This window comes from Cricetulus griseus, chromosome 3 (genome assembly GCF_003668045.3).
Source record: "Cricetulus griseus strain 17A/GY chromosome 3, alternate assembly CriGri-PICRH-1.0, whole genome shotgun sequence".
Lineage (NCBI taxonomy): Eukaryota > Metazoa > Chordata > Mammalia > Rodentia > Cricetidae > Cricetulus > Cricetulus griseus.
This window is the reverse complement of record NC_048596.1, coordinates 205,939,565-206,011,653: the sequence shown is the minus strand read 5'-3', so window position 1 is coordinate 206,011,653 and position 72,089 is coordinate 205,939,565. Positions and strand designations below refer to the sequence as shown.

Sequence of the window (72,089 nt, the reverse complement as noted above, 5' to 3'; positions counted from 1 at the left end):
TCGCTATAACATTGACATTTTTTTCTATTTTTTCCCTACTGGATTCAGTAGAAACTTTTCATTATGTTAACCATGTGTGACCTGTTGCAGGGGCTCCTTGAGACATATAGGCATAAATATATGAGTAAGTAGGATTAAAAGCAGATTGGGTATATTAGTTTTTATTCTTTCAAAAGGAGACCATTTGTGCATGCCCAAATTTCAGATTTCACCACTTGCCACTGACACACCATATTGATTAGTTTAGTGTTTTCCCTGTGTATTCACTTTGAAGTTATTTTTGATGAGCATATGACAAAATATCTGTTTTGTTTGTTTGTTTCAGAAAAGGACTCAGAATGTATTCTGTCATTAATTCATCCATTATCAGCCATTATCAGGGTCTGTTTTTTTTTTTTGCAATCTATGTAAATTGTTGAACACTATCTTAAACATTTTAATATTCTAAATTATTTTCAATTTTAAAATTATTTTAATATGTACCTTGACCCCCGTCTCGTGTGTGTGTGTGTGTGTGTGTGTGTGTGTGTGTGTGTGTGTGTGTGGTGTGTGTATGTGAGAGAGAGCCTGCATGCACGAGCATTCATGTGAGAGTGTAGGATTGGCATGTTGTACAGAATGCATGGAAATGTCAATTTCAGATACCATTTCTTGCCTTTCACCTTTCTTGAGACAGGATTGTTTTATTGTCCATTACTGTGTAAGGCACAGGCTTCTGGGAATCTCCTGTACCTGCCTCCTGTCTTGCCGAAGGAGCTCTGGGATTGCAAATGTGCACAAATACATCTGGCTTCACAAGGGAACTAAGTATCCAGACCTGGGTCCTTAACGCTGGCACAGCAAACACTTGGCCCATGGAATCATCTGCCCAAACAAACGTGTTTTGAACTGATCAAAAAATATAATTTCAAGACAACAAAATGGTCAGAAACTAAAGCTTTTTTTTTGTGGTTTTTTTGAGACAGGGTTTCTCTGTGTAGCTTTGGAGCCTATCCAGGCACTTACTCTAGAGACCAGGCGCTGGCCTTGAACTCACAGAGATCCACCTGCTTCTGCTTCCTGAGTGCTGGGATTAAAGGCATGCACCACCAACACCCGGTGTAGAAACTAAAGCTTTATCCCAAATATATTTACTATGGCACAAGAAGCATTACACCATTGAGATTTGCACAGGACTTTAAAGCACATTAACACCGTCATTTTGAGAATGCACGAACAACAAAAAGAAAGAGGAAACAAATACCAGGCAGTTATGTTCCTTGTTCAATAAGCTGTGTTTTTCCAAAACTAATTATCATTATATAGAGAATATACAATAAGGTGAGAAGACTGTCACCATATAGTAATTGAATATACAAAAATTATTGAAACAGGTGTAGTGGACGTTATTGTTTTTGCTAATGAATAGCTGGGCTCCTGTGAGCTGCCCGTGCAGAGTTAAGTGGCTTCTAGAATCTTATGATAGGAGACCTCAGTTCATCTCTGAGTGTGTGAGTTGTCCATGATACTTTGTGTCTGAACATGCATACATACATACATACATACATACATACATACATACATAGTTTCATGTATCCAAATTTTATGAATGTTATATTTGACTGCTTATAAGTGTTCTACAAAAAAAAACAGATTTGGTGGGATGGAGGTTTCTGAAAAGATGGCTCAGTGGCCAAGAGCACACACCACTCTTTCAGAGGTCCTGAGTTTTGTTTCCAGCAAACAACAGCCTGTAACTCCAGATCCAATACTCTCTTCTGTTTTTGTGAGCACTACACTCATTTGCACCCTATGTGTACTCACACACACAACTAAAAATAAAAGCAAATCTTTACCAAAAAAAAAAAAGAATAGTTGTTTTCCCTATAGGAATAGAAATAAAAGCTTTGTTTGAACTATATTATTGCCTTATTCCAGATTCTATGTCATGAAAGTACATACATGACACACACAAAATACAAAACTACACAAAAAAAACATGAGGGGGAAAGTCCAGGGTTGAAGCCTTTGACCACAAATCATAAAAGATATCTTCTTTGTCTGGAAAATTAGAGATTGGTGGAATCTGTGTAAACAGTGCTGAACCCCCACTCCAGTCAAGGCTCCTTCCCTCCCTTGTATAATTTAAATGACACAGAGTCATGCTAAAAGCTTTTCCTCCTGTCAGAGTAGCATGAATGTAAACAATAGGAAAGGCCCGTCAGTTGGCTTAATCTAAACAAACAAAAAAAAAATTAAGAATTCAGCCTTGTTTTACTTTTCCCCAGAAGATAGACTCATAATTAAACTTTTCACCTTTCTGAATTACTCAGACTGTACCCTGCAGAGTGGGTGGTTTTCACTCCAGACATTTTGACTATAACAGGGGAGGAAGCAAAAGTCTCTCTTGGAGTAGAATTTACAGCTAAATTTAACCAGGCATATTTTAATAAGATTAGCATATCTTTGTCTTTCAACACCAAGTACCTTACAATTAACTGAATTTAGAGAGCATATTGTTTCATCAGAAGCATGATTTGAAGCCTTCATTTCCATATTTATTGATGTGGAATGTGGGAGTAAGTCTGAGAAAAAGTGCCTATGTCCACCCTGGACAAATCTCACATATATGACTATACTAATCTTTCTAGGGAGCTCCAGCAGACACAGTAACTTCAAGACAGGTCAGCCTGGCTTTTGCTGAGGACAGAGCAAGGTACCAATGTCTTTGTACACTTGTGGGTAGTTGACCAGTCAGTATCAAGACTTAACAGAACTACGGCAGCCTAAAGTGAAAAGATGTTGCAGAGCCTACTGAATTTTTTGTTACAATAACCAAATGAAAACTGACAAAGTAGACAAATCAATAGATCTTGTTTTCAAAGAGTTTAAATGGAGCCAAAGATCTTTAAGGACATCTCAGAAACAGGCTTTTGTTTTGTTGTTTTGTTTTGTTTGCATTTGTGTGAGCATGTATCTCCTTCCGCCATATGAGTTCCAGGGGTTGAACTCTGGTCCTTAACCCTGGTAGCAGGTTCTTTACCCATAGAACCATTCCATGAGACCCAGAAAATAGGTTTTAATAGACCATAATACTCAGTCCCCAAAGACCAGAAATATCTTTCCATCATGGAAAGAAGTCATTAGGTGAGGATCAGGAACACATAGGTATTGCTTTCTGTGAACTTCCCTGTGGAGAAAGCTAACTGGGCAAATCTGTCAGTTCCTCACTAGCTGTGAATGCAGCCATGGGTCACTGAAAGGATGGACACTGTTTGCTAAAGGAAATGAAAGACAAAGCCCCATGCATGGATCTCTCTTTACTGGCCCAATACTAACAGGGCATATAGAAATCTCCCTCCCTTTTCCACAAAGCTAATTAGCAGTATGCTGCATCTAAATAAACCCGGAAGGAAGTAAATGGAGGTGAGAAGATTAGAAGGAGTTGAAAGCTCCCACTTATTACTAGCTGGGTCAGCAAAACAGTACACAAGATGATGAAAGTTCAGAGAAGTCAAAAGTACTGTTTCTTACAGGCAGGAGTCTACAGTCCTTCAATATCACATTATTGAATGAAATGACCTTGCAAATGTGGGACCAGAGTCTACCAAAAAGAAGTAGGAAATCATCTTTGCTGAATGAAAATCCACACCCACTTAGAGCAAGAGACCTCTCAGAAACATGTCACTAGTAATTGAAACTTTCCGTGGCAGAGTGTCTAGAATCATTGAACCGTGTTTATTTTCTTGAGCTAAAAATGTAGCTATGGAATAATTCCCACTCACTTTGAAGAAAATTGGTACTTACTAATAAGAAAGTATTGTGTGTGTATTGTGTGTGTGTGTGAGTAGTAGTAGTAGTAGTAGTAGTAGTAGTAGTAGTAGTAGTAGTCGTCTAAGAAATTCTTTCTTGGCCTTACTTATACGGAATGTTCTGTCGGGACAAATACTTGGTTTTCTGCTGCCACCACAATCCCAGTCCTACGACATGAGTATCATATCTCAGTCCCACGGGTAGTACTACCCACCCCCATGACTCCAGCCCTGCCGCTTGGAGGCTGCTGTATAACCCTATGACCTTCCACAGATTTCTGATGATCTACAGCAAGAACCAGCTCTACAGAAGATTGACTCCTGTGCTTAGAAACTGCAACTAATCCTAGCTGAGCTAGGACCACTTCTGATACCCCATTCACACAATATTAAGTTGCCCCAAGATTGAACCTCAAGCACTATGCAGCTGGTCCAGGAACTGACAAATTGAAGTAACAGCAGAGATCCAAATGCCTATCCAACAAAGATGGGACACACATGCATATCAAAAACACCTCCAGTGACCAAATCAGATGCCTAGATCTCATTGCAAATACACAAACAACAAAGATAGTATGTTTCCTCCAAAAGTTAGTGCTCCGAAGGTCATGTTCCCTGAGAGAAGAAACTTATATGGCAAACAAGACAATGATTTCAAAATAGAATTTAGAAATGCATTCAAGGAACCAAAGAGGATATGGATTAATGCTAGAATGAAAAACAAGATCATGAGAACACAAACAGAAAAATGGAATAAGGAAATAAATTTAAAACATAAAAGCAAAATTTAATAAAGAGAAAATTTCTGAGGAAACCCCAAGCTGAAATGAAACTTGAAATGAAAAACTGACTGAGCCAGTTAAAAAGCTCAATGGAAAGCCTAACCAATGGAATGGGTCAAGTGAAGGAGAAAAGACCAGGACTTGGAGACAAAGTAGAGAAATTAAATCACACAGCCAAAGAAAATGATAAATGTGACAAAGCCTAGGAATAGAACACTATATAAAAAGACCAAACCTATGAATCATAGATATGGAAGGAGAAGAAATACAGGTAAAAGTCAAAGAAAATATTTCCGATAAACTATAGAAGAAATTTCTTCAAATCTAAGGAAAGCTATACCTACCATTGTGCAAGAGTCATACTCAACACCAAATAAACAGGATCAAAATGAACCTCCCCATGTCATGCAATAGTGAAAACATTAAATGTACAGAACAAAGAAAGAATATCAAAAGCTCCCAAGAGAAAGAGAACAAGTCATACATCAAAGCAAGCCCATGAGACTAACAACTGACTTTTCAATGGAGAATTGTAAGCAAAATGGGTTTTGATAGATGTTTTTCTAGTTCTGAAAGATTATAGATTCCAGCCCAGACTACTACAATCAGCAAAACTATCAGTCCTAATTAAAGGATAAAGAACAACTTTCCATGATAAATCTAAAGAAATTTATGAGCATTGAGCTAGGCCTACAGAAGATTATGGAAGGAATATGTCAGACTGAAGAAAGTGATAGGCATCTCCAAGATGTAACAGTGAAAAATAAATAACACTGCTAGGACCGGACCATGGTTAAACAAAGGAAGACCAAGGATAGAAATACCATAAAATCAGTAAAATGACAGAAAGCAGTGCATACCTTTCAGTAATAACTGAACATCAATGGTCTAACTCATCAACCAAAAGATACAAACTAGCAAAGTCAATTTTAAAAACATGATTTGTCACTTTAATGCCTCCAAATACACACACCTCACCTCCAAAGATAGAAACTACCTTACAGTAAAAGGGTGAGCAAAGGTATTCCAAGACAACGGGACCAGGAAACAAGCAGAAGCTGCTATTCTAACAATGCCCCCAAAAGAAATAATCATGATCAAAACAGAAAATAATGAAACAGAGATGAATAATAAAAGGAATCGATGAAGCAAGGAGTTGATGCTTTGTAGATATTAACAAGACTGACAAATTCTTAGACTAATTATCTAGAAGAAAGAGAAGACTAAAATATAAAAAAATTAGGAACCAAGAAGATGCTAAACAGATACCAGTGAAATCCAGAGGTTAATAAATATATACTTCCAAAATCTTTATTGCACCAAATTGGAAAAATCTAAAAGAAATGGATGGATTTCTTAATGCATGGCATTCCAAAGTTAAACAAAGGAGAGATTTTTTAAAAAGCTGAGTGGATCCAATACAAGCAATAAGATTAAATCAGCAATAAAAAAAAATCCTCCAAGTAAAAAAATGAAACAAAACATGCACATAAGAGCATCACCAAGTAGATACTGTGGGGAGGGATTTCAGGAGAGGAAACGGGTGATGGATTTCATCAAAACACATTATATGTATTGTCTTAATCAGTGTCCTGTTGCTATGAAGAGATGCCGTGACCACAGCAACTGCTCTTATAAAAGAAAGCATTTAATTGGGGCTTGCTTGCATTCAGAGGTTTAGTCCATTAACATCATGGAGGGAAGCATGGCAGCACACAGGCCAACATGGTCCTGGAGAGGTAGCTGAGAGTGCTACATCCAGGATCAGCAGGAAAAGTGAGAAACTGGACCTGGATTGAGCATTTGAAACCCCAGCATGCACCCCCCCCCCCAGTGACACACTTCCTCCAACAAGGCTACAGCTACTCCAGCAAGGCCTCCTAATCCCTGTTATTACTCCTCCTAATCCCAGAGCTACTCCTTAATAACCAAGCATTCAAATCTGTGAGCTTATGGGGACCATTCCTATCCAAACCACCACAGACATGTATAAAAGTCTCAAACAATAATAAATAAATAAATAGTAGGAAAGGAGAACTCAAAGACTATAAACATGCAGTTTACACATGAAAATGAACAATTTTGTGTTTCAAAAGCTTTTACATTAAACTTTACTTTGCCACAGCAGTTTTAGATTTCCCTTTGAAATATCAATATAATAATATACTGTACATAGCACATTAAAATGGCATAGATATGTAGCATCAACAAGACAAGATCATCACATCATCATCAGTGGCATTAGTACTTTTTGAAATGCACAGCTCTGTTAAAGTTTCTACTGCTCACGTGTAGTGATATCTTGTTTATACTCTAACAAATAAAGCTTGCCCGAAGATCAGAGGTCAAAGCTAGCCACTTCTTAACCATAGAGGTCGGGAGGTCTGTACAGACAGACAGGAAGTGATATGGCTGGAAAGTGATAAGGTGGGAGGAGACAGGAGCTCAGTCTCTTTTTGGCTAGGAAGTTAGGGAGGGAAAGGTGGCTGTGGCTTGCTCCTTTGTCTCTCTGATCCGTCAGCATTTTCCCCTATATCTGACCCTGGGCTTTTATTATGAAGACCTATCAGAATGCATGCTGCACTCATGTCTGTTTCTATTTTGATTAGTGAATAATGAAATACTTCTTGCCTGGCTCCTGTAATTGACATGGACATAGCAAAGAGATAACTTTGGTGTTTTGCCTGGCATTACTCCCTTCCCATCAAACCACAAAATGTTGGTACAAACAGAAAGATAATAATTAAACTGTCAGTCAGTTCCCATATTGAAATTTTTGAAAGATAAAGATTTAGACTGGAATGAACAGGAAAGGGCAATGATTTTTATCTTCGTTGTGTTAACCACAAAATTACAGCCCAGGAGAATCTGAATTTTTCCAATAGGAGAGGTTGGTGACAAACTCAAACCATGTTAAAACTGCCTGAGGGGCAGAGGATACCACACTCTTTGGCATGGTGCTAGCAGGCAGGATGCTGACCCTGAACAAGTTTGAATTCTACTGGTTGGCCTTTGGGGCCTCTTAATGGCTGGATTAAATGCCTTGTTTTTACCAATGTGAATCCAAAGACCCTATCCTTACTGGGATCTACTTTACTGACCTTTGAAAACTCTTTCAAGCAGTGCATGTAACTGCAAGTGTGTGTCTCCATACTCGAACGTAATGTGGTATCCAGTCAGTTCAAGGCAAGGCAGAAACCAGAGCCTGAAAATTGTACCAAGCTCTTCCTTTCATTTAGTCTGAATTTAAATTTCATTTAAACACATGTGATTGCATCTATTTTTGTAAAAAATATACCAAAAAAAGCTCAAACAGGTTTTGAGAGTCACTCAACGCAGAATTTTACTTTTTGTTTGTTTGTTCTGTTTTTGTGAAAGGCTCTCAATATGTAACCTTGGCTGCTCTGGTACTCATTGTATAAACCAGCTGGTCTCAAACTTACAGAGATCCACCTGCCTCCTGCCTCCACCTCCAAAGTGCTTAGATTACAAGCATGCGCTGCTGCACCCAGTTTATGCAGTGCTGGGAACTAGACCCAGGGTTTTGTGCATGCTAGGCAAATTTTCTACAAATTAACTGTGTCACCAGCCCACCTCCTTGTCGGTCTAACATACAACAGCCAATATGTGCAAGGAAGAATCCACTAATATAGACATCAAGAATATAGATTTTATGTCATGAGAACCACGGCCCAGAAATGTTCTCTATAGCTATGCATACACTAACCAATGCAGCTTTCTAGTTGTTCCATCCAACCAGTCAGTTTTCTTCACTTGGCCTTGCCTGTGAGGCATGAGCAATGTCCTGCCAATCAGAAGCCTGGCAGGTGCCTGTGTGTTTCTTACCTCCTCTTGTTGCTCTCACAAGGCTGGCCCTGTGTGCCCTGTGTGAGCAGAATTCAGGCTAGTCTCTTGGAGAACAAGAGCCACTGGAGCAGAGCACCAAGCCTTCCAAAACCCACTACAAGCAAAGGAAAGCACCCTCTACCTCCTCAGCTGAGCTGGCCTGAACTGCCCAGGTCACTCATAGCGTGTAAGGAATGGGAATTTTTACTTATTGTTGTTTTGTTACGTTTTTGTAAATGGGTACGTTTGGAAATTGTCTGTCACACATTAATGCCTAGCTGAAGTAGAGAGTCAAGCTAGAATTATCCCCAAAGTATCACAGCAAGAGGCTGTAAGGGAGTTGACACTCTTAACATGTCAGGGAGAAATCCGTAGGTGATTCCCTTGAACACGAAGGAAACAAACTCAGCCAGACAACATACAGACACAAAGGTGTTTATCTGTTTTCTAAGTACTGTAGAACTCTTCTTGTCTCTTAGGACATCATTTCTTCCCTAATCCTCACCCAAGCTACAAACCAGTGCCTGGCAAGTGCATTGGCCTCAGCTACCCTGGGAGGAGAACTTGATGTCAGCAATGGAGAATGACTTCTGATACCTCAGGTTAGCATCTGTATGAGAATACAAGTTTCCAGAGGAAACTTCTAACCACAGTCTATTTATAGCAGTCCTGGGATCTCAGACCAGAGCAGTCACTAGCAGAAACTTCGAGGCTTATGCTAGCACATGAAATTGACAGTCGTATTTTATAGGTATCAAGGAGAAAGAAATTGAAAAAAAAAAATCACTAGAATTTCACTTTTTTTAAAGATAGTCTAACCATCTTAAATATTAATTCAGTCAACTATTTTAAATATTTATAAAATAAATTCATTGTGAAGAGAAAACTGCAGTGTTCTCAGGGAGTCCACAGAGACAGAACAAGACAATGCCAAAGAATCCATAGATTGCTTTCAGACCTAAACTCAGAAAACAGAGAAATCCCCAGCAGCCAGCAGTCAAGGAGAAATGGGAATTCAAGAGGCTAGCAGGAAGAGAGGGTAGGGTAGACCTATTCTGCATGTCAATGGGGAGAAATACCCTGGAAAGATTTCTTTTGTCTGAGTAAACAAGAATGAGAACACCTCTCACCTTATTTAAAAATGGATGTAACTGGAGGTCATTGTATTAAGTGAAAAAAGCCAGACCTTGAAAGTCAAATATCAGGTGTTTTTTCTTATATGCAGAATCTAGATTTAAATATCTTTAAGAAGACCACAACTGGGCATGAACTCCCGAACTAATTGGGGGCATGAGGGTAGGGGGGGGAAGGAGATGCTACAATAAGAGCAAGAGAAGAGGACAAGAGGAGAAGAAATGGAGGGGCAGAAATATTGAGTTGGGGGAAGAATAGAGGAGAGAGAGCAGGATGAGAGATACCATATCAGAGGGAGCCACTATAGGTCCCAGAAGAGATCTGGAACCAGGGAGATCTCCAGAGACCTACAAGGATGACACGATCTGACAATCCAGGCAATGGTGGAAAGGATAACCTAAAAGCCCTTCCCCTAAAATGAGATTGATGATTTCTCTTTATGCCAACCCAGTGGTTGATAGAAGCAGAGACAGACATCCACAGATATACAGTGAGCCAAAATCGGGAATTTTGTTGAAGAGAGGGAGGAATGAAGAACGAAGGGGTCTGTACCAGGTTGGAGAAACCCACAGGAACAGTTGACCTGAACAAGGCAGAGCACATCGACCCCAGATGCTGTCGGGGAGGCCAGTACAAGACTGATCCAGACCCCTGAACATGGATGTCAATAAGGAGGCCTCTGCACTCCAGGGAGACTCCGGTGGTGGATTTTCCCCTGGTGCAAGAAGGGACTTTGAGAGCCCATCCCACGTGAAGGGTTACACTCTGACCCTGGACACATGGGGAAGGGCCCAGGACCAGCATAGGAAGACTTGGTGGACTTGGCAGAGCCCCCTTTGAGGGCCCTACCCTGCCTGGGGAGTGGTGGGTGGATGGGGTGGGGGGTAGGCTGGGGGTGGGGGAGAATTGGGGGTGAGGGGAGGGAGAGGGAGAAGGGACTTGAAACAAGCTTGTTCCCTAACTAGAACTAATAAAATAAAAAAATAAAAATAAAAATAAATAGACAGGAGCTTTAAAAAAAAAAACTACTTATTTGGACTCTTGGTTTTATTTTTTTATTTCTTTTGTAAGGCCTGGGTAAGAATAAACCATATTCTTACACACACACATACAAAAGAAGACCACAACTGATCAAAATACAGAGGACAAATGACTACCATGTGGTGCCCATCCCCATTTGCTACATCTACAAGACAACTGCACCTAGGGCTCAAGAATCAACACAGAAAAGGGGGCAGAAAGATTTTAAGTACCAGAGGGACAGGAAGTTTGCTGTGAGAATACAAGCAAGTTGTGTGTGTGTGTGTGTGTGTGTGTGTGTGTGTGTGTGTGTGTGTGTGTGTGTGTGTGAAAATATCACAATGAATTTGAATTCCACCTTTTTTCATGCTACTAAAATATTATTTTAAACAAATCTCTAAGGAGATGTAGTGAAAGACCCCAGGAAGCTCAGGCCTCCAGGATCTCAGCCCAGGACTGCAGTCACCCCAATCACCATGCGGAGGTGAAAGCTTGATGAAAACTGCATGAGGTTTTATTATAGTTGTTTAACGAGCTAACCCCATGTTACCTGGGGCCTTTCATCCATCCACCATGGCGGATGGCTAGAAAGACGGCTTAAAGTGTCTGCATAGAGATCTTATAGGACAGCATAAGGGGAGTGTCTAGGGGTATGCACAGGCTCAGGATTGGTGTGCCTCCAGGCTTGGAGGACTTGCCCTGTGTTTATTGGTCAACTGGTTGTTATGGCCCATAGGCCCTCCCAGGGTGGTTGCTATGCTCTATTCGTCATTGCTGTGCACTTGTCTGTAAAGCACACCCAGAGCCGTAAAGCATAGCACCACCGGCTAACTTCTGATTAGTTCCTTGCCAGGAGGCAGGCGTCTGACCTCCTAGTGACCCAGGCAAGGTCGGGGCAAGCACAAGTTACTGTCATGGCTGCAGAAAGGGGCAGGCATCTGACCTCTTAGTGACCAAGACAAGGTCAGGCAAGTATGTGTTCAGCTGTTTCGGCTGCCGAAATGGGGAGCTGGTCCCTTCAGTAGTTCAGTTGCTAGAGCTACCTAGCATGCACAAAGACCTAGGTTTGCCCCTAGCACTATGCAAAAGAAGAATGGTAACACAGCTATAATTCCAGCACTCAGGGGGCAGAGACTAGAGAATCAGAAATTCAAGTGATTACCCAATTTCATAGTGAGTTCAAAACCAGCTTGGGATACATGGCACCTGCCTCAAATAAAACCTAAATAAAATAAATAAGAATTTTTAACTTGCTGCTAGCCTGAATAGAGCACTGATATTGACTTATTTTTTTATTAATTTTGTTCTCTGTCAATTTCATACATGTATATGATTTAATCTGGTCATCCCCCTCATCTCCTTCCCTCCTTATCAATTCCCCTCCTCATACCTTCTGGTTCCCAGATTCATGACTTTTGATTTTGTTTTGTGACCCAGTTATATGACTATCTGTATGACCAAACTGAAGGCAGTGACTCTGCTTGTCCTTGAATATATCAGTGACAGATAGTTCAGAGTATAAGATAGGGCCTCCCGAACCCTTCTCCACCCATGCCTTACTGTTGACAGGTCTATTTTTGTGCAGACCCTGTAAACATTCTTTCCATCTCTTCTTCTCCAACAGTCCCTGAGCCTTAGAGGGGATGACATAAATGTCTTGTTTAGGACTGAGCACTCACACATCACTTGCCACTTATTCTCAGCATCTTGTAGAGCCACGAGTCTGTGCATTGACTATCCCCAGGAAAGAGAGGCTTCTTTCATTGAAATTGAATATAGCATTTCTCTATAGGCATAAGTGTAGATATTTAGAAAACAGTTTGATGCTGTCAATTTAGCTAAACAACATTATTCAATTCCCACCCACCTAGGAACTATCACTGGATTTTGAGGACGTTTATAGTACCTGCCATTGTTTTTCTTCTGTGGGTCAGGCATCCAATCCTGTAAGAATTTGGTGTCTTAGTTACTTTTCTAATGCTGTGACAAAATACCATAACCAAGGCAACTTACAAAAGAAAGTTTTTAATTTGGCTTACAGTTCCAGGAGTTAGAGTTCATAACAACATAGCAAAGGCATGGCAGCAGGAGCAGGTGAGAGCTCAGAAACTTCAAGCAGGAGGCCAAGAGAAAGAGCTCAAATTAAGGTCTTTGGAAACCTGAAAGCCCACTCTCACCTCATGGGCTGGAGATATGGCTCAGGCGTTAAGAGTACTTCTTGCTCTGGCAAAGTGCCTGGGTTTGATTCTCAGAACCCATGTGATACTTCTGAGAACAGTAGTTCTAGGAAATTTAATGCCCAGTTCTGTCTTCCATGGACACCATGCACATGTTGCATACATGTAGACAAAACACCCACATCAAAAATGTTCAAATCCAATGAAAATATATTTTTTAAAATACCTGCCCCTGGATTCTGTCCCCCATGACCCTTCCTCAGGCCTGCTAGTGCCTGGCCTCACTGCTAGGCCCTGTCCCCAACACCAGAGGACTTCAACATACCCCAGAGGACTTCAACATACCACAGAGGACTTCTACCACTGACGCACAAGCCACACCAGCCAGAATCAGTGAGTGACCCTCCTGTCTTGTGGCTCAGCCCCTCCCATCACAGTAGGAGCATCAGCTTGGGTTTTGGAACTGTCTGAAACTGTTAGGACAGTCTCCTAGGCACTGAGGAGGCTTTGGAAAACCTTGGGATTTGATTCAGTAACTTTGAAGAACAGCTAGGCAGCACTTGGTGAGTTTCAGGGTGAATATACAATACATCACAATCATTCTTTCTCTAGATAGCTACTTTAGGGATACTCCCAATTTTGTTCCCAGATCCCCTGGATCCCTGCCTGCACTGGGCAGGTAAAGAAACGCTCCATCTTCACTTCAGTTGTAGAGCCGATGATAAAGTGTGGAATACCATGGCAGTCTAAACTTTTAACCACATTAATTCTGAGTTTATAAAGTTGTGATACTGGGTTTATAAAGTTGTTTATAAAATGATAATAGGTATGAAATTCCTTGTAAATATTAGTATAGCGCAGTGATAGAGCACTTACATAGCCTAGAATGCCTGAGGCTCTGGGATCCATTTGTAACTCCACAAAAGAACCAAGAACAGAAGCTGGAGAGATGTTCAGCAGTTAATAGCTGCTTTTCCAGAGAACCCAATAGGTCCCCAGCACCAGGACAGATGACTCACAACAGCTTTTAACTCCAGCTCCAGGGGATGCAATGCCCTCTTTTGGCCTCTGTGAGCACTTGCACATATGTGGACATAGACACACACATACACATAATCTTTTAACATCATTTTAAAAAGACAAAAAAGAATAGAGTTTATGTACACATAAATATACAAAATTACCCAAAGGCCCAATTCACATGGTATTTGAGAGAGAACATTTATCTGGAGTTGTTTCTGGGTATATGAACATTTATCTGGGTATATGAACAGGATTGCAGGGTATTGGCCATACTTGTGAAGTTTTAGGTAAAGGAAGATAAATAGGAAACAATTATGTCAAAATATTTACAGCTTAAATATGGCTTGTATAATTTATTATACTTTCTATATGTTTGGAGTTTTTCAGTTTTGTGTTTTGCATCCTATGTATATGTACATCTACAGGGGCACTTATATTAGCATGCATGTGACCAAAGATCAACCTTGAGTATAATTCCTCCTTAGATGCCCTTCACCTTGTGTTTTTGAGACTGGGTCAAAGTAGGGAGAGGACAAGCAGGAATTTTGTAAACCCCAGGTTGTAAAGCAAGATACAGGACATCTGGTAGACTTTTTGTTAAAATTAAAAGCTTTTGGAACCAATGAAGCTAATATTAGAAAATGTGGCTTTTATTTGCGGCTTATGTAGCCACTTATTCTGACTGCAGAGCTGAGCAGACCTAGCCTCCGCCACTGGCAGTGCTGCGTCTGGTTCTGAGCAAACAGAACTCCCAGAAGAAGAGCAGAGTGGGTCAGTGCCCAACCAAGGGTTCCTCCCTAAACCACAGCCTACCCAGCCTACCGCACCAGCAGAGCTGGGAGCTGCCAGGAGCTCATGGCAGTAGAGATGGTTCTTCTAGAAGATGGGTGGAGACACTCCAAAATGATGTACCCTGTGCTAAACCAAAACCCTCAGCAGTGGCTTGTGGGAGAAATCAGCATTTGTGGGGATTCCTCCAAATGAAACATCTATGCTGTGCCTGTGGATAGTTCAGTGTCTTCTGACACCCACGTGAGGAAGCACACAGAGCAAAGACAGCTTTTCTGACCCCGGAAGCATATCGGATGCCATAGCTGCCATCCAGGCTGATGTGTTCAAAGGTCTGTGCCATCAGAATAGCTCCTCTGAGGCTTCTGAGATTTGTTTCCTAATTGGAACTTAAACTTTATTGCTTTGTGTGTATATGTGTTGCTTGTCCTTCAGGGTGTCATTAAAAAATGGAGTCGGGTTGTATGCAAGCACATGATCTAAAGCCAGCTTCCTAAAGTATGGGTGGCATCCTTCATATGGGGTCTCGTAGCTGAATGCCAGAGTTGCCAAAATTTGACAACATTATAAGTATTCTGATTACAAAGCCATAAAACTGATCCAAAATCCAAAACATAATGAATCTGGATTGTTTCAGCAGCCCTGGCATATGACACATCTACCTGAGGGGACTGAAGCCTTCATGCTTCACACTGTGCATGCCATCACACCATCAACAAATGCCTTCTGAAACAATGTTGCTAGATTTGAGACTATTATAGTCTAAGGTTTGCAGGGTATTTACCGGGTATACAAAGTTTTTTGATCTTATAGAAATAATGGTTTAATCAAGGAAAACAGAGCCATCTAATATTTCCAATAGTATTCCTCAATACATAAGTATCAAATAAATTAAAGCACCTTTGAGTGCATGATGTATACAAACAGCAGATCCATCTAATTAGCATGCAAATTTTCTTCCATCTTTAATAAAAGAAAAAAGTATGTGCATATTAGTTATTCACATGTCAATTCACAAGCCAGAGGCAGAGAACACAATAGGAATAGCATGGGCTTTTGAAACCTCAAAACCTTCCTCCAGTGATATATCTCCACCAGCAAGGCCACATCTCCACATCCTTCCCAAACAGTTCTGCCAACTAGGGACCAAGAGTTCAAACATATGAGCCTATGGGGGCTAACTTCACTCAAACCACCACAATACATATAGCAAAAAATGTCTTAATATACATTTCTTGATGATCTTTTAGCAGTGTTTGCTGTGTGTATTGCTTTTATATAGCTCTATACTCTTGCATACACCCTTGAATGAATGAAAATCTCTCCAGCAGAAGGTTTTTGCATGTAAAGAAAGCCTTAGAAGCTCTGAGATAAGGGGTGATGATAGACTGTTTCACTTGTTAACCTTGACTTTTGTATTTTTGTGTGTTTGTGTGTGTGCTCGGGTACTTATGTGCATTTGTACATGGGTGTGGAGGCCAGAGAATAACCTTGGGTATTGTTCCTCAGCTATTGTTCTTTTTTTTTTCTGAAACAGGATCTTTTGCTGGCCTGGAACTTGTCATGTAGATAAGGTTGGCTATCCAGGAAATCCCAGAGCTCTTCATGTTTCTCCTTCCCTACCACTAAGACTACAACTGTGGATGACCATGCCTGACGTTTTAAATGTGGGTTCAGGGAACTAAATTCAGGCCTTCATGCTTGTAAAGCAAGCACTTTACCAAGGATGCCATCTCCCCATCCATATTAATGTGTATATGTTCTATGAGGCTTAGATTGTACTCATATGTCAAGCTGGATATGGGTAGAGATAACCACAGACCTGCAATGCAATGTCAGCTGCCAACACAACATGAACTTCATATCCCTTGTTTCTTATTTATTTTAACTCTACTCCAGGGATCACCTTTCTCTACCTTCTCTATGATTGTCAAGGCAATCACAAGAAGAATTAATTACCACTTCATGGATAGGATACCCTGCTGTCTTCAAGACAACTGCGATAATCCCATTTGTGCTGGCAAATTTTATGTCAACATGACACAGGCTAGAGTCATCTGAGAGGAGGGAACCCCAGCTGAGAATTACAGGCAAGCTTGTAGGGCATGCTCTTAATTAGTGATTGATGTGGGAGGGCACAACACATTGAAGGAGGTGCTGCCCCTAGGCTGGTGGTCCTGGGTTCTGAGCAAGGTCTGTGGCCTCAGCATCAACTGCTTCGTCCAGGATCCTGTCTTATTTGAGTTCCTACATAACTGCTTTCAGTGATGAACATGTGGAAATGTGAGTGAAGTAAACCCTGTTCTCCTGGCTTGCTTTTGGGCATGGTGCTTTATCACAGCAATAACAATCCTAACCGAGACACCCTTCTACTTGCCTGGGTTTGGGTTCAAAATGCACATTGGGGATAATTTAAGCAGCAAAATCTTCTAGGAGACTTCTAGGAAGATGCTTAGGAATGCTGCAGACTCCTTATAACCCTGAGGTCATCATTATAGACCCCTTGGAGAGGGTCCTGGCAAAAAAATATGAAGAATCTTAGCCCTTGTTGTTAGTTTAGAAACTGTGTTCACCAAATTGGGACTCTGCCCTATTTCTGTATACTGCACAGGCAGTAATTTACATCTTCAGGAGCCAGAGTGAGCTGGGATGCCTGGGACCACTCTGAAATATGTAAAAAAAAAAATGGAGTGAAGTCCAGAGCTTGGTACCAAAGAGGCATGCCATAAGTGGGAGTTCGTGTTACTCTCTTCCAACCCAGCCCAAAAATCTCCTTTCACATTGTCCTCCAATATGTTAACAATTAAACACAGACCACAGCATCTTATTCCCTTATTCTGGTCACTCTTGTTCTTAATCAAAGTGTCTATTCCCTACAGGAACTATTAGCAGAGAGCTCAGACTTAGCAGGATGCTCTGAGTACAGGTTTCAGTGCTCACAAGGGGATTCAGGAACAAGGCTCACACTCATCATTGTGCTAGTATGAATTGCATGTTAGAATCCACTCTATTTAATTATTCCTATATTTTCCTCTAATCAAAAATTCTGGATGTATAATTTCAATAGATTATCCTCCTACTAAAGCTTTGGTGTCTTATTACTGTAAGGAAACCGAATCCTAACAGAATCCTAATAGAAATGAATATTTTCAGATTTTTACAGAAGAGGTATAAGGGGAGTCTTTCTGTTCCGTGAATTTTAAAATTGAAGGTCAAGGGATGGAGAGATGGCTCAGTGGTTGGGAGTGCTGATTGCTCTTCTAGAGAACCCAGGTTCAATTCCTAGCACTCACACTGAAGCTCACAACTGTCTGTGACCCCAAGTTCTGGCACCCTCACACAGACATACATGTAGGCAAGGCACCAATGTTCATGAAATAAAACAGAAAAAAGTTAAAAAGAAAAACCTGAAGAACAAGACCCAAAAAGATCAGAGTGGCAATTGTGTTACAGTAAGTATAAGAAGTACATTTTGGTGGGAGTGTATATGCATGCATGTAGAGGCCACAGATCAACCTTGCCAGGGTGTCACTTGCCAGGGGTTTTTAGAGACAGGGTCTCTCACTGACCAGGAGCTCACCAATTAAGTTAGGCTGGCTGACCAGTGAGGCCCAGGGACTCATGTGTCTCCACCTCCAAAGCTCTGGAATTACAAGTGTAAACCACCATGCCAAAACATCTGTGCATGTGTATGTGTGGTGTGTGTGTGTGTGTGTGTGTGTGTGTGTGTGTGTGTGTGTGTGTGTGTGTGTGTATTTTGATAGATAGAACTCAGTCTATAAAGGTCCTTGCTTTATAGACTGAACTGTCTCCTCAGCCATGGAAAATCCATACTTTCTGACAAGAGTCTGGAGATCACGAGCATTCCAATTGGAAATAGAAGATTAATAATCAAGAAGCTGACACTTTGAATTCTTTCTTTTTAGCCCTCAAAACAACAGATCCTCCTGAAACCCACATTGCTGAGACAAGCCTTCCCAGAATGTGAAAACCCACTTAGCTTTGGTCAGTCCACCTTGTAGGAAAGGGGCATCTGGAGGAAAAGTTCACCCTAGAAATCCCCCAGGCACATTCTCTTCATAGACAAGGCTTTGTAGCAAGTAGTCTTCCAAACTATGAAGACAGAAGGTGGCCACCAAGTGCAGAATGCAGGTGCTGTGCCACAAACCTTTTCCTGAGAACAAAGAGTGATGCTAAAATAAGAATACAGTGGGGCTGGGAAGGTGGCTTGCTTGGTAAAGTGCTTGCCACAAGGGCCTGAATTTGATAGCCGGCACCCACAGAAAAATCCAGGGGTAGTGACACATGGTTACACTCTCTCTACTTGGGAAATAGATATGCATTTCCCTGGAGTACCCTGACCAGAAAGCCTGACCTAATCAATGAGCCCCATGTACGAGTAAGAAACTCTCATCTCATGAACCAAGGTGAAGGGCTCCTGAGGAACATCTAAGGTTGGTCTTTGGTTCACACACACACACACACACACACACACACACACACACACACACACACGGAAGTGAGGTACAGAGAATAAAATACATTGAAAAGACAGAGTATCAGAGGACAGATTGAGAATAAGTGAACCCCAGTCCTTTCATGGGGCATAGTCCTGTAGAAAACTGATTTATTTGTGGAGCATTAACTATGTGGGCTGGATCTAGCCACAGCCTGGAACACCCACTTGGCTTTCTTGGTTTTGCACACTGAAGATTAGAAGCTATTTATTCCTCAGCCCTTGAGTTTCTGGAAAATACATGGGTGAGAGATAATCTTCCATCTCTGGCAGTACGTCACCCCTGCATGCTTCCTGGTTGAGGGATAAGATATTCCTCACATCACTACTCTAGAGGGGAATAGGTAGTAAGGTGTGTCACAAACCGGCACTGTACTCCGCCGGGTCCTTCTGCTCCACAGGCCTCTTGGTGCCTGGTCCAGCCTCACAACCCCATAAGCTTTCATATTTCTAAATCAGGGATATCTTTTTACACAAACACATCACACCCATGAGCTAAACAACCAGAACCTTATTAATAGAGTGCACCTGCACACGGTTATGGAGGAAAGTGAGAAAGGATTTCAGCCTGGCTGATAATAACACTCCAGGGGCATAAAAACCTTCAAAGATTTCTGGGCTATGAGACATCTGTCCCTGGGAACATCAAAGGAAGAACCGAAAAGGTGCTCGCCATTGCCAATGGTTGCAGCACACCTTGGCACTGAGCAGACACCACAGTTACTACTTAGGGCTCACCCACCACCCTTCTCCCAGTTAACAAAGTCATTCAAATGATGGCTTCATGGCCAGGCCAGAGCTACTGATAAAGCTTGTTACCCCATTAAAAGTGGTAAGAAGTCAATCTGACCCTTAAAAAGAGGCCAAGGAAAAATAAGGGCCTCTCCCTACCTCTGGACATTGACATGCGATAAAATGAGCCTTGACCTTCAGCCACAATGGAACCATGAGGAGAACAAACCAAACCCACGGAGGCAGATAGGGAAATTATGCAGAGAACAGGGTCTCAATAACTCAGGACAGCAAAATTAACAGCTTTGAAGCCATCACCCAGTCAAGATGGATTGCTCTAGGACCTTTAGCCTTCTTGTCACAAATGCTGAACAGTCATTAGCAGCAACTCAGTCAAGGGCAGAAACTCAGCCAGGTGCAAACACAAATGCTTCTGTCCATGGAAAACAATTATCATATGAGTGCCCTAGATAAAGTCCAGTTTATCTTCAGCTACTCCCCGCACACCTGGGCCTCTTCGTCTCCCTTCAGGCCAAATCTAACCCTGGTTCAGCCTCTAGGAACATTTACTTGTTTCCTAATATCTTTCCTATGTGAATGACTATCCAACAGCTTTGCAGCTGTGTGTCTGTGGCTATTCCCCCACGTTCCATATAAATATATAGGGTCACAGCCGCTTGACACTTAGGGCCGGGCTGATATTGCGTTGGTGTGGTGATTTTAAAATACAGCTTCCACTTTCACCCAGCCTAGTATGGTGGCACATTGTTGATATAGTAACATTCAAGAGACTGAGGCAGGAGGATTTTGTGTTTGAAGGCAGCATGTACCACAAAATGAAACCCTGTTTCAAAAAACTATGGTGAACAAACAAACAATAAGTAAATCTAGCTCCCTCCCCAAGTTTGGGCATTCTTTTCAACCTAAGGATACTTCCATAACCCTGCTTTTGAATCCAAGCAGGCTCAGATGGCTTCAGTTAACCAAAGCTAAATTGTAAAAAGGGTGTGGCCAGGGTTAGGGAAATAGGTTAGCCAGTAAAGGCCTACCATTACCCGAGTTCAATCCACAGCACTCACTTAAAATAAAATGGGTATGGTGGCATATAGCGGTTGTCTCAGTGATGGGGAAGCGGAGACAATAGGATCCCTGGGTCTCACAGGCAAGCCAGTCTAAACTAAATAGGATTCCCAAGTCTCAATGAGGAAACTTATTTCAAAAAGCAAGGTGGGTCACTTGAATAATGACAACTGAGGTTGCCCTTTGTCCACCACACACACACCCACATATACATCTGCACCCACAGACACAGGAACATCCACGCAAACACACAAACATTCCATACACTAATTAACGAAGCCCCCCAAACTTTGAACATTCCTTTCAACTTTGAAAGATGGCTATATGCCTGCTGCTGAGTCTGAGCAGGCTCAAATGGCTTCAAACAAGATAGCATAATTCATAAATAGAATCCTGCCATTCTCACCTGTCCAAATGTCCCAGCATGCAAGGAGTCAAGCCCCAACTCCTAAAGCTACCAAGTTGGGACACAGAGGGCTCTCGTTGGCATCTGCCACCTATGACAGCTACAGAAGAGTGCCATCTTAGGTGATCAGCAGCATCGAGCCTTATGATACAGTCCTGGAGTCAAGGGATCTCAATGGCAGGAAAAGCACCAAGCCAATCTGCCTACCTTGACCCTCAAAACATGCACCAATAAAATATCTTAAGTCCCTGGGTATTTGGAGTCATTGTTATACACCCATGGTAAATAAAATGGTTTAGACTAAATATTGAATTTATGAATGAGTTATAAAAGAGACTCTTCTACCATTGAAAAATGGGAAGATCAAGATACCTTCACCTAGTGGTCATTATATGATCTCAGTGCATTCCTTACCATTCTGTATATTAAGACTAAATACCATTCTGTATATTAAGACTAAACGTGGATATGGTAGGACACGTTTGCCATCCTAATGACGGGGAGTATGAATCAGGAGAGTCACCAGTTTGAGACAATCCTAGCATACTGTGTCAGTGTTGCTCAAAAAAAAAAAAAAAAAAAAAGAGGCTAAGACTAACTGTGATGTCATTCTATTTAGCAATGAACAACAGAATATGTTTTACCTCATGGAGCACTCATAGCCCACAAGGAACTCTTACAATAGTCACTCCACATGCCAATATGAAGGAGGAAGGGTACGCTCAGACAGTATGGTGGTTTGAGTAAAATGTCCCCCATAGTCTTGGGTATTTGAATACATAGTCCCCAGTTGGTGGTGCTGTTAGGGGACCTGTGGCCTTACTGGAGGAAGTACATCACTGAGGGTAGTTTAGTGTTACCTGCTTATGGCCCATCAACTTCTATTCCAACTGCCACATCTCACTCTTGCAGCCATACTTTCCTGCCTTGATGGACTCATAGCCCTTTGGAACTATGAGTTCCAAACTTTATGAATCAAATAAACCCTTACTTCTATCCTTAGCCATGGTGTTTTACCACAGCAAGAGAAAAATAACTAATGCAAATAGATGTGGCCACATGTCCAGGAAGGTACATGGACCCCTCGGGGATTGTCTGGCCCATATGCCGTCTTATCTACATCACACATGGTCTTCTCCAGTCACTTTTGCTTAGCTTGTAACATGTGTCAACATGCAATATCAGGGGATGACCTAATGTCATGGGCAGCTTACAAAAAACTAGATGACTATTCCATCAAGGATACTTGATGCTGACAGCACTGAGAGTTTTAAGGTCAGTTCATACAAACGCAAAACCTCTTCTGCCTTTCCCAGCCCTTGTTTTTGGCAAAACCACAAGTGGTCAATCAGAAGACACTGTGGGGTAGTGGGTTTGGTCACCCCAATCAAAGAGAAAGACATAAACCAGTTGGTGGAGCAGCCAAAATACCTGAATAATCTCTCTTCACACATGAAAAGGGAGGTAGCTAAGCCTTGGTCTTCCCTTTGGTAATTTCTTTTCCTCAATAAGAAAAATAAAAATGGACAAAATAACACATATTAGATGTTAGTACAAGGTAATTTTGTGTGTGTGTGTGTGTGTGTGTGTGTGTGTGTGTGTGTGTGTGGTGTAAATGAATATGCCTACATATGCAGGTGTGTGCTCATGCTTGCACACATGGTGGAGGCCAGAGGTTGATATCAAGATGCCCTTTTATTTGATGAGTTAGTGTCTTTTCACTAAAGCAGAATCTCAGTATTTTGGCTCAATTGGCTGGCCAATGAGCTCCTATGATCTGTCTGTCTTTGTCTCCAATCACTGGGGTTAAAGGCCTGTGGCAACAGCCAACCTAAGGTAACGTTTCCAAGTATAAAATTTAAATTGTTCTTTTTTTCAACTTTCAAAATGGACTGTTTGAGAACTTCATATATGAATCTGGTGTGTTTTGCTCAGATCTGCTTCCCATTCTCTCCCGTCCAACTTGTCTGAATCCTCCACCCACCATCACACACTCTTTTTGAAACTTAGTGCTGTCAGTACATGCAGGGCTGTAGGGCCACCCACAGGACCATAGGCATCAGGCTGCCAGGGCTCACATTCCTAAAGAAATCTGACTCTCTCCCTTCCCTAGCTGCTAGCCAATAGCTCCTCAGCTATAGGGAAGATTTCATTTACGCCTCCCCCACTTGTGGTGGGATGTTGGCTGGCTTGCTCTTGTGTAGTCCTGGTGCACACAGTCACACCCACCACGAGCTCATGTGTGCATCATCCCCGCCATGAGCAGAAAACACTGTTTCACAGCAGTTCTCATCTCCCTCTGCCTCTTGTGGTCTTTGTGCCCACTCTTCTGGGATAATCCCTGAGCCTTGGATAGACCAGGTATTTATTAAATAGATGTTCTATTTAGAGATGAGCACTTCACAGTCTTGTGTCCCCTGCACCGAGATACACCACTGTCTGCAGTAGAAGACAGTTGATACAGAGCCCGCAACTGGCCATTCATCTATGTTAAGAAAACCTCAAAAATAAAAGCATGTTGGTATCAAAGTTTTCTTCAACTTTTGTTTTATTTTGTTTGTTTGTTTGTGTCAAGGAACAGTTTCTCTGTATAGTCTTGGCTGTCCTGGAACTCCCTGTTTTATACCAGGATGGCCTGGAACTCAGATATCCACCTGCTTCTGCCTTCCAAGTGCTGGGATTAAAAGTATATGCCACTAGTACCCAGCAACTTATGTATTTTTGTTTGTTTGTTTGTTTGTTTTTGTTTTTCAAGACAGACTGTCCTGGGACTTTCTTTGAAGACCAGGCTGGCCTCAAACCCACAGAGATCTGCCTGCCTCTGCCTCCCGAGTGCTGGGATTAAAGGTATGCTCCAGCACCACCAGCATAATTTATGCCATTCTTAATTTAGGACCCTAAGGAAAATATGCTGGGAAACTAGGGCTGATGATCAGTGATAATGCTTAAAAGTTCATTTCTTTGTGTGTTGGAGGAGAGACCAAGAATGAATATACATGCTCGAGCACATGCTCGTGTGTGTGTGTGTGTGTGTGTGTGTGTGTGAGTGTGTGTGTGTGTGTGTGTGTGTGTGTGTGTGTACATATGTATGCACACGTGTGGAGGTCAATATTATCTCCTCAATGTCTCTCCACCTTACATTTTGTGAGAGCATCTCCCACTGAACCTGGAGTTCATCAGTTTAGCTGGGTTGTTTTTTCTTTCTTTTGTATTCCAGCTATGGGATAGATTTTGCTACACACTCCCTGAAGTGCTATGTGGATTCAACACAAGATTATTTGGGCCAGCCCAGGACAGAAACTACAAAATTATGGGACAAGAGAACTTGAATTTTCTATTATCCATCATTCCTAAAACTATTTCCTATCCCTAAAATGTAGCTGTGTTACATTTTCTTAATCACTGTTTTCTTACACATATGTGTGTAATGATTTTGGTTTCTCTTATCGTGCCTGCCATTTTATATGTTCACTGGCTCCTGACACCACTCATACTCTGAAATACTAAAAAGCCCTTTAATAATAGTGTTAAATGCTATTGTTGTATTTTCTCAATGAAAAGTAGATTTCCATTCATTTTTTTATGTGTGAGTTGATGGCTGAAATCAGTGGTCTTCAAATAGCCCATGGTTTTGGAAATCTGAACTTCTGTCTGCTTGTTATTTCATGTGAACTTAATATTCTTACCCAAACTTTACACATTCCACACCCTCAAGCTTCATTTTGTCTCTAAAAATTTTTAATGCCAATTAAAAGCCAAAATCAACTATTTTCAGCCTCAGTTTTCAAATGTCAGTTTGTTTTACCTAACTCTACTCAATTTATATACTGTAATTCTAAACTTCAGTATTTGACATTTCTCTACTGAAGAAAAACAGTAGAAACTTCGCCAGCTGTGTGGCTTTTGGAAAGTTGGCTCCTCCCACCTGTGGTCTTGGAGGGGGGGAGGGCAAGGCTGGCTTCCCGCGCCTGCGCAGTCATCTAGAGGTGCTGCCTTTCTTGCTCGTTTGGGACCCAGATCAGGGTAGTGCCTGAACCCAGTACTGTGGGGGACAGCCTATGGGTACCCTGACAATGCAGATATAGGTGACTTTCTACGTTCGAACTCACGCACTGGAACTTGGATGGAGGGAGGGATCGGCTGAAAAGTAAACAACAACAAAGTAAAGGCGTGGCTTTTTCTCCTGGCCGGTTTTCTACTGAAACAGCTAACTTCACATACGCTTTGAATTCTGGATTCTAGAGGAGTTAGCTCTTGTTTTCAAGAGTAGGAAATGTGTATTCACTATGAGAATTACTAAATAAATTTCAACTTTAAAATGCTAAATAAATAAAAAGATGGTGGGATGTACCTATTAGGCCAGAAGTCTTGCGTGGGAGGGCAAAAGCCTGCTGGAAACCGCAGGGGCGATGTTTCTGCGGGCCTACAGAAGGCGCAATTCCTAAGAGGCTGCTGCACTGAGCGTCAGAGAGCAGGAGGAAGACCGAGTACTGGAACTCAGGATACACCAAGGTTGCTAATTTTGTTTTGCCACAAGGTTGTTTTTATACAGATAACTGCTATCCTTCCGCATTACCACCACCACTCTACCCCCAAAGAACCTGCATGGCCTTGATTGGACCTGCAGTCCGCCTCTGTCTCTACTCCCTAAGCAACTTTTGTTCTCTAGTTCCACTTGTTCCTGGTATGAAATCGGACAAAGAACAAAAATCCTGAAACAAAAAGAAAGGAAGGAAAGGAGGGAGGGGGGAGAGGAGGAGAGGGAGGAGGATACGAGGGAAGGAGGGAAGTAAGAAAAGGAGAGAGAGAGAGAGAGAGAGAGAGAGAGAGAGAGAGAGAGAGAGAGAGAGGGAGGGAGGGAGAGAGAGAGAGAGAGAGAGAGAGAGAGAGAGAGAGAGAGAGAGAGAGAGAGAGAGAGAGAGACCGTGCGCCTGCCACCCTCCTGGCTATCTGAAATGCTTATTCCCGAGATTACAGTAATTACAGCCGCAGCATGAGTTCCATACAAGCGCTAAATGAAACAGCACATCAATTAAAAAATAAACACTCCATTCTAGGAGAAAGACAACCCCCTGGGACGTCCTAACAAGCGTAAATGAACCTGCCAAGCCCTGGCCCCTCACACCCCCCTCCCTTCTTAAGGTGGACGCTGAAAGCGCTGGCGGCTGCTGAACGCTCCTCGGATTCTGTGTGTTGAGCTCTGTACCGGTCCGGTGTCCCCACTAGGGTGCAGCCCCGCCTCTCATAGCAGAAAAGGAGGCGCTTGCAAGCACATGTTAAGTTTTTAGGTAGATGAGTGTATGTCTTTAAAGTAGCAAGCGAATTGTGAGTGCAGTAGTAGTTGTCAGTGTGTCTTACTAGTAAGTTTGTATTTGAAAGGAGGCACTGGATCCACGTGCTTCAAATATTTATATATTTTTGTCTCATCCAAAAATCAACTCCTCTCCCCACCCACCCCCCGCCGCCATGACATCTGTTCTGATCACTCCCGTTTTCTAGGTAAGGAATTGAGGTGCCCCAGATCACACAGCAATAGGCACTTATGTACCGCGACCCTTGCATGCAGGCAAGGCCCCAAAGTACTCATGGGCTGTCCATGACCAAACCTGATCATCTAACTGCAACAGAAGTAGCACTACATCACCAAATCTCCAAGTCTGAAAAGTCCTCGTTATGAGAATCCGAAGAGGCCATCCCTCCCTAAATACCCCAGCTTCGGGTCTGGACCAGCCTTAGAGCCCTCGTTGCGCTTCCGAGGCCCTCCAGAACCAGCAGGTGTTGTCCATGGACCGAGACTAGCTGGATCTTGACAGGTTCAGAGAGCCATGGGAGGTGCACGCACTACCGAACACTGTCTCAGGAAGTCCCCGGGTGCAGACTCGGAGAAATTCGATCAGGATCTCTGAAGCGCTGAGCTCTTTGGGGACAGTCTGGGTGAATGCTCAATTTTTGCGGTCAATTCCAAGGTGACCAAACTCTCCATCCGCCCTAACCCAGAAAAGCAGTGGCTGAACTACGGACTTCCTTAAGGAAGGCTGAGCCTTGAGAGCACATAGACTCCGCCCCACCGCCCAGTGATTGGTGATCCCAGAAGGGGGCGGAGACCCAGAACAAGCTCTATAAATATTCATGAGCCGGCCTGGAGGTGCTAGCTGACTGGAGCCGGGAAGTTGGGCGAAGGGCGCAGCTCCTGCGGAGGAGGAGGTGGCTGCTGGCGCAGACCACGGCCCTCAGGTGTCCCCTTGCCTTTTGCTCTGTGTTTGTTTGTCGGTCTCGCAAGAAGGCACAGCCTGCACCCTGACCGACTGTGACCACTAGAAAGCGACGTGGACTTTCGGCGGCGGCAGATGCAGGAGGACCGACTGGGACCGACGCGGGAGTGAGAAGGCGGCGGCCTGACCAGCGGAGGGCCCGGAACTCTGGCAGTGGCGGCGCGGCCTGGGACGGACATGAACCCTCGGGGCCCAAAGAGGGGCCGCTAGGTCTGACCCCAGAGGCGAGCGGCCAGGCACAGCCATCTTGACTGCGGCCCGAAAGGAAACTTGCTGCGCGCCGCCCTCTGAGCCTCCGCTGCTGGGCGCCACGCGAAGTGGCTGGGTGTGCAGGAGGACCTGCGCGAGCTCTGGACGATGAGCCCAGGGGCCACCACTCTGCTCCGGGAGGGCTGAGTGCCACCCAGAGGGCGTAGGGCAGACCCTGTGGAACTGTGGCGCGCTTGCGGTCACCCTCGCCCCAGGAGAGGCACGGGGGGGCGGGGAGGGCCGGACGACTTCTGCCTAAGCTTGCGACCCTGCTGCCACAGACGCTGCCCAAGAAAGGGCTAGATTGTTGGCCGATTCTCAGCTCCTCGGGAAGAAGCCGCACAAGACCCGCTGGTCGCCTGCTCTCCCTTTCCTCCGATTCCTCGCTGGGTCCCCTAGAGCCCTAGTGCGCGCCGCCTAGAGGAGGACGACGTGGGGCCGCGGCGCGCAGCATGGAGTGGGGTTACCTGTTGGAAGTGACCTCGCTGCTAGCCGCCTTGGCGCTGCTGCAGCGCTCCAGCGGCGCCGCCGCCGCTTCGGCCAAGGAGCTGGCGTGCCAGGAGATCACGGTGCCGCTGTGCAAGGGCATCGGTTACAACTACACCTACATGCCCAACCAGTTCAACCACGACACACAAGACGAGGCGGGCCTGGAAGTGCACCAGTTCTGGCCGCTGGTGGAGATCCAGTGCTCCCCCGACCTCAAGTTCTTTCTGTGCAGCATGTACACGCCCATCTGCCTGGAAGACTACAAGAAGCCTCTGCCGCCTTGCCGCTCGGTGTGCGAACGCGCCAAGGCCGGCTGCGCGCCGCTCATGCGCCAGTACGGTTTCGCCTGGCCTGACCGCATGCGCTGCGACCGGCTGCCCGAGCAGGGCAACCCGGACACACTGTGCATGGACTACAACCGCACCGACCTCACCACGGCCGCGCCCAGCCCACCGCGCCGCCTGCCGCCGCCGCCGCCGGGCGAGCAGCCGCCCTCCGGCAGCGGCCACGGCCGCCCGCCAGGGGCCAGGCCCCCACACCGTGGGGGTGGCAGTAGGGGCAGCGGGGACACGGCGGCTGCGCCCCCCTCGCGCGGCGGGAAGGCGAGGCCCCCTAGTGGTGGCGCGGCTCCCTGCGAGCCCGGGTGCCAGTGCCGCGCGCCGATGGTGAGCGTGTCCAGTGAACGCCACCCCCTCTACAACCGCGTCAAGACCGGCCAGATCGCCAACTGTGCGCTGCCCTGCCATAACCCCTTCTTCAGCCAGGATGAACGCGCCTTCACCGTCTTCTGGATCGGCCTGTGGTCGGTGCTCTGCTTCGTCTCTACCTTCGCCACCGTCTCCACCTTCCTCATCGATATGGAGCGCTTCAAGTACCCTGAGCGGCCCATCATCTTCCTCTCCGCCTGCTACCTCTTCGTGTCAGTCGGGTACCTAGTGCGCCTGGTGGCAGGGCACGAGAAGGTGGCCTGCAGCGGTGGCGCTCCGGGTGCGGGCGGAGCTGGGGGTGCTGGCAGCGCCGCGGCGGCTGGCGCGGGGGCGGCGGGAGCGGGGGCGAGCGGCCCGGGCGCGCGCGGCGAGTACGAGGAGCTGGGAGCCGTGGAGCAGCACGTGCGCTATGAGACCACTGGCCCCGCGCTGTGCACGGTGGTCTTCCTCCTTGTCTACTTCTTTGGCATGGCCAGCTCCATCTGGTGGGTAATCCTGTCGCTCACGTGGTTCCTGGCGGCTGGCATGAAGTGGGGCAACGAGGCCATCGCAGGCTATTCGCAGTACTTCCACCTGGCCGCGTGGCTGGTGCCCAGCGTCAAGTCCATCGCGGTGTTGGCGCTCAGCTCCGTGGACGGCGACCCGGTGGCAGGCATCTGCTACGTGGGCAACCAGAGCCTCGACAACCTGCGCGGCTTCGTGCTGGCACCACTGGTCATCTACCTCTTCATTGGCACCATGTTTCTGTTGGCTGGTTTCGTGTCGCTGTTTCGAATCCGCTCGGTCATCAAGCAACAAGGAGGCCCAACCAAGACACACAAGCTGGAGAAGCTCATGATCCGCCTGGGCCTCTTCACTGTGCTCTACACGGTGCCTGCCGCCGTCGTTGTCGCCTGCCTTTTCTATGAGCAGCACAACCGTCCACGCTGGGAGGCCACTCACAACTGCCCATGCCTTCGGGACCTGCAGCCCGACCAGGCACGCAGGCCCGATTATGCGGTCTTCATGCTCAAGTACTTCATGTGTCTGGTAGTGGGCATCACGTCGGGCGTGTGGGTCTGGTCCGGCAAGACTCTGGAGTCCTGGCGTGCGCTGTGCACTCGCTGCTGCTGGGCCAGCAAGGGCGCAGCCGTAGGCGCGGGAGCCGGAGGCGGCGGCCCGGGGGGCGGCGGTCCGGGGCCTGGTGGGGGTGGGGGACCCGGCGGAGGCGGGGGATCTCTCTACAGCGACGTCAGCACCGGCCTGACGTGGCGGTCTGGCACGGCCAGCTCCATGTCTTACCCTAAGCAGATGCCATTGTCCCAGGTCTGAACCCTGAGCGGACGCCCAGAAGGGGCGGAGAGGGGTGGGGGATGGGGAGCCCGAGGGCGGCGAAGGGACCCCAGATCGGCCGGGGTTCCCACCCCTTCACCGTGTTGATTGCTATTAGCATGATAATGAACTCTTAATGGTATCCATTAGCCGCTGGGACTTAAATGACTCACTCAGAACAAAGTACCTGGCATTGAAGCCTCCCAGACCCAGCCCCTCCCCTCCGACGCTCCGGAGCGCCTCCCCCAGGCAGTGGTTTCAGTCGTCTAGGAGAGTTGGAACCCTCCTGGGTACCCTGGCTAAGCCTTGAGGTCAAGCTACACACTTCACCCAAGGGACTGCTTCACCCTCGACCCCCGCCTGCATAAATTCACTCCTCATACACCCTGGAGGAGGGACGACTGCTACCTTGTGGGATTGCACGGTTTGGGTATTCTTAATGACCAGGCAGATGCCTTAAATAAACAAGAAATGTCTTAATTATACACCCCAAGTAAATACGGGTTTCTTACATTAGAGGATGTATTTATATAATTATTTGTTAAATTGTAAAAAAAAAAGAAAAAGAAAAAGAAAAGTGTAAAGTATGTATATATCCAAAGATATACAATGTGTACATTATTTGTAAAAAGTTTAGAGGCTACCCCTGTAAGAACAAATATAAGTATTCTATTTTGTCAATAAAATGACTTTTGATAAATGATTTAAATACCACCCTGTCCCCCGACTTTTCTGAACTGTTCCCCTTATGCTTGCTGAGGACATGTGGGGAAGCGGACATTTTCTGGCTTGCCATTCTGTACACTGATTTTAGGCATGGAGACAATAACCTGTTAACCTCTAGTTCTTAAACTGTTAGCAAAGTAAATGTCATTGTTGAATTGAAATCAAAATCGCGTTTTTGCACTTTCCCCAAAGATGGTGTCTTTCATGGTCTCTCCTTGCTGACCTGTGAGTGACAGCTCATCTTGGTGTGTGTGGTGTGTGTGGACAGTTTGCATAGGCAGCCATTCCACTCAGCCTGTTTATTTGGCTGGTATGATGTCACTTAGGTTGAAACAGCAGCCCTATGTGAGTATCTCCTGTCTGTGATTTTTGAAAGAAACCCGTGGCCTTTTACAGACCTGGCCACACTCTGAAATGTGGAGGTTAGTATTTGAAGCCATGGGTCACCTCTACACTGTAAGTCACTTGACAATCTGGTGTAACAGGGCAGGCGCTAGCTAACAGATTAAACGAATGGGTTAACTTCTTAATAGTGCTCCGTGCTTGTGTATTCCAAGTGTGCTGCTTTTCCTGGAGAAAAAAGCTATTGTTCCTCTGTCAAGACTAAGCTAATTTATTTGAACAGAAGGCTGTTGAATCAGCAGAAGAATGTGCTGGCAATTGTTGAACTTTTTACCTGTCTGCCCAGTGGCTCCGCACATCATTCCTTTAAGAGGAGCTAAATGAATAGGGTTAATCTGTAGGGAACTTGGTCTTTTGAGTTTGAAAAACTTTGATCTTTTCTCCTCTCCGAATGTGCTGTGTAGTCTGAAGTTTCTTTCCCTGCTGCCTGGCTCCTCTTGGTGCAGACCAATTGGCCACCGCAGAGCCTTAACGCTCTTCCATTAAAGGGATATGGGACTTTTACTTTAAAAAGGAGAGGGAGAGAGGGAGCCGAAGACTTGTAACAGTTAGTGAAGACCAGAGGCGCAAGTGCGCTCAGCCTTTTCAACAGCTTTCCATGGCTTTGTTAGCCAGCCCGCAGGCAGCTAGGCCTGGGCTGTACATTATAGAAAAGGCTCTGAATGCCCCACAGGTGGTCTGTGCACATAATCCCCCAATTTAAAGCGGTTTCCTTTGCTGGACAATTGCATTACAAAACTCCCTTCTTTTTTACTCCTAATTGAACCAATGAACTATTATAAACTACAAGTTTTCCTTTTAAAAAAAAAAATCCCCAGTGCCTAAATTCTATTGACTAAATGCTGGCAAATTTTCTGAACTGGACCTTTCAAACCACTTTTGGGAAATGCTTCTTCAGCAGATATTTTTCAGATATTTTTCCTTCTTGAGCTTTTTAATTTCTGGAAGATTAGCAATAATTTAAAAGTAATTGGTAAGGTTGTATGTTCATACTAAAAAGATAGCCCCAGGTCCCTTATTAACCTGTCAATCAAGCTAAGAAAGTGGCAGCTACCCTGCTAATAACTGGAGTCCAGCATTGTGGCTGGGGAGGGGCCCTGGGTGCCCTTCTTAGATGTTTGCTTTTCCTTTAGTGACTAAAAATCTGAATTAATAGTGAAAAAAAACTACTTCTTTTACTGATCTTCACTGAAGAATATTTGTTTAAATTTTCTATTCCCTTCCAGAGTCACTGTTTGTGTTAACTGGGTTTTTAAAATTAGATATGTATAATGTGAATACATTCTTCAGCTACCGAGTCCATCTAACCTTGAAAGATTGGGCACTTTGCCAGCAGTTTTATTCATTAAATAATTGCTGTTTTGTGATCTAGGTACCTACATGTACTCCCATCTAACCTACACACCGATTTGGAGGCTGTGTGTGTGTGCAAACTGGCCATGCTCTCTGCATAGTCAGTAATAAGGTCAAAATTGGGGGTAGGGCTTTATCATGTGTGGGGAAAAGAAGCACTATTAGTTGCTGATTTTCTGACATAATGGTATTCTTGGTGACAGTGTTCAACTATGACTTTGAGGAGTTGTCATACTTTGAAGGTCTCAGCTCATTTGTTTTCCATATATCCTTGTAAAATGGCATATATGATAACTTTTACAAGATGGCCATAAGTGTGCAAAACTTAGCAAACTTATGAATCAAGAAAAAGAGCTGTTTCCACTCTGAGGACTTTCAGTAAAAAGGCCTACAATTGTCAGCGGCAAACAGACTGCTGCTGAACCACAGGGATAGTTCTTGGCTTTGAAGGCTTAAACGTGAATCAAAAGTTGCCAACACTCAAATGATACCCAAAGTTGATTGTAAGGGTAGGAAAAGTAAAGAAGGACCCTTCTAGGCCCATGTGCATTAAACAAATGACAGGGTAGTTGCCCAAGATACCTCTTTAAGTTACATAGGCCTGTCCTTAGTTACTACATTTAAGAAGTGTTAAGACTTATCAAATATTTGAGGGTAGGCAATGCGGTTGCTGGGTGCCCAGAAGATTGAAGTAAATAAAATGTAATGTGGTTATCACCACCAGGAAACCAAAGCTTGTTGAAGCCACTTGTGAGAGGAATCTTCTGAATACTTTGTTTTTGCTCTGTAGTAAAGGCAACCTGGAAATACTATAAACAAAAGGTGGAAAGCTAATAGGAAAGCCGACTATGTGGCATCCTCACTTCTTACCCTCCTTCCTGATTGTGCTGTGGGCACCTGTAACACTGCAAAGTTTGAGGAGAGGAAGTCAGGTTGTCTTATTGAAAGGAAATCACACAGAGCCCATTGCAAACCAGGATCAATTTAAAGAACCCTGCAAACATTTTTGCTGAGGCTCAAAACAAGGGCCAGGAATTCATTATTGTTTTCAAAAGATTGATGCTATACTGCCATCTTGTGGTATAACAAGGTTCCAGAACCTGCAGTAGACAGCAAAAACTTCATTTGGTTTCCTGATTGAAAAACCACCATGGAGCTGGGGAAAGTGCTCTGCTGTTCCAGTGTTTTCAGAGCATGCCTAAAGCCTTGGGTTCGATCCCCAGCACTACATAATCTAAGTATAGTGGCACAGGTCTGTGACCCCTTAACTTAGGAAGGGAGGCATCATGAGTTCAAAGTCGTCATCAGCCACAAATAAAGTTTGAAGTCAACAGTGGACTAGAGACTCTGAGAACATAAAATCTTGAGTGTTGGCTCTGTTTCTCAGTAGAGCTGCTCACAATTGAACACTTAATTCTATAGCCATCATCTTAAGAAAAACACCCAGACTTGCCTCAGAATAAGGTGCCATAAGACATCCCTGCCACACGGTCATCATTCTATTAACCTCAATTGAATTAAATTCTCCCGTGTTGAAGTCCAAAGCATTAACCTCCAAAAAATACTATTTTGAGTTATTTTTATTCAAGGAATGGCAATGTGTCCGATGCTTAATGTCCCATTTCCATAGCAAAAGGATACAGTTTCTTGTGTCATGATGTATTGTTTTACACTTTCTTTGCAGAGAAAAGTCCATGGGGTATCCTTCAGAGCCACGCAGGGATGCACACAGTTGTCATCCACCCGGGTGTTAGGGAACACACCAAGGAGAAGACACCACACTGAAAAAGAAGGCTAGCTACAGGGTGGATGAGCAACTGCTTTGGCTTGCTTTAGCTCTCCAGGAAGGAGGACATATGGATGACCAGGCTTGTGTAGGACTAGGAGAGAACTGTCTCACCAAACACACATATGATACTTTCTTTTCCTTGATTGTACTGCCTACTTGCTGGCAGCAGAAGGGGGACCAAACATCATCATGGACTCACCAGTGTATGAGCCTGATTCCACAGCAACTGCAATGGAAGCAGACACTCAAGTGTTGGTGCACATCAAGGCCTGGGGAGGTGTCTTAGTTACTTTTCTATTGTCATGACCAAAACATCAGGACCAAGGCAACTTACAAAAGAAAACATTTAATTGGGGCTCACTGTCCCAGATGATTGATTACAACCCATGGCCATCATGGTGTGAAGCATGACAGCAGGCAGGCAGGCATGGCGCTAGAGCAGAAGCTGAGAGCTCACATCTGATCCACAACCATGACACACAGAGAGAGAAATCTGAGAATAGCATGGGCACTGGAAACCTCAAAACTCGCCCCCAATGGCTCCTCCAACGGGGCCACGCCTACTAATCTTTCCCATTCTTGTTCAAACTACCACAGGTCTAACACAGTCCTTGCTACAGGTTGGCAAAAAGTAATTGCTGCACTAATGTAAGATCAATCCATCCAGAACAGGGCTGGGCCTAGAATTCCCTAGGACTGCTTGCCCCTCCTTTTTCTGTAGGCCTGTTCCCACTGCCCCACTTTTCCATCTAAAGGCCGTCTCTGTGGGTAGTCTTATGGAAAGAGTCGGTCAGTCCTCTTGGTCCCAGGGTATCTCTTTAATTACACAGTTTATACCTGGTCTACAAGGTCTTCTCTGAAAGACCTGACTCTTGGGCCCTGGGCTGCCTGAGGGTACTCTCTGAGTCCTCACAACTCATGATCACAGTTATCCTGTCATTCCCAATGGAGACCTCAATGGGGACAAAGGCTAGATTTGGAAAAGACTGCCATAATCAGCAGAGCCATGGGCCTTTCAGAAAGTGCCTCAGTGGGCCAGGGAAGGCAGCGATGACCAGCCCATCCTCCCTGGTGCTAAGGTGTTGGAAGGTGAAGCAGAAGGGCCTCTGAAATGCCAGGAAGCTAACATACAGCAAGCAGCTGGAGCAAGTGGCCATGCAGCAGTCTTCCACAGGGTATAGCCATGAAAGTGTTCTGAGAGGATAGTGGCACTTGCAAAGGACAGACGCTAACCAGAGAAAGATGGAGAGCAAGAGAGTGAAGATAAAGTGCCAAGGCCCAGCACAAGTGGGACAAGTGTGAACTAAAGAGCTAACTGTGCATGGCTTTGCAAGCCATTATTTACATTACTCTATTTAATCCTCTAGGGAATTATACACTAGATTAGAAAACCAGTGTCTGCTGTTTTGCTTCCACAAAACCTGTTCCTAGTCACACCACGCCTCAGTGGTAGTTTCTATTTCTGCTCACTTGTCAGAGCCTTTGGAGTGTTTTGTTTTTGTTTTTGTTTTAAACTGCTGATGCCAAAGCCCGTGGTGGTCCCCACAGTCAGAGGACTGAGTCATAGCCAAGGATGCTCAAAGCTGTGTTTGTAGAGTGCTTGTCTAGCATACACAAAGATCTGGTTTGACATCAGCATATGTCTGTAACCCCAGCACTCAGGAGGTAGAGTCAGGGGGATCAGAAGTTAAAGGACATCCTTTCTCAAAACAAACAAACAAACAAACAAACAGGAAAACAGTATCCCACTCATGCCCAAGCTGTATCCCAGACTAATAGATTTAGAGATTGATTTTAGGGACTGTATCTGAAAAGTAAACATTTTTCAAAGCTACTGATGAAAATCAGCAGATATTATTGAATATATCATCATCTCAAATAAAATAAATATGCATAAATAGAAGTTATCAACTGAGTGTACTGGTGCATGCCTTTCCCGGCACTCAAGAGGTAGAGACAGGTGGATTTCTGTGGGCTCAACTCCAGCCTGGTCTACATAGTGAGTTCCAGGCCAATTAGAACTACACAGTTAGAGCCAATTTCAAGAATGAAAAAAGAAAAAGAAAAAATAATCGGCACTTAGAATGGTAATATTTTTCCTATCACTGAAATTTTTTATTTATTAGCATATATCAATAATGATTTATTATTATATTTTCGTTCATGTAATATATTTTGATCATATTTCTCATACACACACCTTCCTTACCCCTTTTTGTCTCCTAATTCTGAGAGGTAAGTTTTGGAAGAAAACAGGAGTGCCCTCATCTGGTAGAAAGATGGAACTTTAAGCCTCGCTGTTAAGTTCAATATGCAAAGCAGGCTCATACTGTAATAAAACAAAGAATTATATACAGAGGGCACACGATTTGTAACTTTTGTTAAACTTATGACCCTATGAGTAAAATGCAATTTTAATATGTTAATTAGTAAAAGTAGTAAGTATCGCTTTTTTGTTTAGTAAATGTGTATTTACTAAAACCAGCTCAGCTAGAAGTGACAGCCAGTGCTGTGCCCTGGGAGGGACATGACTCTCCAGTGCCAGAAAAACAAAACCAGCCGTGAGTGGGGGGTCATCACCTCTCTGTTTCACCTGACACTGGAATGTCATCACACCTCTGTAATGACAGGAAAATACTCTGTAAAGTGCAGAAAACCATTCTTTCTCTGAGCTCTTCACTGAAGGCCGAGAAAGCAAGGCTTAATTTACTCTTGCAACCAAACCCTGGCATTTTGCTAACTGCCTAGCATGCGAGCTTTCAGATCTTAATTGCTATACTTCATCCTAATTCTGTGGGAGAAAGACACCAGTGGGGTATTGGCTTTTTGAGACACTGCTATCTGCTGATGTCACAGGCAACTGTGACAGCAATTAACTGAGTGTTTGACATCACTAAAGAGAGGATCTTAGAAGTCTCCAACAAGAGATGCTTGATGCTTAAACTGACTACAATAGTTTGGACTTCCAATAGTCCCCAAAGCCCCATATGTTAAAGGTCTGGTCTCCACTATAGTACTACTGGGAAGTGGCAAAATACTAAAAGGTCTTGAGGTTATTGGAGCCCCTTTCGGGGGTACCATGGGAGCCAGCTTGTACTTCTCTTTTGCTTCCCCACTAAGGATAAGTGTGTCTGTTCAGCCACAAGTCTCTACCATGACCCACTACCTCATCACAGGCCCAATCCAGCAGGGACAATTGATGACAGGTTGACATCTCCAAAACTGGGAACCAAACAAACTTTCTTGCTATGCACTGGTTTGTATTGGGTACTTGTTACAGTAACAGAAATTAGACACAGGCAGTCATAGGTACAGCAATAACCCGATCTGATCATTACATATTGTATACCACACTATACCCTGTAAAAATGTTATTACTAGGTGTCAAATAAGAATATTTTAATAAAATAAACACCTTTGCTGGGGACCTCTTTGGGATCTGCTGTTCTCATAATCGAGGGTGACCCACAGTGCCCACAGTGTCCTTAAGGTCCACTGTCTATCTCGTGACTAGGTGTTTACTTCCTCATTCCCTCCTTCAGACTAGGCCTGTATGCAAAAATGCAAATTATCTTACCATTGCCAGGGGCTTGGGGGCATGTGCCTTGATCTGAGTAAATTTCCACTGTGGCTGCTGTTGGTATATAAGCCTACTCCCTTTTGAAATAAATGGCATTCTCCTTGCAAGAGTGACCGGCTATCTTGTCTTTATTTAATCCTAAGATTCCCTTGCCCGAACCCATGGTGAGAAGGTTGTAGCACTGGACATTATGATACACCTTGGGCTATTTGTTGTATCTGTGCATTTGGGTGAAGAGAATGGAAGACAGCCTCTGGGGCTCAGGCATGGGCCTTTAGGGGATTTTTTTTTTTTTTGAAGCAGAGTCTCTTATTAACCTGAAATTCTCCAAGGAGGTGAATCTGTCCCTTTAGCAAGCCCAGGATATCTGAGCACCTGTGCCCACCTTCCTTTGCCTCCCAAGCGCTGTGATTAGAAGTGCATGGCTTTTGTTTTGTTGTTGCTGCTGCTGTTGTTGTTGTTGCCCTTGAACTGAAACAACACTCTAATCAACACTCTAATTGTTGAGTGGTTGAGTGGCAGTTTCTTCTGAATAAAAACTCTTCCCCCTAGGAGGGAAGGGAAACTCCCACACAGTTGAGAAAACAAATAAGGCCCATTCCCAGCATGAGAGAGAGAGAGAGAGAGAGAGAGAGAGAGAGAGAGAGAGAGAGAGAGAGAGAGAGAGAGAGAGAGAGAGAGAGAGAGAGAACAACTGCTAGGGGAGGAGATGCTGATCAGCTGAAATTCAGGGCTGAGATCCTGCTCAAGTTCAAAGTGGAGACTCTGGGGCTCTGGAGCTGCCTTCAAGCTGTGCTGGGAACCCATGCTTGAGCTTCTGTGATGCCATCTTCCTTTTTAAAAAAACATAATTCTTTATCGATTCTTTGGAAATTTCACCTCATGCATCCCAATCCCACTCACCTCTCCATTCCTCCATATCCACCCTCACTCGTGCAGTATGTCCCCCCAAATTAATTAAAAACAAAACAAAATAAACAAACAAAAACCACCTCACTCCCCCATCTCTCCACCACCTCTTCATTCATCTTAGTGGCATCAGGAACTGCATTGTGTCACACAGTATAGCTTTTGTCCAATCATTCCCACCTACAACTGTTCATTGCAATGAGTCATTGGTCTGGTTCAAGGACTCTGGTTTCTGGTACACCACCATCACTGGACCCTCATCAAAACTCCTCCTGGATATCCTGCTGTTGCCTGGAGTCATGGAAATCCTGCGGTTATCATTCCACAAGACCAGTCCCCTCATGCACTTCAGAAAGTCATAGATGGGGCAGCTGTTAGGGTGGGCCATTGGGATCACCTCCTCAAGTTAGGGGCAGAGCCAACTCTCCTAGGCCCATGCTATTGGGGCCAATGAGGGGTGGAACCATCTCTCCCAAGTGCAGGGGTCAGCTCTCCCATGTCTTTGAGGTGTTGCCAGCTCTCCTGTTGTAGTGTCCAGCAAGGGGCATGGCCAGATATCCCAGGGCCAAGGAAGGACAGGGCTGTGCTGCTTCTGATTTCAGCACACATGGTTCCAATGACGCCCCCTTCCCCACAACACACACACACACACACACACACACACACACACACACACACACACACACCCTGTAGTAACAAGAGCCATGGACATCAGCCCAAACCCTGGCTGCTGTTGGACCACAGACCTAGACATGGCCCACAGCAGCAGCCCAGGACTGGCCCTGTGCACCTGAGCAGGCCACTCGGATTGGCATGAACCCCATGGCATCAAGGCCCTTGGACACCAATATGAGCACAGTACCCTGGCTTCGGCATTGCCTTTGACGGTATCAAGAGATACAGACATCAGCCCAGACCCTGGCTGCTGTTGGGCCACAGACTCAGACATGGTCATAGGCAGCAGCCCTGGTCCAGACAACACCATGGCCCCAGCTGTATTACAGACCTTGAACACCAAGATGGCCATAGGATTCAGCGTAGCCCCTGAGCATCCATGTGACTTTTGGGGGCACCATGCACCATGAATATCACAGCCCATGCTCCTTTTAATAACTCAAATAAAAATCTAGGTTTACCAAATTAGACTATGGTACATGGTCTGCCCTGGGTTCCTTTTTTGGATCAATAGAGCCTTCTCTCCAGGAAAAGTCTGTCACTCAACAATCTCTGAAAAATTTTTCACAAATATAATTTTCACTGGATTGATTTTAGTAATCTTCAGTAAACTGCAGAAAGACTGGGAAATAGGGGTATTGTGGTATAGATGCTGGACCACTCTGTCTGTTGTCTAGTCTGTCTTCCCCCATTTCCTCCTGAAGGATAAAGCAGTTCTTGCTTTGCAGGTAGCTGTGACGACTTAATTCTAGTACAAATGAAACCTGCAGAACAGTGCCTTCTTGGAACTCCTAATTACTGTCCTAAAGAACTCTTACTTGCTGATCGATTGCCACAACCCAGCACTTCCCAAGATGTTCATGGCCTTGGGTTCAGTCCCCCAAAAAAACAACAAAATTAAATTAAAAGAGCCCTTCTTGGTTCCCAAATGGGTCCTGTGATATAACTGTAGTGCCCCAGGAGGTAGAATCCAAAGGATTGAGAGTTGAGAGCCAGCTTGGGTTATACTGGGGTGGCATAGGTGACAGGGCAGGAACAGTGATGGTACCACCTTGTAATTCCAGAATATAGGAAGCTGAGAAAGGAGATGGAGTCTTAAAAGCTATTCTTAGTCCCATAGGGAGGCTAGTCTGGGTTTCAGGGGACACTGTCTCAAAACAAACAGACAGACAGACATTAACAATACCCCTACTTACTACAAAAATACTTCCTTTTTTAAGGCAGGGTCTCACTATGTAGCCCTAGGTGGCTTGGAACTGGCGTTTCAACCTCTGCCTGGGATAAAGATGTGTACCACTACCCTGGTTGTTTTACTTTTTATTGTATCTTTTTAAGTATAATATAAACTTTTACATCTTAGCATTCCTGTGTAGCACAGGCTATCCTGGAGCTTTTGGTGGTCTTGCCTTTACCTGAGTGCTGGAGTTGGGGGTGTGCAGCCATGCTTCCACAGGGCTACTTTTGTTGTTGTTGTTGTTGTTGTTCAAATTAGGAACAAGCTTGCTTCACATGTCAATCCCTTCTCTCTCTCCCTTCCCTCCTCCCAGCTCCCCATGGAGGGTAGGGCCTTCCACAGAAACTCCCCAAATTCTACAACATCATCCTGGGCAGGGCCTAGGCCCTCCCCCATGTGTCCAGGCTGAGAGAGCATCCTTTCACACGGAATGGGCTCTCAAAGTCCATTCTTACACCAGGGAAAAATACTGATCCACTACCAGAGGCCCCATAGTGTGCCAGGGCCTCCTTGTTGATGTCCACTTTCAGGGGTCTGGATCAGTCCTATGCTGGTTTCACAGCTATCAGTCTGGGGCCCATGTGCTCCCCCTTGTTCAGGCCAGCTGTTTCTGAGGGATTCACCAGCCCGGTCTTGACCCCAATGCTCATCACTCCTCCCTCTCTGCAACTGGGTTCCAGAGTTCAGTTCAGTGTATAGCTGTGGGTGTCTGCCTCTGCTTCATCAGTACAGGGCTACTTTTAAGAGCTAAATTCTGTGGTGTTCACATTTTTTGAGGATGGCTCCATGAACAGCTTCTTCTTATAAACTGAGAGCTCCACAGTTATGAGTTTAGTTTCTACCTGCTTACCACCCAGACCTCGGCAGTCATCCAATTCTGTTTCTGTGAAATGGATGACTTCAGATACTTCATAAAAGTGGGATTATCTTTGTCTCTGGACAACTGGCTTCTTTAACTCAGCATAATGCCTTCAAGGTTTATCTACTCTGTGATCCAACTCTTAGTCCCTCCTGCCTAAGCATGTGTGTATCCATGTGGATGCACATGTATGTGAGTGTGTGAGGAGACCAAAGGTCATCCTCCAGGATCATTGCTCATGTGTTTTCCACCTTGCTTTTTGAGGCAGGTTCTTTCACCGGCCTCATGCACTGGACCAGTCAGCAACCCTCCCAGGAACTGCTTCTCTGCCTCCCAAACACTAGGATTACAAGCACACACATCATCCTGTCCAGATTCTTCCTATTGGTTCTGGGGATTGAAATGATGCTTTCTCAGCAAACACTTTACAAATTGAGCTAGTTTTCCAGCCCTTTAAAGGCTGAATAATATTATTCTGATTATACATACTGCGTTCTGTCTTTATCCTGTTGTCTTTGGGTGAGTATTTGTAACTAGGGCCAAATCAACATGGCAGTGATTTGCCTTTTACTTGTCAATGAGTCAGGGGCATTGGTGCAGAAAAAAGTGGCTTTATCACTGTGTTGTTTTCCATCCATATGTTCAACCACACATCCACCCATTGCACTAACAAGCCTGTGCATTAGTACCATCAGTGTTCCTTAATTCTTATTAGAATAAAAGAAGTGTATGCAGGAGGTATTACTAGTCAATTCAATACAGCTTATTTACAGAATATGGAAAGTTTATGCTGCAATGTTTAATTCTATGTCACAAGATTCAATTTTTTTTGAGTCCCCAATTGTGCCATCAGAGGAAATTCTGAACCAGAAGATGGTCTTTGTTTTGTAAGCCATTCAATGCTCTGCACACAAAAGGGCTAGGAATAACCTTGGCAATTTACAGGGCTCTTACTTCCTAAAGCAAAAAATGCCTCTTGATCTGTGATATTCTGGGGTTCTCCAAGTGTTGTGCATCACTTCTCAGGCTCCACCCTCTTTAGCAAAGTATATATAAACATATATATATATATATATATATATATATATATTTACTATTGTCATCATCATCCACACTGCAGTTTTCCTTCCCTCTTCTTCTCCCAGCCCCTCACCCCCACTTCCTCTTTGCCCCCCTCATCCACCCTTCCCCAATTTTTATTCAGGAAAAGGCAGGCCTCTCATGAATATCAACCAAACATGGCATATCAAGTTGCAGTAAGACTAGGAACCTCCCTGCCTTAGAAGGATTCTTAACTATAAAATAATACATTGTTTCATAAGCCAGTGGGGAGAACTTTATGTGTCTTTGCAGATAACCTTTTTGACAGGCTGCAGCCACAAGGGTTCTTGTAGCCAATTTGTTAACTACTGGAAGGGAGAGGGAATATCCCATTGCTACATCTGGTCAACAGCTTTATGAGAATTGACACTGCAGGGTTACAGCATCTAGCCAGCCCACTACCATCTGTCTTGGTGGTCATTTACATTACAGGTCCAGTTCTCAAGCCAAGTCTTTTTAGTTTATGTGGAAAGCCAGGGGTGGTGGTGGTGGGGTCACAGGCATGGAAGGAAGAAAGTCAAAACTAGGATCTGCATCTCAAACCCATGAGGACGATCTCTTGTCTTGTTCAATGACTTCCTTCCTATGTGACTAGGTTTTCACAGTTTCCCATTATCCCTTAATTTCTCACTCCCAAGTCCTGATCATATTGTCTAAAATCAATCTAATAAGACTTCCCAGATGGATTTTAGAGGATTCTTAAATCCTGCTTCCTATGAGCAGAGAAGATAAAAATGAAAATGAAATGAAGGGGTGGTGATGTGTCAATGAGAAGACAAATTCACATTTTATTTTGCTGCCTTTAACTCTTGGATCTTAACTATGGTCCAAGAGAGCCCCCTGCTGGTAAGACTGGGAGCAACCGAAAACGGTCCAGCTAAAATATTCCTCTTCCACCAAACCTCTTTTCAGTTCCTGAAGATGAGCTGGCAGTGATCTATCAGACATCTGTGATCTCAGCCCTAGAGCCATATTCTGGGAACACATGGCTAAGTTCTTGTCCTGAGGTTTCCATAGTTAACCAAGTTTGTTTCCCACATTCAGGTAGTAAAAAAGCAGGTGTCACCTGCTCCTTTTCGGTGAGCCCTAGGAAGAGGGAGCAGTTCGCTGGGGGTGGAAGACTTGAGAGGATCTGGACAGATATGCACGGGGGCTCACCCCCACCTCAAGTTTTCTGACTGCTAGTGGCAGGTGGAGATCTTTAAAACTTCATGGAAAGTAACAAAAGAAGATTTATAGGCAGGGCCAATGAGCCCTAGATGCTGCTTTGCAGATTTTCAAGTCGTGTCTGTTAGCTACTGGTGAATCTGGGTGGGTCTGTTTGGAGGACAAGCAACCCTGCCTGAGAGACCTGCCCAGTGACACGTGGATGACCCACTAGGACCTTTCAGTCAAAGAAGCAGATGATAACCAGAGATGTGGTGGGGGCACACTCCGACCCCCACCCCCTCCTCCTCTATCTGGGGAAGAAGGAGAGACCTTCTACTAAAATATAGGTTTTATTCAATGCTTGGGACCAAATATATGTCCTCCCACACATTAGACAAATGCTGGCCCCTGAGGCATGCTCACTTGGCATTTGACTGTAATTTCCTCAATTCTCCATAAAATAAATTTCACCTCAGTTCAACTTATAAGGCTGTGAAATCCTAGCATCTCACCTCTCTCTGGGACCAACTGTAGAGCTAGAGGTCAAGTTCAAAGTTCCCCAAGGAAGGGATTGTCGTATAGATAAATGTTGAAAGCAAAAAAACCACACTTGCATACATAACGCATACATATATACACAGGGACATATACACATAATGATAGATTCATATATGCAAATAAACACACACACACACACACACACACACACACACACACACACACACACTTGAAATTCAAGAAGGAGGGTGACTGAAATCCACTTCATTCCTAGGGAAACAAACTTATCCCCTAAACAACCAGTAAGATTCACCAGAGACCTTCAAAGCCAGCCCCGGAGTTGGGATGGAGAGCCACAGGATTTACACTTCAGTCCTGTGGTCCTCCCTTTCCTTTCCTTACTGTGCCACACTGCTCATCTTTCCTGGAACTGAATTTATATCCAGAAAACTTGAAAGAAGATCCCAGTGTAGATCACTGCTTCTGAGAGCGAGGTACCTACTAAGTGCATGAGTACCATTTCCTTGGCTACCCATAAACTGCTTTCTATGCATACTCCCGTTGATCCTCATGAACTAATAGAGATTCTGCCACCTGCCTCTGCCTCCTAAGTGCTGGCATTAAAGGCATGCATCACCATGCCCACCTTTTCATTTTTGAAAGAAAGGGCACTGGATTCCCCCAGTGTAAACCTGACTAATTCCCAAAACTGTTTTCAAGTCAAATACGTGACCCAAGGAACCTATCAGAGACTGTTCGGAGCCCATTCTGCTGTTCACAGGGATCTGCTGAATGCGTCTTAGGAACCAAGTGTCCAAAAACAATCTGCCTGAGACACACGCCAGCTAATTGTCCCTTTGGTTTCCCTACCACCTTTCTCAGCCTAGCCTCTGGCAGTTAAGATGAAATTCTGGAGAGAGTGTGTAACTAGATGTGACAGTGCCACTCCAAGTGGGCCTATGAGCCCTCTTGCCTGTTCCATGTGAGCAGATAGATGGAACTCTGGTCAAAGTGATCTCTAAGCCCCACCCGGGGCTCTATTAGATAAAGTCTAAGACTTCTCCCCCTTATTCCGGTCATATGTTTTTTAAAAAGTTTTTTTTAAATGTTATTAGTTCTTTGAGAATTTCATACAGTGTGTTTTGACCAGGCTTATCCCCACAGCCAACCAACTTTCTGCCTCCCTGCCACAACAAGGCTCATTTGTGCCATAAAAACATTCTTGGATGTGCAGCCTTCCACAGGAGCGTGGCTGACGGACCAGATGTTAGATTCTTGCAGGAATGTGATTCTCTCTCCCAGTAACTAACAATTGCCCAGAGCTCTATGGCTAGGAGTAGGACTTGGTGTCCAGCTCTAATCTTCATCCTGGGCTTTGGTCTGGTTTGTGCTTGCACCAGTCTTGTGCATGCTTTTACAACCACTGTGAGATCTTTCATGGCTTGAAAACCATTGAGAGCTGCAGTGTGATCCATCACAGGGAAGGTGTGGTTCCTCCTCCTGTGAGCTTCTGGGTGACCTTTACAGTCATGCTAACACAGGAAAGCAACCACAATCATCATGTATTGGAAAGGTAATTACAAAATTCCTGTGTTAATGGTATCTGGAGACAAGGCCTTGTGGAGGCAGTTGGAATTAGGTGATATTCTGAGGGTGAGGCCTCATGATGGTATTAATGGCTTTTTAAGAAGAAAAGGCCTGAAAAAAATTAAAAGTATAAAAATAAAAAAGAGAAGGCCTGAAATGACTTAGCCCGTCAAAGTTATTGTCATACCTGTCTGACAATCTGAGTTCAATCCTTGGAATAAATACACAGTAGAAAAAGAGAACTGACTCCTTGTAACCTTCACAAGCACATTATGGCACATACACTGGCACGCACACACATGCATACAGACACATGCACACACACACACAAACACACACATGGGTACACACAAATATACATATGCAGACACATGTACACATACAGGCACACACGAAAACATGCATGCACACACATGCACGCACACACACACACACACACACACACACACACACACACACACACAAACACCATGTACTCAATAATAAATAGGAATCTTTTTAAAGAAGAGGAAGGAAAACATAAGTTGGCCCACTGTTCATTCTGTCTCTCCATGGAATTCCCCGTTGTGTTATGAAACAGCTAAAAGGACTTCTCTAGTCCAATCTTGGAATTCCCAATCTCTGTTGCTATAAAAAAAATTATTTCTTTTCTTTAAAATTTAGGCTCTGGTATTTTGTTACAGAAACACGGACTTTTTTGTTATTATAGCTCAGCATATGCTGGGTAGTTAGCAACTTTCAACCCTTAGTATGTTAGTTTAACTGATAGCCATACTCAGGTGGAGTCTTCAATCGAAAGAGCAACAGAGAACACTATAGTCTAGGTCCCTCATCACTCAAAGGAGAAAACTGAAGTTCGGAAGAGTGAAGGGCGCCGTGGACGGCTTTGATCCCTTGCTTACAATGTCATCTTCTCTTGTGGCATCCACCCAGGGCTGCAGTGCATGCTGTCTTTGTGCATCACATCTCAGGTTCTGATCGCTCACTGGCTTCATGGGCACTGCCTGTTCCTGTTATGGGGAGCCCACCAGAGATGACCACTCGGACACAACGTAGAGTCAATTGAAAGTCTTTATTACAGGTGTCTGAGACTCCGCAGGTATTTGGGACCCAAGTATAGCACTGAGTTTTTAGGGGAAGGCATTTTTAAAGGCAAGAACCAAATCTTGGTATTTTGCTGTGCAGCTGCAGAGGGGGGTTTTGCTTACGCAAGCAGTTTAATAAAAGCTCCGAGAAGTGAAGTGGGTAGGTGTAGCGGGAGGTCTGCACAAGCAGGCAGATTAACGGAAGGTAAGTTAGCTGGGGCAGGTTGACCTTGGTTTCCTAAAACACTGTTGGGTAATTTTCCATGGGATTCTACATTAAGGCGATCAGATCTCCAGTTAAACCTAAAATGGTCTCAACTAGAATATGAAATGAAGGGACCTCTGCACCATCTTGCCTGTCACAACGCGAAGGGCAGTATGGTGCTGGGGAAAGGGTTTGTGGGCTCTGCATGGCCGTCTTCACACCCACTCGGACTTTTTTGCTCTCAGGTGGGGGGCGCTGCCCGAGGTGGCCAGCCGACCAGGAGCATGAGGCTGGCTTGCTGAACAGGGCCTGGCCAGGTGGCTCTGGGTGGACAAGGGGAGCTCACCTGACCGGGTGTTTTTGACCCCCAGATCTGGAGAAGTCTCTCTGTGGGATCTGAAATGCTCTGGGTGAGCTACCGCCGACCTGTCACCAGCTGAGGAAGTGGCCTCACTATCATCTTGGTCTGAATGCTCGGCTCGCCCTAACACACTGGCCTGACCAACTTGGCTGTTGCCGCCCTGCCTTGCTGTCCACAAGCTGGGGAACTCAGGCGCACCCTGCTCCTCCTGCCTGCTTTCACGGTCCACCTGACCCTGGCTAAGACAACCCTGAGGGTCCTGTAAGAGACCAGAGTGGAGTGTGGGGACTTCGCAGACTTGTCTGGCCTGGCCCTTCACACGCTGAGTGGTCCCCCGTGTCCTCCGCAGGCTGCAAAGCAAGTCAGCCAAACTGAGAAGGAAGGATAGCGCGCTCACGGCCCACACGAACAGCATCAGAAGGGACTTCTCCGTGGGCCGCGACACGTAGCAGTCCACAGCCCCGGAGCAGGGCACACGCGAGCAAGAAACTCGGTTGGGCACAGAGAAGCCAAAGAGCAAGTAGTGCAGGGAGGCCAGCCCGGCCTCCAGCAGTGTGCGCAGCAGCAGGTGCACTAGGTAGGCAGAGGACAGGTCAGGCACCTGGGGTCTGCAGGCTCCCTCTGCAGCCAGCTTCGCGCCGCGGTGCAGGGCATAGGCGCCAAAGACAGCCGAAGGCAGGAGCAGAGCCAGGCTCTGCACCAGCCAGAAGCGCAGTGGCGACACCGGGGAGAAGAAGTCGTAGCAAACGTTGGCACATCCTGGCTGCAGGGTATTGCAAACAAACCTCTCCTGTTCGTCCTGGTAGATAGGGGACCCTGCCAAGACCACCACCAGCATCCTTAGCAGGACCGCCACGACCAGCCAGAGCATGCCTAGGCGAGAGCAAGTGTCCAAGGATCAGTGTCCAAGGTGCAGAAGGCTGCCTCCACACAGCAGCTTAACTACTACACCCTGGGAAGTCAGTGGCACTCAGAAATAGGGGCAATTATTTACACACATACATTAGCACGCTCACGCACGCACACACACACACGCACTGGTAGCAAGGATCAAAAACAGAACCTGTTGCATGTTATGCTAGGAAAGTACTCTACCACTGAGCCCCACCACCAAACCTTCAGGGCCATTACTTCCTAAGCCTTTGCTGTACCAGGAACAGCCCTGAAATTCACGTAGGATGTTTCCAGTGAGCAGATCTGTGAAGATGCCTTTGCGTGGCCTGGACTGAAAGCTCCAGAGAGCATTCTGGCTGAGCAAACCTATCAGGTGACTTAATTTCACCCTTCTTAGGGACTAAGCTTTTTAAAGGACCTTAGTATATTTCCTTCATTGTGCCTTGAGCAAACAGGAGCGGGTAATTTCAGTGTCTCACTGATTCATGATGCCAGCCTATAGGGCCCCCGTCAATCATAGGGCATGTAGCTACCGTGACTCTGGGTTCTTAAATTTGAATCTCTTTAAGAATGTTCCCTTTTCTGGTATTTCCTGGTTCCTTTCCCCTTAATCCAGTCACTGTATTCATAACATTAACAAAAACTGTGAACAAACAGAAGAAAAAAGAAACAACTTTTATTATTTATAAAGGCAGTCAAGCTCAGAGAGAGGCATCGGCAGGTGATGAAGCCATGGATTTACCCTTTCAAGCCGGGTTTATTTATTCAAATTCTACAACATAAGAGTGAAAAAAAAAACAAAACAAAAACACTATCAACCTCACATCAGGCAAATCTTGACCTTTTCTCCATCCTCTTTTCAGATACCCATGCCTCCCTGAAGCTGACTCATTTGGGTCAATCTCAGGCATCTTTATTATTCTTTTGTTAAAAAGAATAGCTAAGGTGATAGATGATTTTGCAAGACTGCAACCCAGCACTTGGAAAGCTCTGACAGGAACAGGTCAGAAGTTCAAGGCCAGCTTGAGCTATACAGCAAACTGGGGAAAGAAAGGCTATGTCACTAGGGGCGGGGGGACATAGTTCAGTGTGTGATCACCTTGCCTCAGTGCATTAGCACCTCACTCCAGAGCCCCTGAGCCCTGACCCCAAGACTACAAACAACTGATTTAAACTTGGGATCTGTGTTACAGTGCATAAGAGAAATTAGTCATATTTAGAACATAACCTCCAAAGATAAAACCTAAAAAGGTAGATGAGGAGGCACAACAGAAGCACTATTTTCTTGTTTATTCTACCTCATTCTGCCTTTGAATTCCGAACCTAAATGCTGGGAGAACAGACCTTGCCTGAGACACACACCTCCCATGTTGATGGAAGCATGGTACCACCCTGGCTTAGGATTAGCCAGGTGCCCCACACCAACAGTGATCACTGGTCTTTCTTTTGGGAGTGAGTCAGACAAACTGAAAATTGGGATCAACTTTTGAGAAGGCAATCTGAATATGGCAACAAAACCAGAACAAAATTTGGGAGATTTTCTCCCCAAGACTCACCCATAATAGTCATGTTGCAGTTTAAGGTGATAATGAGGAACCCCAACAAGTCCAAGTTCTCCATGTTTGCAGAAAGCCACAGGCCTGGGCTGCTGGAGGGTTGAGAGGTCTGTGTACTCCAAGGATATTTAAAAAAAAAAATCAATGGATTTTTTTCTACATCAGACTTCAAGGTGAGTACCAAGCTGTAGAAAGAAAGACGTGCTCCCAGGCCTGGGAGGTCAGGTCTCCTGTCTCCACACTGAGCCGGCTCTAGGCTGCTTGCCAATGAGACACTCCTGACAACTGCAGGGCCCTGAGCAGGAGTCGTCTCTCTGTGTGGCTATTCTTACCCTCATAGGACATTCCAGGCTTGTAGCTGTGTTTGCATGTCTCCATCAGGAAAGCCAGGCACTTTTGGTATATAATAGAAGCAGCTACTTTTAGCCCAAGAAAGAACACTTCTGTTAATTAGCCAATGAACTTTTCTATACTAGAGCTGGGAAAATGGCTCAGTTGGTAAAATGCTGCACAAGCCTGAGGACCTGACCTCAAATTCCAGCACCCACATAAAATGCCAAGCATGGTGGTACATGCTTTTAATCTAAGTGTTGGGGAGGCAGGTATGTGCAGATACTAGAACTCACTGACTGACAGGACTCAATTGGTGAGCCCCAGGTCTTGATGAGAGATGCTATCTCAAAAATCAAGGTGAACCACCCAGGGTTGATGTCTGTGGTAGTCTCAATGGTACTGGTTCCCATAGGCTCATAAGTATTTGGCCCCAGGTTGGTGGGAGCAGAAAAACTATAGAAAATATCCAGACATATAGAAATGGAACAAATCACTTTTGACTCACCAGCGAGTTACTGAATAAATGGGGAGTGAAACTTAAAAATTGGCAAATTTATAGTAGTAATGGCCTCTACAGTTGCCACAAACATTGATTTTATGAACGGGGACTGCTTGAGGGAAATGCAAGGCTCTGGATTAGCCAACTTGCATTTACAGTAACAAATACCAAAGATAACAATGAAGGGAAGACTTGTGACACATGGTCTCCATGCATGGTCACCAGGTCCTCTTGCTTGGGGCGGGGAGCAGCATAAGACTTCACAGTGCGAGCGTGTGGTGGGGGAGACTGTTCATCTGGTAGCAGCCAAGAAGCAAAGAAAGAGGGCAATAAGAGTCCAAGCTCACTCTCTCCCCAGCATATCTAACCTCCTCCTACTAGATTCCATCTCCTAAAGGTTCTACTGTCAATAGCGCCATAGACAAGTAACCAAGCCAATAACACTTGGTTGGGTCTTTGAGGGCATTTGAGGTTAAACTAAAGTCTGTTCCTGTGAACCTCTGGTTGTAACATTTCTTCATCTACAATTGTATTGTGTATGTTTTATTGACACACACATCTTTTATGTGCTTATAGATACTGTTAGCTCACTTACATAAACTCATGATCAGTAACACTAATACTCTTCCCTAAATGAACATGAATTGACACCTATTCTTACCCTGGGAGGCTTATCACATGCTTTTTATGTCCTGAATGAAGCAGTGGTTTTTCAAGTCACAGGACATTTCACAGTCTGGTTCTTCATAACCAGAGAACCCAAGATGCCAGACACAGTTGCCACAGATTTGTTCAACTGGGGCTGGTTCATCAGTTAGGAGCCCCTTTCAGAGAGTCTGAATTAGGTTCCCAGCACCCACATTCTGGTTCACCATCAGTTCTAATTTCAGTTTCAGGGATTCAGAGATCCAACGCCACTTTCTGGCATACCACAGGCATACATGTGGTGTACTACATATACTCAAACACTCATACACATAAAACAAAAATAAATAAATCTTAAAAAAAATTTTAGATAATATGTTTTGATCAAATTCTTTTCCATCCCCATTTTTCCCAGAGCCTCTCCACCTCCATAACCACCTAAATTTATATTCTTTGTCTTTCTGTCTTAAAAAAAAGAAAACCAACAAAAAGCAAAAGACAAAAAATCAAAACAAACTCTAAAAAAGTGAAAGTGAACAGGAGAAAACAAAACAAAAAGTGCCCAAAAGTATGAAATCGTTTTGTGTTGGCCAACTGTTCCTGGCATGAGGCCTATCCAAGAATGCAGATGATTGACCTAGTGACACGTCATTGAGAAATTTTATTGCTTAAACGTCCCATTGAAGGCTAAGTGATCCAAAGTCTCTCATTATCGGCACTCTGTCCAGTTGTGGCTCTCTTTGTTAATTATCATCTACTCTGAGAAGCCCCGTCTCTGGTAACAGTTGAGTGATGCTCTGGTGTACGGGTACAGCAGTATGCTCTCAGTACTCATTCATTGCTGTGCTCCTATAGAAGAATAGTATGGTTTCCCCTGTGCAGTCTCAGGTTCTTGGTCACTTGAGCAGTGCCGAGTATGGGTTCTATACCATGGAGTGGGCATTAGATTTAATCAGCATCTCTCTCTCTCTCTCTCTCTCTCTCTCTCTCTCTCTCTCTCTCTGTGTGTGTGTGTGTGTGTGTGTGTGTGTGTGTGTGTTTTACAGGGTATTCACCCTAGGCCCTCAAATTTTCCTCATATCCCCTCACACGCTCCCCACCAACTTCGTGTCTTTCTGGGGTTTTGTTCTGTTTTTATGAGAATGTACTTAAGTCCAGTAGTGCTTCCCACTCATGGGGGTGGGGGGGGGCTTCCATTGGAGCATGGGAAACCCACCAGTGGCCAAATTCTCAAGAATCATTTTACTGACTGAGCTACTGCCCTAGCTTTAATGTTGAGCTTTTAAAAGACAGAGCCAAGTCCATTAAAAGGCAGGAGTTAAGGTAGTGACTGGCCATCAAAACAGTAGGATAAATAGCAGGATGAAACTGGCAGGGCTTCAAGGTGAGAAGGACTTAGCTCCAGCTGCTTACTATTGTTTTACCTCAAGGAAACATTGCATGCCTGAGCTTATTCTGAAGTCTTCACAACTTTATGAAGCAGGCATCATATTCTCTATTTTTTAAAAAATCCATTTATCCTCAGTGTATTGAGCCCCTGTGAAGATCTTGGCCACATTTGGGTAATACAAAAAAGAAAAATGGATAGGTTTCTGAGATGGGCATGGTGGTACAGTCCTGCAAACACAGTAACACACTACTCAGAAAGACAATGGTGCAGTCCTACACACACAGTAACACAACACTCAGAATGAGGCAGGATTGTTGTGAGCCTGCTTCTTTAAAAAGGATGATGAAGGGGAGGAGAAGAAGGGATGGGTGGAGGGAAAGAGGGAGGAGAGAGAGAGAGAGAGAGAGAGAGAGAGAGAGAGAGAGAGAGAGAGAGAGGAGAGAGAGAGAGAGAGAGAGAGAGAGAGAGAGAGAGAGAGAGAGAGAGAGAGAGAGAGAGAGAGAGAGAGAGAGCGCTACTTTCTGCTAGTAAGCCAGTCCAGCACTGAAATAAAGAAATGAAGGAGACATTTCAGTACAGCAACCTGCTGCATCCAGGGGACAGCTTCATGGTAACGAAGGAGGGGCCCTCAACTCAGGTAACTAAAGGTTAAGGAAGTAGCTTACTTCCAAAAGAAGTAGCTATTCTAATATATATCACGGCCGCAGACACCCCCACCACATACGTACCACCCCAACCCCCACCTCCCTATTGTGTAGCAATTTCCTCTGTCTTGAAATATTCCTTCCTGGATGGAGGAGGGAGGCACATCTGGGTCCTTGTCCAGAACTTTTCATTGCTTTCTCAGGGATATTTGAGCCCGGATGATGGGTGCCATATGTAATAGTACTTTCTTGTTGAGACTGCCAACTCACAAATAATGACACAGAGACACTTATTACTAATTATGAAAGTTTGGTCATTAGCTTAGGCTTATCCCACTAGCTCTTATAACTTAACCTGTCTCTATTAATCTACATTCTGGCACATGGCTCAGTTACTTCTGCTCTGTTCCATATGTCCAACTTCTTCAGAGTCTTCCTGCATCTCCCTGGCATAATGAACATGCCTAGAACCCTCCTCCTCTTCCTCTCTCTCCCGGGAAACACCACCTATCTCTCCTGCCTACCTCTTAGCCATTAAGCTCTTTATTAAATCAATCACAGTGGCACATCTTCACACAGAGAACAAATATCCCACAACAAGCAGTAATTAAAAATATTCCTGGACTAGATGGATACAGAATAGAATTCTATCATGCCTTCCAAGAAGTAATAGCAATACTCCTAAAATTATTCCATAAAATAGAAAAGGAAGGAACTTTTCCAAATTTCTTTTTGTGGCACTCGTATTAACTTGATACTGAAACTAGATAAAGACCCAATACAAATTATATTATAGGCCACTCTCTGCTGAACACAGATGCAGAAATTCTCAATAAAACACATGCAAACTGAATGCAAGATTGCATCAAAAAGATTATCCACCATGTTCACATCAGTTCCATCCCAGAGACACAAAAATGTTCAACACAACTTAAGTAGATCAACAAATATAATAAATTAATATAATCTGCCACATTAATGGACTCAAGCCCAGAAACTACATGGTCATCTCAGTAGATGTAGAAAAGGCCTTTGTCAAAATCCAGAACCTTTTCATGAAATTCCAGGAGAATTTAGGGACATGGGAGACATAGTTCATCATAATAAACACTTGGTACCCTGGATCTTTTTAAGAGCAGAAGGTTGGAGATAGGTTTCAACGTGTAGGCACAGAAAAGGACTTTCTGAACAGGACTCTGGCAGTGCAGTCACTAATAACAACTGACAAATGGGACCATGGAAATTTACAAAGCTTCTGTACAACAAAGAACACTATCATGTGAGTGAAGAGACACTCTCCAGAATGGGGGGGGGGGAATACCTTGATCAGGTATACATGCAACAGAGGACTAGTATATGGAACACACGAAGAACTAAAAAGAGAAAAAAAATATCACGGGTGGAAAAAATAAACAATAAAAAATGTAGCGTTGGAACAAAACAGGAAGCTCTCAAAAGATCAAATAGAAATGGTAAGAAATATTCTTTTAAATGTTCAGGGATGAGGGATGAGGGATATGTAAACCAAAACTACTTTTGAGATTTCATCTTACCCAAGCCAGAATGGCAAAGATTTTTTAAAAATCTTTAAAAGTAAATTTTTTAAAAAAATGTTGGAATAGATGTGGTGAAAGGGAAACACTCATTTGTTGCTGGTTGGAATGTAAACTGGTGTAGGCACTATGGAAATCATTTTGAGGGTTCCTCAACAAACTAGAAATAGATCTACCAAGAGATCCAGCTATACCACTCTTGGACATATACCTACAGGGCTTTATATTCTACTATAGACAGACTTGCTTCTCCATGGTCATTGATGCTTTATTCATAGTAGCCAGGAAATTGAAACAACCTATATGTTTATTATCTGATGAGCTGATAATGAAAATAATATATATTTACACAATGGGATATTGAGCTGCTAAGAAAAATGAAAGTATGACATTTTCAGGTAAATGGTTGAAACTGGAAACAATCATGCTGAGAGAGTTAACCGAGACTCAGAAAAACATATACTGCATGTTTTTTTTTTTCTCATGAGTGAATGCTGCTTTGAATCTTTAGATATGTATGTTTCATTTGGAATACTTATACAGGTCAGGAAGCTAGTCAGGGTGCAATGATAGGGATTGGGAGCCTTTAGAGGAAGGAAAATAGAACATAGTGTAGAGGGAAGAGTAAGTGGAAGAGGAACAATTAAGTGGGGTGGGGGATGGGAGGGCGGAGTATGGAAGGAATATGGAAGGATGGAGGAAGAGTAAAATAAAAAGCTCTTTTTAAAAGCCACATGTGAGCTGGATGGTGGTGGCTCATGCCACTTTAATCCCAGCACTCAGAAGGCAAAGGAAAGCAGATCTCTGTGCGTTTGAGGCCAGCCTGGACTATAGAGTGAGTTCCAGGACAGACTCCAAAAGCCACACAGAGAAACCCTGCTTCAAAAAAGAAAGAAAGAAAGAAACAAAAACAAAAGGAAGAACAAAAAACCACATGTGAACCAACTATTGTAAAAGCCATTCTAAAATACACACACATATAAAAAACAGTTCAAGTGAAGCTATCTAATAATGAGGAACAACACCCCTACTACATATGACAGGCTACCAAATAAAAGGCCCAGTATTGGGAATGGCTTACCTCTTTGTGAGTTGTTGGCCTTTAGAGTCCCATAGGTCTCTAAACATTACAGGCTATTACCATTGCTCTTGGTTACCTTCTAAAGCATGAAAATAAGACTCTGTTGCTGAAGAGACCACATTCTTGAGTCACAGATAATAGAGAGATCAAGCTAATACTGATTTGGACTCTTCCCTGATGGCTGGCTTTCATAATGTTGGTGGGTGCTACCCACACTACTGGAGCAGAAAAGTAATCATTACTCTTTTGCCCAGCCATGAAGTCTCTAAAATAATGATCAGCCTGTTCAGATATACTACTTGTATAATAGTGGCACGAATTCATGGGAATAGTTAATCACTTTTTAATTGGACTTAAGGTCCACTCTTCAAAAAGGAACCCAAACATGGGACAGTTATAGAGGCCAGTGGCTGGATAGGTTGCAGGGCATATAAGGGAGCCTATTTACTCTGCTAAACGGATAGTGTTAAACCACATCTTTGTTATCTATTGTTACACCCACAGATTGGTACATCTTTTAACCCTGGTTAGAGAAACCTCTTTTGGCAATAGATGGTGATTAACACAGAGACCCACAACTGGGCAACGTGCCCTGAGTTAGAAACTGCAGAGTACTCAGCCCAAAATGGGACATCTATACTACACACTCTCCAAGGCTCAGGTGTCATCATGGAAGATGGGTAGAAAGTGTATAAGACTCAGAGGCAGTAGATGATTATAACAAATCAGTTTCCTCGACACAACAGGGCAGTTGCACATGCGTACTCACAGTGGTTGTGATAGCCATGCACAAGCTGAAGCCAGGCAAAATCCCAACATGGAGTGGGGTGGTGTGCACAAAACCCTCCCCCGGCACCTGCAGAGCTATTGTAGCCCATAGATGCTGGGAGATGGAGAATTAGATGTCTTCGAGGTTGTGACCTCTGCTAGACAGATGCTCCAGCGCATGCCCCACCTCAAAGAATATTTGAGCAGCACAAATTGGACTGCAACGTGTGTTTTTTAAAGGATGCAAAGTTGTGTGTGTAGGGAGATAGGGGTGGATTTGGGGGTGGGAGTGAACATGATCAAAGTATGTTGTATGAAATTCTTAAAGAATCAACTTATTTAAAATAAGCAGAAAACCAGCAAACAATAATAATGAGTAAAACCTTCCTGTTTTGTAAGTTCTAGCCCTCTCATAAGGTCCAAGAGCAATATTCAGCCTGTCATTCTTCATGTTGCATACTTCTTATACCTATTGTTGTTCTTGTTGTAACAGGAGGGGAGACAAAGAGAGGGAGAAGGAGTGAGACACACATACAGAGAGATGGAGCAGGGAAGGAGGGAAAAATCAAAGGCAGGCAGGCAGGTACTGTAGGATGTGATCATAGTTACTTCAGTGTTACAGGAATAATTCTTGTGAAGAGGCAATGTCAAACCAGGTATGGCGGAACATGCCTGTTATCCCAGCTAGTTGGAGGTAAAGGAGGATGATCACTTGAGCTCAAAAGTTTGAGAAGACAATGCAACATAATGACAACTAGTGTTGAAAAACAAAAGTTGAAGATGTCCCAGTAGTCAGCGCTTACCTAGGTTGCATGTGGATGCATACACCGCATATACAACTTGACTTTGTGGTCCCATCTGTGTGGCTATGTCTGCTCTCTCCCATGAAAGGCTAGAAGGTAAGGGATGGAATTGGATCTATTTTAAAACCCACAGCTGTTAAACATAACTCTCCAAATATTAATAGACACTTTGATTTGGGACAAGTGGTTAGCCTGTGTGTCACCACCACTAAATTATTCATGGGGCAGCGGTGTCTTGAGGGTGACAGCAACAGTGAATTCATGCCTGGGACAATGTCACACTCAAAATACTGACAATTTGAAACCTCCTCAGGAGGTCTTGTCAATTTACATGTTTTCTATTAAGCAGCAGAAATGGAAGGTAGGCAGGAAGAGTCACTGCACTTATCCAGGACAGATGGTCTAGCCTGGGTCTCCACAGACCCCACAGTATGGCCACCAGGCTCTGGTTTCTCATTAAAACAGACAGATGAAAAGCAAAAAAGTTAAGTATGAGGAAAATAGGCAAGCATTTAAAACAAAATGAGTAGGTCCAGGTAGCTTAGTGGTGATGTGTTAGGCAGATAGAGGCCCTGGGTTCCATCCCCACAGCCAGGAAAACAAAAGAATGAGTGTATGGTAGGTAGATAAGAACCAGATCAGGGATGCCTCTCCTCCTCTCCCCATGTCTGAAGGCTTGCTTATTACTAATAGTGCTATCACTGGTATTTCAGCATGGTGGTAGGAATCACATCCAGGGTCCCAAACATAGTAGACAAGCCTTCTAGCATTGAGTGGAACCCCTTTGCCTAACAAGGTCACTTTGACATTTATCCTAGTTAGCTTTCTATGCTAGGATAAAGACAAAGCAGGAGCCTGGAGGCAGGGCCTGAAGCAGAGACCATGGAGGTATATGATGCTTACTGCCTCTCTTCCCAAGGCTTGCTCAGCCTACTTCTCTATATAACCCAGGGCTTCCTGCCTGGTAGATGAAGGTGCTGCTCACAGTGGGCTGGGCCCTCACACATCCATCATTCATCAAGAAAATGCCCTACAGGCTTGCCTACAGGAAATCTTTTACTTTCTTTTTTAATTTTTGTTTTTTTTAAATTTTTTTGAGACAGGGTTTCTGTGTAGCCCTGGCTGCCCTTGTCTACTCATTCTGTAGATCAGGTAGGTCTTGAACTCAGAGATCTGCCTGCTTCTGCCTCCTGAGCGCTGGGATTAAAGTTGTGCACCATTACTAACCAGCTGCCTACAGGCACTCTTATAGAAACATTTTCTCAATTGAGTTTTCTTCCCAGATGATTCTAGCTTGTGTTAAATTGGCCAAAAAACTGAGCAGCACATGGCGACATGCTGCAGACCAAAATGTCTGTTCCCTTCACAGAGCTTGGTGTTTCATTATGAAAGAAATTTTAAGTTTAAAAGAGATGGTAAAAGGGGACTGGAGAGATGGCTTAGTTGTTAAGAGCACTAGCTACTCTTCCAAAGGACACCCAGGTTTGAGTCCCAGCACCCACATGGAGGCTCACAGCTGTCTGTAACTCTAGTTCCAGAGGATTTGATACCCTCTTCTGGCTTCCCTGATCATCAGATACACATATGGTGCACATACATACATGACTGCAAAACACTTACACATAAGATAAAAATAAATAAATCTCACCTTTTTCTTTAAAAAATGGGAAGTTAGGTTAAAGTGAGGAAGCTAGGAGCACTAGGAGCAAGAAATAAAGGGGCATGTAGCTGGTTATGAGATAGCCACACTGGCCAGATAAGAGGAAGGACAGAACTCTGGGGCAATCAGACGACACCAGGAGGCCCTCCCTCCCAGAAAGGCCCCTTCCCTGAAGAAATGTATGCCCAGCACGTCTACCCTTTCTGATAGTCTTGCTTCTAGAACAGCTAATTGTAACATACTAAATTGTAAGAATAGCTTCCAAAAAGCCTCCATCTATACCAGAAAGGGGACTACCACATGGTCAAAGGAGCTGAAGATGGGGTAACCAAGAAAGACTTGAACTCCATCTTGGTAACTGTGATAGGAGTCAGTCCATAGCATGGCAAACTTCAAGCTGGGCATCAACATATGAGAAGTGATAGAGCTTAGTCTAATTAATAGTTAGCAGAACCCACCAAACTCCAAATCCAGCAACACAAGAAAAGTCAGCAAACAGCAATGCTGCTCAGGGTTAGCAGTCAGCAGACAGTCAAATTCATCATCTAACAAAGCAGAAGTCGGAGATGAAGAGAGTAGGCTTAACCACAACTAATGGTGGTAGCAGCATATGAACTACACGTGGTCATTTTCTTGGCCAGACCAGAAAAGCATGTGGTGTGGGACCCCTTATTGATCCAGTTTGCGACATGCACTAGAAATAACCTCAGTCTTTGTCCAGCTCCTTCTGTAAGTCATATGAAAATCCCTCCCAGTCCCTGGGATTTCTCCCACTTTACTTTATTTTTTTTTTCTAAATAGAGCTTGCTGGTGCTCTGCTTGCTCCTATGCATCTACCAAAGTCAAGAGTCATAATCTCCAGCTGACTTTAGGTGACCAGTTAGTGTCCAGTACCCAATGGCTGCCATTCTCAAAGACCTGCAGAGTGATGCAGATCTGCATCGTCAACCTAACAGAAGTGGGGCCCAAACACAGGAAAGCTAAAGTTTGTGTTTCAGATATTCCCAAAGGTCTATCTGCTGACGGTCTGGTCCACAGGTGGGACCCAGTGAATGGAAGTCATTTTAGTGGGAATGTACCCCCCAAAGGGATCTGGCTAGGGATGCCACTGTTGCCACCACCACCTCTTCCTTCTCTTTTACATTTTGCTTCCTGCCCACCTTTGTGAGTGGTTCTACTTAATCATTTGCTCTAGCCATCATGATGCTCTGTCTCTCCACATGCCCAAAGCTATGAAGGCTAGAACTTCCAAAACCAGTGAGCCATAATACAAAATAACCCTTTTCACTTTTAAATGCCCTCCATGCATGTGTGTATGTGTGTGTGTGAGAGAGAGAGAGAGAGAGAGAGAGAGAGAGAGAGAGAGAGAGAGAGGCAGAGACAGAGACACAGAGACAGAGACAGAGACAGAGACAGAGAGACAGAGCAAGCAAGCAAGCAAGGGTGCATTTGCCATGGCATAAAACTTGTGGATGTTGGAGGACAACCTTGGGTGTTGATCTTCACTTTCTATCTTGCTTAAGACAAGGTCTTCCATTGTTTGCTACTGCATATACCAGGCCATCTGGCAAGCCAACTTTCCTGTCTTCACCTCCCCATCTCGTTGTAGGAGTGATGGGATTGCAGGCGTGCACTCCTCTGTTCAGATTTACACAGGTTTGGCCCCAGGTTTGAGGGGCCAAAACTCAGATCCTAATGCACAGTCAACTTCTGGGCCATGTCTTCAACCCACCCTTTTCTCTCTGTAAGTTAACCATCTCCTTTGTTGTGGTTCTAGGAAGCTGACCCGCATCACTTCAAACAAAACCAATTCTGTGAGGGAGCTACAAGAGCAAATGAGAAGTTTGGTGTGGTTTTGCCTTGGATTTCTCCCATCCCCAATGAAGGTAATAGGTCTATTTTAGAAGAGCACTGAGGATGTCACTCCACATTAGTGTTCTCATTGTCTGTTCTGTGGGAGGCAGCATGCCAGAATGAGTGACAGAGGCGGACAATGTAGGTACTTCTAACAGGCAGAATACTGAACAACTATCCAGGTCCCCAAAGACCAAGATATGGCCAGAAACAAGAACAAGTAGTGAGGCCTACAATAGAGGCATAAAGTGAGTGCTGAGGAGAGAATGAACCTATATGGTCCACACACTCATAAGTCCCAGAAGAACACACAGGTAGAAGCTTGTGAGACACGAACTTCTTCCTAATATATTTTCTTCAGCATCTCAAGTCTTTCTAGTATCTATACAAGAGGTCACTCAGCACCAGGGAGAGCCATGGAAATTCTAATCATGGGGAAGCTATGGGTCTAGAAGCTTCTTTTCCTTCTTAGAACCAGCTATGGTCTACATAAGGACAATAGGAGAGCTACATGAATCTCTCTTGGAGAGAAACGGCAAAAATCAATTTGGCACTTTGGCAGATAGTCAACAGAGCCTTTGCTGTCAAGGTAGGAGTGAACCAACTCATTCTAACCTTGCCACTACCTTGGGGAATATGATTGAGTGAATTTTGAAAGAATCAGAAAAGTGGGTATTTTAGAATGACTTTCCCTGTGAAATGACCACTTTGTAATTCTTCATGAGGCTTAACAAGCTTAAATTAATCAGGATTCATGTGAAGCAGTTTGAGTTCTAACCGAATTGCTTATAAAAAGCATTCTCACAATGCATGTGCAGGGACAGCTCCTTGCTAGCTTGGAGAATGAGTAAATTACAAGTATCTATAATTGCTCACTCATGCCTGGGGGCGGGGCTTGAAAGACAACCCTACTCTATAAAATCTTATAATGGTCTCCACTATACTCCAACACTCTTGAGTTCTAACACCCTATGAAAGACTACAGTACCCACAGAGGCATGGCAGGGACACACAACAGAGTGGCCACCACATGTACAAGAACAAGCACTAATGACCCCAGCATGGAAAACCAAAAAGCAGCCAGGTGGTAAATGCCTGAGGCTGAGGCAAGAGGATCAGGAGTTCAAGGCCACAGCTAGACCCCATCTCAGAACAATCCTGCCAACAAACAAACAAACAAACAAACAGCCACTACCACCAACAGCAAAAGAAAGATCAGAGAAAAGGAAAGAAGAAACGTTCCCAGAAGAGAATCTGTGGTATGAATTTTGTGTCTCCACCAAACCAGAACCTTCAAAGTGATGGTGACAGGAAATGGGACCTCCAGGAGATAGTTATGTCTTGAGAGTGGGAACTTCATGACTGGAACTGGTGCCCTTATAAAGCAGACCCCAGGAGTTGTAGAGATGGCTCAGTGTTGCAGGGGTCTGACGTTTGATTCCAGCACCCATGTGTTGGTTCAAACTATCTGTAACTCCCGTTCCAGGGAATCCTGCTGCTGCCTTCTTACCTCTGTGGGCATGTGCCTAGTGTGCATGAATACATGCAGGTAAAATTGTCATGCACGCAGCATAAAATAACCAAATCTAAGAAAAAAATTAAAGAATGGCAAGATCTGGCTCTCCTCTTCCATCATGGTTAAGAAGATGCTATGTATGATCACAAAGTGAAGTTGAAGACTACAGGATCCTTGGAGCTTGCTGACCAGTTAGTCTGACTGAATTGATAAGCTCCAGATTCAGTGAGCAATACTGCCCTAAAAAATAATATGGAGAAAGACTTGGGGACACCTGATATTAACCTATGGACTCTACATGCATATGCACACATGAGCATATACACCCACATACACACAGGAATGCATGCAGGCATTCATGCAGGCATACATGCATGCAAGTACACATCAGGGGCCATGCACAGAGAGAAACCCAGGACAGACCCAGGCAGAAGAAAACCATGTACAAGGCAAGGAGGAGAGCCTTAGGAGAAACTAGCCCAACTAACATAAATTTGGGCTCCTCTATCTCTTCTGGGACTAGGATCTCTTCACTTAACCATGACACTATCCACATACATTGACAGGACACATGCACACAGCAGAGCTCACACATGCCAGGGTTTATAAACCTTTCCAATGCTCTTTCCTGCATATAGCCCTCTAAGCTCCTAATGAGGAGTGGGAGTGGGGTGCAATCCTGGCAATACCATATGCTCAGGAAGCCCATTAGTGGAAAACAAAGTAGAAAAAGTTGAGTGGCACATTTTGTAGTTTTGGTTGTGAGCCCAGCCTTTAACAGTCAAACTATCTCTTCAGTCCAAATAGCACATTCTAAATCTGACATGTGTTTTTTGTTTGTTTGTTTGTTTGTTTGTTTTTTGGTGTGTGTGTGTGTGTGTGTGTGTGTGTGTGTGTGTGTGTGTGTGTGTGTGAGTGTGTTTCCAAGGGAATGTATTAGATTGGACATATGTGGTCAGCCATCATTGGGCTGGATAACCACAATTATCAGCCATCCAGCCGAAGAATACAGAGCTTCAAAAGGAGAAGCCAAAGTGCGGCCCTGCCCAGTCTGTCCTCATTCAAAGACTTTAGAATCCCAAACCTGAGGTCTACAGTGACAGCCTTAACCTCAGCAAGGGAAATTTTGAGAGCTAGGAGGAGAGATTAAGTGTCCCTTCTCCTTTTGCATCCCATCCAAATTGGCTTGCTGAAGAACACAGCCCACATTCAAATGGGTTGTTCCCATTCTGTTTACTGACCCAGACTGGTTTCTGCACATAACCTTGTCTCCTCAACCCAAATGCTTCACATATTAGGGCTCGGGAAGACTTTACAAGCTTCATAGTTCTCTGGGTGTCCTTCAGTACAGTTCCATTCACACACAGAATGACCATCCTAGCCACTTCCACACTCCTGCTTTCCAGGTCCCTTCCTTTTGGTGAAAGAACTAATGTCCAGTCTCTTAACCTGAGATGCACATGACAGGCATAGTTTGGTACCAGGAACACCATGGAGGACATGTCTCTGCTTTATGAGTCCCTGTATAGAATAGGAAGTAGAAAGGCCACTTGCTGGTTTAGCTGTGAAAGGGACAGTAGTGGGCTTAGGAGATGTCTTCAAAGAAGAGTGTTGGTTGGCATAGAGGGACATGTACCAGTAGTTGGTAGGCTAACACAGGGAGAAGGGGAGTTGGTATACATAGGACATAACCTGGACAGAGGCTTGCATCTAGAAGTGATCCTAGAGGTCTTAGGGAACAGTCCATAGTTTAAAATGATCACGACATGCATTTTGAGCAGGAGGGAAATACCACAGGCTGCAAGCAGGGCATAGACTTCAGGGCTCTTAGAGGATTAGATAGGTGTTGATTTTTGCTGCAGACTAGGAAAGACCATTGGATATCTACAGCAGAGGTGATACAGTCAGGTTTGCATCTTAGGTGGATGACATTGAGCTGCCATGAGGAGAGAGAATCAGAAAGGTAAAACTGCAGCTAAGTTCCTATAGGCTGCTAGGGAGATCCTGTGGAGAGATGAAGGTCAGAATGAGACTAGTAAGAGACACACAGAATCAAATGGGCTGGCATGGCTCAGTGGAGAATGAGTGAAGGCATACCTTGGGTCAGGGGGCATTCTGAGAAGAGGGCGTCTCGTGGGTATTGGCAGTTGGAGCTGCCCTTCACTGTGATGGATACATGAGGGGAAGAGGCTCGAGGGTGGCTTCATGACAAGTAGAAATGTCTATGGCAGATGGACATGACAACATCCCAGGCAGGAAACAAAGATGTAGAAATTCTGAAGATCCTCCCTTGGATTTCTAGCAAGGGTGATTTTCCATTTGTCTCTGATTCTCAATCAGAGACAATCTCCCTTTTGTACACCTCTCTCAGAGCCTTTTGAAACCTAGTGGTTCTGGAATGATGCTTAGAAGCAGTGGGCATCTTGCCTTGGATGGACCACATCCTAGGCAGAATGTGGTCTAAAGACTCTAGATTTACCCTGAGGTGGTTCTCACAAATGTCTCAGACCTCATTAAAACCTCTGATGTTCCCTGAGATGGTTCTTGCAAATTGATCCACTCCTCCAAGGCTGATAGCTTGAACTCTGGGCCACTTATCTGTGCCATTCTAGAATCTTCTTTCTACAATGATTGCTGGCCCTGAGAATTCAGCCTTGAATATGGGTTCTAAACAAATACACCATGATGCTGGAAAATTCTGTTGCTCTAATTATTTGGGGAACATTTTTCTGTTAACATCCTCTTCCTACTTGGCACAAAGTGCAAAAGAAATTTCAACCCCCGGGCCACTCAAATTTCCTCAGTATTTGGCTGTAAGAGATTTGAGCATTGAGACTCATGGGGGAGTTGCATAAAAGCTATGGGCTCTGGCCTGGGAAAATAGTGTTTAAGTTTGACCTGCACTAAGTTAGGCTAGTTTGTTGCTAGGAACACACATTTCCTGTGAAGCAAATCACATTCTCAGGAAGAACGGGGTGGATTGAGAGGGAGAAAGAAGGGGAGGATACAGAGGTGACACTGCTTTATCACTGTCAACTTTCTTCTGTTGTAATACAGGCCTTTGAGCCTGCAGCTGTAATCGTAATCTATTAAGCTTTGGTATGGCTTTTAGAAGAGGATGCTGTCTTGGTTAGCTAGTTTTTAACTTTGATGTTTTATTTTATGCATATGGCTGTTGTGCCTGTGTGTATGTCTGTGTACCACACCCATGCCCCATACACACAGTGCCCCAAAGCAGGTATTGGATCCCTGGAATTAGAGTTATAGACTATTGTGGGCTGGAATCGGCAAGGGTCCTCTGGAAGAACAAACAGCACTTTAAACCACAGAACCTTTCCTCCAGTACCAGCTAGTTTTAATGTGTTGGGCTTTCTAATGAGTGTTCAATTAGGATCAGATTTGCATTCACATTCACAAGATGTTTGCAAGAAATTTTCTTAATGCATCTCTTTCATTGATGTATCAGGATTTCTAGAGGCAAAATGGGCAGAACTAAAAAGTCAAGAAATTGCAGCATGTTGGTTTATCCCCATAGTCTCTTCTTACTCCCCCCCCCCCAGGTGGTAGGGTAGGATTGTGAGCCTGACCTTTTCTGTCCTCTGGTTTTGTTTGTTTTTTCCAAGTAGTGACTCACTATATAGTTTATAGGCTGTCTTCAAATTTATAATCCTTCTTGGCCTCCAGAGTACTGAGGATACATTTACTATAAATTTAAAATTAATTTTAAGCAGTGGTTTTCATTCAGGGAGTGCTAAGTGGGTAGATTTCATGTGACTTCTAATTAAGCAGACCTGTGTGGCACTGTCTCTCTCTAGCTGGTAGCATGATGGGGCTGTGCTGTTAGAAGTAGGCAGTGGGAGCCTCCTGTCAACACCAGTCTTGCTAAGTCTATACCCAGCCTGCTATTGCACCCCAATGTTGTGTGATGTTTCACTCCTTGGCTCTTTGATATTTTTTGGACTTTGTTGGGGGGCTCTACCATCCAGCTCCTAAATAAATCACACACAGAGGCTTATTCTTAGTTATAAAAGCCCGATCTTAGCTTGGCTTGCTTTCTTGCCAGCTTTTCTTAATGTAAATTATCCCACCTATCTTTGGCCTCGGGGCTTTTACCTTTCTCCATTCCTGTACACCTTTTCTCTCCTTACTAGGCACCTGGCTGTGTAGCTGGGTGGCTGGCCCCTGAAGTCCTCCTTCTCTCTCATTTCTAGATGCGTCTCTTCCAGATCTTTCCTCATATTTACCCTCTCTGCCTGCTAGCCCTGCCTATTTCTCTCTCATGTCTCGCTGTTGGCGGTTCAGTGCGTTATTAAATTATCCAGTGTTTTAGAAGGCACAGTAACACAGCTTCACAGAGTTAAACAAAAGCAGCATAAACAAAATACACACCTTAAGATAATATTCACCAACATCCCCAGGCAACTGGAACTATTAAGGGATCTTCCTTATATTGAGAAGAAAGCCACCCTTTGGTAACCTTTTTTTCTTTCATTCAAGCAATCTTCAATAAAAATTACGCATTAACTTCCTCCACTCCTGTATCTTCTCAATCATTTCTTCCTTTTATTTGCCCTTCTTTTCCCCTACTTGGTGAGACTTGGTTTTCCTTTCAAGGATATATATTTTGTGGTCTTTGTCCATCTTTAGCCTGGTGATGTTCAGCATGATGGTATGGATGCCCACATGGACGGTTGTGCCATTAGCCTTTTCTCATCGCACCTGTTCATTGTAGATGACATAATTCTTCCTATAAATCAGGACCTTTTTGCCAATCTGCTGGCCTTTGTAGTTTTCTCAGACAACTCAAACTTCACCATCCTTTCGAAGGGGCATACATTGGACAGTATACTTCTGACTCAGCTCTTTGGAAAGAGGGGAAAACATGGTCATGCACTTAAACACCGTTTGTGGTTCTTGCTTCAGTTAGAAGTCACAACGGGACTGAACTTCATTTTGGTGGTTTCCAATTCAGTGATGTCTGCCAAATGGAAGAGAGCTTTGATAATGCTTACTGAATGCTATAGTTTGTTTCTGAAATGTTCTTCAAAGGTCTATGTGGCAAAGGTTTGGTAAAGCAATGAACAATTGGGAAGTGATGACAGCTTTAAGAGGTGGGCCCTCCTATGAGGACTCAGGTCATTGAGGACACTAGGTGTACCCTTGAAGGGAGCTGGGAATGTGGGGATCCCCACGTCTCCCTTTTGATGGGGAATGTACCATGTATGTTTATCTTATTGATTGTTAAATAAAGTTCTGTTTGGCCAATGGCACCAAGTTAGACAGGACTAGGAGTCAAAGAGGATTCTGGGAAATGTAATAGATAAGTGGTGATCCAGGCAGGAAGTGACATAGCAAGGAGACTCATATCTAAGCGAGGAAACAGGAAGTGTCCCCTTTTTCGCTCTTCCTCCAGAAGCACAACGTGAGCCACCAGCAGGGAGGGACACCAATAAGGTGTCCGATAAGATAAGTCTTATAAAATATATAGATTTATGATAGTTAAGACTGAGCTAACAGATGAGAATCCTAGTCATTGGCCAAGCAGCATTATACCTAATACAAGTTTCTGTGTATTCATTTGGGCCCTAACTCAGGCGGGTGGCTGGCATAAAGCTCATACGTGGAGATGGGGCTCAGGCGGCTTTTGGTGGAAAGATTTGTCATAACACCCTTTAAAAACTTTCCATCTTGGCCACAAGGTGAATGGCTTTGATCTGCCATGTGCTCCTACCACGAGGAACTGCCTTCTTCACAGGTCCAAAAGGCCATGGACCACAGATCCTGGACCAAAACATTTAAAACTACAAGGCAAAAATAAGCCCGTTGTCTCTATGAACTAGTTACTCAGATGTTTGTTGCTAACACAGCAATGTCTGCTTCGTTTTTCATTTTCCCAATGATTGGATTTTAAAGGTCTACCCATCACACAAAAAAGCTAGTGTCAGTTCTTCAGTAGACTATCCTTTTTATTTTTATAGATTTATTTCTTACTTAAAAAAGATTTTTAAGCGTATGTTACCTTGGCATTTTCATACACATCACCTACTTTGCTTATACTCACTCATATTAACTTCCTTTGACCTTTCTCATTACCCTTCTTCCTCCCTCAAATAGTCCCCTTCTACTGTCTTTTTATCTGTAACCTAGATTCCACATGTGGGAGTGATTCCTCATGGCATTTTTTTTTTTTTTTTTTTCAGAGTCTGGCTGATTTTACTGTAGGACTATCTCAAGTTCCATTGATTTTCCTGAAAACCATATTTCCATTCCTTTTTAGGTGAATAAAATTCAATTGTGTAACATACCACATTTCTTTATCCATTCATCAGCTGATCGGCACTTAGGCTGCCTTCACACCTTAGCTATTGTGAGTAGCGCTGTAATAAGGATACGTAAGCATGTTTGTGGGATGCTTAGGGTCCTTTTGATATACTCCCAGGAGTGGCAGAACTGGTTCTATAGTAGTCCTGTTTTTCGTTGAGAAACTTCCACACAGACTGCACCAATCTCCACCCTTGGTGAATAATGGTCTCACTCCCCCACATTGCTGCCAGCATTACTGCTTTCTTGCTCCATCGCATCCTTCTAGTCACTCATTCATCCTACATGTTCATGAGGTATCTGGTGCAGGCACCTTTCTAAGTTCTGGTACAAAGAACAAGATGGAGGACTGGGTCTCTGTAACTTGAACACAGGAGTTTCCTACCTTCTAAGAGACTGCTTGTTACTTGACTGTAGTAACAAATAACCTTTAGTGCTAGTTTAAAACAGATGAATTCCCAGATTCTCCAAAGCTCTTATGCCAAGACTTGGCAGAATGTCAGAAAACAGCCACTACTTCTATAAAATGCCATCCACAGGCCAGCCCCACCATCTGTTTGCTTTCTGCATTTAGCAACTATAAAAATAACAGAAGCACCAAACAGCAACTATGCATTTATAAGTACATTGTCTGCTAAGTCTTTTTAAAGTTAGAATGTTGCAGCTGTTTCTACTCCAGAAGGACACACTTAGTGGGCCCTTGGTGACAGGTGTTGCTTGGCTTACCATGCCTTGAAGGACAGCTGCAAAACTGATGACCTTTGGATAGCTGATGACATGACCTTTTCCAAGTCACACAGCCTATATAGGCTTCAGCAACATATCAAATGCAATAGGGCACATCTGCCTTCCCCCTTCATGAGGAAGCTGCAAAGGGACAAAGAAAGGCTGCCAATTGGAACCATCCCAAACTAGAGATCAATATTGTATTTCTGATAAAATGTGTATGTATGACATGTCCTGTGGGTTGACTTCCAGAGTCTTCCATATGACCATGTGTCTACTGAGACCAGTTGCCCTTAAGCCTTGCTGCTCCTCAGCAAGGCAAACAGGACATGGGGAGAATCTGTGACTTGGGTTCACAAATTTCTCAACTGGTATTCCTTTACTTCCCATTAATTCAATTCTAGACACCTAGCTAACCTGTTTCTTTACTTTATGCTCCCTCATGGTTAACTTTTATTTTAATTAATTAATTAATGGGTGGAGTGGATGGTTTGAGTCAGGCCCAGGCTGGCCTTGAGTTACTACCTACCTCTATCCCAATTTGGTATCACAGAAGTGCACCATCATGCCCTGCTTGCTTTTGTTTTTAACTAACTAACTAACTAACTAACTAACTAACTAACTAACTAACAAATAACAAATAATAAATGTATATATTTTGGGGGCACACAATCACAGGATGGCAAAGTTGAGCTAATTAACATGTACATCAATTCATATTTCGTGATAAACTTTTTAGCAAATTTGGAATATAAATATTGTATTATAGCTTCTCCAACAGATCACTTAAGAAATGCTCCATTTTTTGCTTAACATCTCCCTTCCCCATCATCCTCCTCTGCTTGCAGTCTGACTTTCCAGAGTCCTTACGACTCATGCCTATCTACCATGGAGTCTTCCCTGTGCAGTGGGTTGTCCATACCCATAGAGATCTGCACAAGTGGATTCAGTGAGTCCCAGGTGAAAACTGAAAGAATAACACCCAGTTCTGAATGCACACAGTATGTGCACAGCATACTGTCCATAAGCAATAGAGTATGTGCATAACACTTACATTTCTGAAACTATACAAAAGGATTGCATACAAACACTATTACTTCATTTTGTATAAGGAACTTGAGCAGGCATAGACTTTGGCATTTATGATGTGTTTTCCTGGTACCAATCTTCCACACACACCAGGTCAAATGCATTTATCTGTGCCCAGTTTATTTCATAAGGCATATTCTCCAGGTTCATCCAGTGTCTTTTCTCTTGCTGTGATGAAATACTAACAAAAGCAATATAAAGGGATGCTTTACTCAGGTTCACAGTTCCAGGATATAGTCCATCCTGGTGGGAAAGTCATTGCAACAGGAACTTGAGTTTGACACATGTCTGCAGTCAAGAAGCAGAGAATGACAACTACTCATGTTCACCTCTCTCTCTCTCTCTTTCTCTCTTGCTTTTTGTACAGCACAGGCAGTGATGCCACCCACAGAGGGCAGGTCTTAGCACTTCAATGAACTGAATCAGATAATCATGCAGAGGCATCCCCAGAGGCTCATTTCCCAGCCAATTCTAGATCTCAAGTTGATATTTATCATAAATGATAATTATCTTCTTAAGGTTGAATAGTGTTGTGTGTATATATAAAGTTTTGTGGTGCTGAGAACCAAATATCTTTGTGCATGCTAGGCAAGCACTGTACACTAAGCTACTCCTAGTTCCCATGATTTAGGTATTCATCCACTGACAACATCTAGATGTATACTGTCTATTTTAGACAGTACTACAGAGAAAATAGGAGTACAGGGCCTTTTTGACCACAGCTTTTATTTTCTTCAGCTATATACCCAGAAGAGGAATTATTGAGTTATATGATCTATTATGTTCTGAGGAATCTGTCCACTTTTCCACAGTGGCTTTATCAATTTATATTCCAGCAATGCTCTTTTCTCCACATTTTCCCCAACAGTTGTTTATCTTCTGTAACCATGACAGATTCGTGAGGTGGCATCTCACTATAG

The 72,089-nt window shown here is 44.1% G+C and overlaps 2 protein-coding genes and 1 pseudogene across 2 annotated transcripts; 1 reads left to right on the top strand and 2 right to left on the bottom strand.

Annotated features, from left to right (window-relative positions):
* Window positions 1-28,269: 28,269 nt before the first annotated feature.
* LOC113834637 (frizzled-8) lies at window positions 28,270-30,324 on the top strand. The gene has a single exon (XM_027405490.2). The coding sequence runs from the start codon at window positions 28,270-28,272 to the stop codon at window positions 30,322-30,324; it is 2,055 nt and encodes a 684-aa protein (XP_027261291.1).
* A 17,367-nt stretch (window positions 30,325-47,691) lies between these two features.
* On the bottom strand, window positions 47,692-50,392 carry Gjd4 (gap junction protein delta 4). The gene is made up of 2 exons (XM_027405512.2): window positions 50,288-50,392; window positions 47,692-48,710 (listed from the first exon to the last, which is right to left on the bottom strand). The coding sequence occupies exons 1-2, from the start codon at window positions 50,349-50,351 to the stop codon at window positions 47,692-47,694; spliced, it is 1,083 nt and encodes a 360-aa protein (XP_027261313.1). The 5' UTR covers window positions 50,352-50,392.
* Window positions 50,393-67,536: 17,144 nt separating this feature from the next.
* Window positions 67,537-67,985, bottom strand: LOC103161914 (annotated as a pseudogene).
* Between the last annotated feature and the right edge of the window lie 4,104 nt (window positions 67,986-72,089).

What these genes read in the sequence shown, in the direction of transcription:
- LOC113834637 (XM_027405490.2), top strand. Translation starts at nt 28,270, where the DNA reads ATGGAGTGGGGTTACCTGTTGGAAGTGACCTCGCTGCTAGCCGCCTTG.
- Gjd4 (XM_027405512.2), bottom strand. Translation starts at nt 50,351, where the DNA reads ATGGAGAACTTGGACTTGTTGGGGTTCCTCATTATCACCTTAAACTGC. An exon ending in CTGCAACATGACTATTATGG is followed by an intron (nt 48,711 to 50,287) that starts GTGAGTCTTGGG and finishes GCTCTCGCCTAG; the next exon opens with GCATGCTCTGGCTGGTCGTG.